General features: G+C 56.0%; 3 protein-coding genes and 1 long non-coding RNA gene across 8 annotated transcripts; 3 read left to right on the top strand and 1 right to left on the bottom strand.

Moving 5' to 3' along the window:
* Nucleotides 1-11,794: 11,794 nt before the first annotated feature.
* SPRY3 (sprouty RTK signaling antagonist 3) lies at nt 11,795-22,282 on the bottom strand. Its single transcript, XM_030497349.1, has 2 exons — nt 22,186-22,282; nt 11,795-18,336 (listed from the first exon to the last, which is right to left on the bottom strand). Exon 2 carries the CDS (start codon nt 18,287-18,289, stop codon nt 17,369-17,371), a length of 921 nt encoding a protein of 306 aa, XP_030353209.1. The 5' UTR covers nt 18,290-18,336; nt 22,186-22,282; the 3' UTR covers nt 11,795-17,368.
* Nucleotides 22,283-36,033: 13,751 nt separating this feature from the next.
* On the top strand, nt 36,034-51,969 carry TMLHE (trimethyllysine hydroxylase, epsilon). 5 transcript variants are annotated; one of them, XM_030497344.2, is made up of 8 exons: nt 36,034-36,384; nt 40,596-40,773; nt 41,670-41,846; nt 42,567-42,846; nt 43,868-43,987; nt 46,858-47,094; nt 47,909-48,047; nt 49,180-51,969. In XM_030497344.2, exons 2-8 carry the CDS (start codon nt 40,605-40,607, stop codon nt 49,309-49,311), a joined length of 1,254 nt encoding a protein of 417 aa, XP_030353204.1. In that variant the 5' UTR covers nt 36,034-36,384; nt 40,596-40,604; the 3' UTR covers nt 49,312-51,969. The 5 variants fall into 5 exon arrangements, with proteins under 5 accessions (XP_030353204.1, XP_030353205.1, XP_030353202.1 ...); XM_030497345.1 differs by having other exon boundaries at nt 36,212-36,384; nt 40,599-40,773; XM_030497342.1 differs by lacking the exon at nt 36,034-36,384 and adding an exon at nt 37,036-37,071 and having other exon boundaries at nt 40,599-40,773.
* Nucleotides 51,970-53,468: 1,499 nt separating this feature from the next.
* Nucleotides 53,469-56,352, top strand: LOC115612714. Its single transcript, XR_003993123.1, has 2 exons — nt 53,469-54,742; nt 55,760-56,352. It is a non-coding gene; the product is annotated as an uncharacterized LOC115612714 (long non-coding RNA).
* Nucleotides 56,353-59,822: 3,470 nt separating this feature from the next.
* LOC115612710 lies at nt 59,823-67,399 on the top strand. The gene is made up of 10 exons (XM_030497341.1): nt 59,823-59,955; nt 61,722-62,066; nt 62,956-63,225; nt 63,746-63,862; nt 64,600-64,701; nt 65,198-65,320; nt 65,561-65,653; nt 65,956-66,048; nt 66,321-66,378; nt 67,190-67,399. Exons 1-10 carry the CDS (start codon nt 59,901-59,903, stop codon nt 67,239-67,241), a joined length of 1,308 nt encoding a protein of 435 aa, XP_030353201.1. The 5' UTR covers nt 59,823-59,900; the 3' UTR covers nt 67,242-67,399.
* Nucleotides 67,400-68,317: the final 918 nt, after the last annotated feature.

Below are 68,317 nucleotides of genomic sequence, written 5' to 3'. Positions count from 1 at the left end.
AGTGGCAGGGTATTGCTTACAGTCCTGCCTAGGAGAGTCAGAGAGGATGGTGGTGAAGAGCAAAGAGAAGCTCCTTTAGGCTGAATATGAGAAAAAAGGCAAATACCCCGTTTGCCAGGGAGTTCTCCTAACACTTGGTACGTCCCTTGGGGAAAGTGATGCTAATCCTGCCCCATGGGCTATTTCAAGCCAGGGTGGCCTAGTTGCCGTAGCTGCTCTCGCTGGTTCTAGCTCTGGAGATGCTCTTATTCTTCCTTAGGTGCTCAGGAGAGGACAATATCATATTGATCTCTAAGCCCTGCCTGTTCTGACCTGCATGCCTCCACAACGTGCAGTGCCACAAGTCCTTTGGACACCCATATCCACCTCCCAGGCTGCAGAGAGGCTTCTCCTGGCTGGGGCTTGGGGAAACAGCGTCCAGTGCTCCATCACTAAGAGCCAAAAGGGTCTCTTCTCACACTCCCACCGGCACACGGCTGGGCTGAGCTTTCACAGACACCAACAGCCCCAGTGGTGACCAGATGAGCCACAAACCCCAGGCAAGCTCTGAGCCTCCATCGCGGTGGAAGAACGGAGCGTGGTCTCCAGCACTCAGTCATCTGGCAGTGAAGTCTGGCCAGGCTGTGGGGAGAAACCAAAGGGGACTTCAGAATAGAGCTTTGTCTTTCCATGGTGACCATCATGACCCTGAAAGGTCCTGGAAGGGAGAGGTGGATCAGGACATTCCTAGTGTGTTGGTTTTCCCTGCCAAAGGTCTGTATCCCACATCACTGATATTCATGAGAACACAGCAGGCATTTCAAGGTTTGAGAGACCAGGGCTCTTGCATCCATACAGAACTCCATACATACAAAGCTGCTGGGAATGACCAGGCACCGGTGATCTCCACATGCCATGAGGGCTTTGTGGAGCTGTGCAGCTGGCCATGAGGATGAGCACCAGCCCATTCCTGACCTGACCTAGTGCTGTGGTGTTCTCCACTCCTGCTACAAACAAGCTCTGGGCCCACAATGCTCCTCCGTGCCGAAGGGACCACTATCTTCTTCATCTCCCCAAGCACTTCCCTGCTCCAACCAAGGGCAGGAAGAGGACAAGAATACCACATACATCTGCGAGCACACAGGAACTCAGGGAGAGCTGGAAAAGAGCTCTCCGGGCTGGACAGGCTCCAGGGCAGCAGAACACACACCCCTGTGCTCAGGAAAGGAGCCAGTGAGACTTTCATCCCCACGGCTCTCCTGGATCTCCATTTTACATCCCATCTGAGCAAAGACACTTCACCTTCCTCTTGGTTTGGGCTCGCACACCCCACTCCCTCCAGCATCAGCTGTGGCACACGGGAGTGCAGTGGACTATTTAGGGAATACGCCCAATAACATTACAATTACTTACCATAAGAGCCTCATGCTTCCAATAATAGCCTAATGTTCCAGGCACCTGTCCAACACACTCAAAGGTTTCTTACCTGCCCACTGCAGGATTCATATCCATCACACTTCCCAATGGACATCTGCATGAGCCATTGCAAAACTGCAAGGCTCTGGAAGACCCCACAACAGCTGCCACATCTGTCTGCAGAGGGGACGGTGGTGAACAGGACCTTCCATCCCCACTGCAAGTCACTTGCTGTAATCTGCAGTGGGTTGAAAGCAATCAATGGTTTTTGAGAGGCAACAGCAAGACCAGTTCATCTGCAGTCAAAGTAGCCTGTCTCTGGCTGGTGGCATCTGCCTGGCTTTGACTGCAGCCAGAGCTCCAGCATGGTCCCTGGGTGGCCACAGATGGGAGATGACAATGAAGAGACCCAACCAGATGCCACTCTCGCCTCCTGACACAGTCACCCTGGTGCTGGAATGAGGCGGAAATGGACAAATGGAGCAAAAACAAAAGGGCTCATAAATGTTTTTCTTGGTCAGATCCCACGAGCCCCATCAGCAATATCCGCAATGGCTTTTGCAGACCAGGCTGGGCAGCCTCATCTCTTTCAAGCGTTCCCAGAGAACAGCAAAACATCATGAGCACAAGTGTCCTGCTGAAAACAGCCTATCCGATAGGAATGCATGATTGTTCTGCAGCAAAGTTACTTGTGGGCTTGGGAAAGAGTTCCTGAGCAGAGGAGATGGTGCAACAGGATGTGGGCATCTCATCGCGCCGTACCAGTAGACAGTCATAAGCTCTGGCACTTGCCCAGCAGTCAGCTCCAATTTGTTTGCACACAGGGTTTGCTGGAAAATTGCATCCAGGCATCCAGTGAATAAAAATGATCCTGGCCCAGCTCACGGGCAGGGTTTGCTGAATGACAGAGGGATGCTGAATTATTCACTCAGCACCAGCGAAGCCTCAAAGGTGGAGGAGAGGGGAGGAGGATCACTGCTGCTAGTCATGTTGTGCTGTCAGTTCTGAGCACTTCATTCTCAGGGCTGTGAGGCTCCATCTGCTGCTAAATCCCCCACGAAAAGAAGAAGGCAGCATTCCTGAGCAGTGAGCGCTGACTGCTCATGGTACAGCAGTGCTAGAACACATTCTCTGACATTCATGAGAAGTACAAATCCAGGGGGAAGCGCCGAGTGGAAGGGATAAATTGCCATTTAGAGTGTTCCACCTACACAGATGTAGAAGAAACAGATGAAGGCACAAAATCCCAGTGTGCCCATCCTGTCTGGAACATTGGAGAGGCCAGTAGAGAGGGCAGATGTAGCATAACCTTCTAGATGTGTCACTAGGCTCCACAGCCAGGCGCTTTCCTGTTCTTCCTAGCATTCAGCAGCTCTCTTTTTCTCTTCTCTATCTCAGCTGCTAAGCTGTCTCTCAGCCCACTTGAATTCAGGATGGTTTTAACCCTGGCAGCCAGGGAAATGACAGTATCTGGAAAATGATCAGTGCTACAGGAGGTCCTTGTTCTCAGTAGACAACTAGAAATGCTCAGAGAAGAGATGTCGAGAAATTGCTGTTGGACATTCACAGCCGGATGCTTTGGTGTCCATGGTGGAAGTGTTTGGGCAGAACTACATGGTGACAAGGCTCTGGATGTGTAGTCTGCATTTGGAAGCACCTCCGCCCCTGCTGTAAACCACACCGAGCAATTCATTCTATCAGGAGTCAAACAGAGGAGACACATTAAACAGCAGAGAGAAGCGTGTCCCCACAGGCAGAGCTGGGGAAGAAGGTAGAGCACCTTGGCTGGGTATGAAAGGCTCCAGGAGAACAAAGGAAAAGAAGGAGGCAACAAAACTCGGGTGGGAAAACAAGCTCATGGATTTGTCCAAAGAGCCACAGGCTCCCAGCACACAACTCTATGGATTCTGGGGGGGGTTTAGTAAAGACAGAGGTGAAGCCACCATGTGTCCCTCTCTCCTTACATGGCCCAGGCAGGAGAGAGGGACAAAGCTGCAGTACTGCCAAGTAGAGTCCCACAGAGCATTGCAATGCTGAGAAGAGCTGGAACAAGCACAGGATGCCCTGAGTAAGTCCATTAACTGAGAGGCTTCTTCCTTTTCATGCCTTTTTCCTCCAGGCCATGTACCTTTCACTCTCAGTACCACTCTGGAGATTACAGAGGCTGCCAATCCATGTGGAAATGGTGACGGAGCTTGAAAATCCAGTTTAAGATCTTCAACCTGCTGTGGCTTGGGCTTCTGACAGCCTCCCATTCCTCTGGGAGACAGCTAGTCTCTATCCGTGACTTGTTCAGCGTGTGTCTGGAGCTGAGGACCCATGTCCCACACATGCTACAGAGAGTCAGCAAAGGCAAGAGATGGAAATGAGGAAACACTATGAGGGAGAAGGGAAGTGACAGGGGCACAGAACCTCTCCTTCTCTCAGGAACCTGTCCCTCTTTGGAACACTTGGCAAAGCCCAGAGGGCACTCTCCAGGTAGGGCACTCTCCAGGTAAGGCACTCTCCAGGTAGGGCACTCTCCAGGCAAGGCACTCTTGCCCTCAGCCCTAGATACCACAGGGGCATTTTCCCTGTCAGTTATTCACCATGTCAGGCTCATCCAGCCTGTTTCTCTCCCTCGGAAACATGGGGGGGTTTAGCCTGAGCATTGGGGGGTGTTTGATTTTTAATGCTTATTTCTTTCTGACACGGCACAGGCCATTCCAGCACCCCTTTATCTGTGGTGCTCTTTGACCCCCATGTGTCAGGGGTTCAATCTGGTACGTTCCACTCTTTGCCCCCACTTAATTCTCTTTTAGCTGCTCGCCTTTTGAAAGCTGGTGCCATATGCCAGTCCCAAAGAGCCCTGATCAATACCGGGGGACCACGTCCCTGCGACCCCGCAACCTGCACCGCAAAGGGCAGAGGGCAGAGCAGAGCGTTGGCCATGTTTGCAGTGTGAGATTTCAGCTGCATGGGTTGGAGGGGGAGGGAGAGCTTTTCTTTCTTGCTTTCCTTTCTTGATTTTCATTCTTGCTTTCTTTTCATGCAGCTCGGTCCAGCAGGGACAGCAGAGCTCTGCCTGCCAGTCCACTCCTCTGCCTCCAATAATGAGAGGGAGCAACAGAACCTCTAAGGATTGGGATGCCTGAAAAGGTAACATAGAAAGAGCAGCAGCACATCTCAGTATAAGACAGGAATTGTTCATGCCTGTCCCTTTCAGAGCCAGGGTGCTTTGGGGGTGCAAAGTCTCAGTCCGCTTTGTAACACAGGGAACTTAAAAACCCCGCTCAGTGTGCACAGAAGAGCTCTGGCAGCAACCCTGCTGCTTTGCAAGGGGAGGACCTGGGTTCCCTCCCCAAAACCTCAAACCTCTGCCATGGCTGAGCCTCTCCCCTGGGGAAGGAGTCCCTAGGAAGGTGCTGCAGACCCATGGCTGGCTGCACATCCCTGTCTCGCACCCCACATCACAGACACAGTGGTGGGATCCCTCACCCACCACGCTGAGGGGCTGCGTGAGCTGTGCCTTCACCAGCCAAGGGCCACTGGATCTAAAGCCACTCTTTTCCCAGGCACAGACCTGCCTCTTGGGCATGTATTGGCTTTTTCTCCTCTCCTCTGTGCAAAAGAGCTTTCTGCCCTGGTTGCTTTCATTTTTAGAGCAAGGAGAAGAACAGATGAAAAGGGAAAAGCTTGGGAAAGCAGGGCTGTGCTGGTACTGCTTCCAAAGGCGGATTTAACCCAGCTTAGCTTCAGCATGGAGGAAAAAGCCTGCAGTTAAGTCTAAGCCCAAACTCTTTCCCCAGGAACAACCAGCTAGGAAGTATCTGCAGGATCGTCTTGCCTTGCTGCTGTGGGTCCCATCCCCATAGCATTTGGTGCTGAGTCCTGGCAGAGCAAGGCTGCCAGAGACCCTGTGGCAGAGCCAGGCAGATGTTCTATCTCCCCATCTGGACACACCAACACACTGTTTCCTTGGGCAGAGGCTGTTTCCCTTGGGCAGACGTCATGCCCAGTGTCATACCCATCACTGGGAAGTAGCTACTACCCAACACAAGCACCAGACCTCCAAGGGGTGCAGGACAGAGCATGGCCATGCCACCAGCCACTGCTTTGCAAGCCAGGTATTGTCTCATCATGTTAACAGCCAATTCCTGTTAAACATCCTGGTTGCCCAAGGTGCTGAGCACTTCCCAGGTGTCTGCAAGGGGAAGGTGTGATCAACCCACAGCATCCATAAGGAAAGGAAAGGGCCAGAGGGGTGGTTTGATTGGTGTGGCTTTGGCTGCTGGATGAAGAGTGTAATTCCTGGTGCAAGCACCAAACCCAAGCCAGTCCCACACAGACCCTTCTTTCTCCTCACCTTTGCTTCCACTTCTCTGCAGGGGGAGGCACAGTCCATGCCAGGGTCTGTGAGCCTTATATCCCATTACGAATAAAAGCACTTGGGAATGACCCTTGCACACTACCGGAGTGGGGTCAGTGGCTTGTATATAACCCTCTTAGATGATTTTGGGGGATGAGTTAATGCCCTCACCTTACCCCAGCCACCCAAAGCTCCATGGGTGAGAGCACCACATCCTGACTACCCCCAGCATGTCCGGGTTTCTCCCTGAGGCTGGAGAGCCAGGAAAGCCCCCACTTGTGTCGATCTGCGACCCAAGCGTTTGCCCAAGGACAAGCACGACGGGGCACCTTACCCTTGCAGGCAGTACCCGCTGGTGGCGAGGGGAACCCATACCCCACACAGAGGCCACTGCTGAGCACCATCTAATTAACCCTTCTGACAGCTCCCATTAAAAATAAAGGGGCCTCAGGTCCCTGCTGGAGTGGCCTATTTTACATGTGTATCTCCTTGGCTGTGCGGCGGCGGCGGCTGCTCGGAGGCGGTTATTTCAGGAAGGGAACACTATAGATAACTGATCCACAGCCAGGTGTCATGTTCCTCATTTATTTCCAATTACCATGTCTTCTGAGCTGCCTAGTGTCAATTCATTTGGTCACCTCCATCCTACTGCTCCTCTCCAGGGCCCGTCTCCGCGGTGGTGTGATCACTCCCCAGGGGCAGGCTGTTACACAACAGCTCTGCTTCTCTTTCAGCTCTGTCTTGTCCTCGTCTCCCCGGGACACCCCCAGCTCCGTACCCCTCGTCAGGGTCATGCAGAGTCTCTGGGAGCAGCTGCAGTGTGAGAAGGCAGAGGAGAATCCCAGGCTTTGGGGTGGGATCTGCTCCTTGGGATGCCCATTGCAGTGACAAGCATGGGCAGCAGCAGTGCCCTGCTCAGCCACAAAGGTTTCCTGCACCTCCTTCCCAAGAGCATCTGGCCATCCTGATTTGCTAGGTGGCAAGTGCAAGGCCCCTGGAGCTCCTCTGTCCCTTGGCTCATTGCTCTGAAGCTCATTTGCCCCCTCAGCTGCTGAACATGGGGGCAGTTTGGGTGTCTACGTGTGCATATGTGGGAATCCAGAACCTCCTGGACCCTCATTTCGGTTTCGCTGTGCTCTGTGCACACACAGAGATGCCTCAGTCCCCTAGTGCAGAACCTGCTTCTCCTGGCCAAGACCCGTGGTCACCCTTTCATCAGGGACAGCATTGTCCTGTTGGAGATGCACCCATAGGTCCAGGCAAACACCCTGAAGTCACCAGAGCTCAAGAGTCTGGACGAGCATGTGGATAAGGTGGTTTGTGCTGGCCATCGCAGGGCTCATCTCATTCCCACTGTGGACTTTGCTTCCACCCTTTTTCTCCACCCCGCCACTACCACGCTGTGCCCCTCCAGCAGGTCTCCCCACAGCCCAGCCAGGGCTGTCTGCTGGCTCCCTGCCCCTCCATCCATGCCCACCCCAACCCTGGCTCCCTGTAACAGAGGGGGGACAGCTGCTGAGGCAGACAGCACCATGCAGAGAAACGGGGACACTCTGACAGGAGGAGACTCCAGTGTCACCAGATGTGTCTGGGAGAGACAGCCCAGCCCTCCTGCCTCTTGCCAGAGCATCCCACCCAGTGCTTTGTGATTTTATCCATCTGGACACCCCAGACACATGCCAGAGAGGGCAGAAAGCTGCGATGTGCAGGAAGGATCTTAACATGGGGATGATGCACAGGCTGCGGGAGGGGCAGGAGCTCCATCGTCCGGTTTTAGTCCAGTCACTGACATGCTTTTCCTGCTGGACATCTCACTGCATCCTTGCCAGCTACTGGGTGCTGATGCCCCAACCTGCAGGGCTGCTGGTCTTCCTTGGGTTGCTACCATCCCTTTACAATCAGCAATGTCTCAGCCCCTGGCTCTGCAGCCAACTGCATTTTAAATCTCTCCATTGATGTCTGAAGAAGCAACATAACAGGCTGAACCCTTCAAATCCAAATCCCCCTATGACTAGGGGAAGTGCAGCCCTGCAGTGTAAGTCTGGGCTCTCCTCTAGCTGCACCCTCTCATAATGGACCACCTTTAGGATGAAGTGTCTTCATGCTTCCACTTCTGGGCACCTTTTTACCTGCTGAGCTGCTCTCGAGTGTGCTCTGGCATCTCCCTGCTCCTGCTGGCACTGCGGAGTTGGCAGTGCTGGTGACATGGGCTTGCTCGTCTGCCTGCTCACTGTCAGCAGCGCGGCCAGCTCAGTGCTGCTGGTGACAACAGCAGGGACCACGAAGGGCATGATGTCATTCTCAGATCCATCGGGAAGTTTTCAGCAGTGATGGCTGGAAAAAAACAGCATTTTTCCTGTGAAAAAGGGCACATTTGCTCTGGTTTCAATGAGAAAGAAATAAATAGAAAGCCTGGTAGTGACTGTCCTTAATTGATTAGTCATTTCTGCAGATGATAATTGCACATCAAAAGACTGAGATCCTACTGTTTCATGCAAATGTCCTTATGAATAACAGCCAGGCACAGGGGAAGTGGATACAAGAAATAAATCCTTTCGAAACCACCCAAGAGAATTTGGAGCTTGAGTTTTATTTCAGGAAAACAATTTTGCTCTGCAAAGAAACACCCTCAACCTCAGCTGCTTCCCAAGGTCCTAACACTGGGCGATGGAGTTCTTGTCCCTCCCGCTCCCTCTGCATCCTCCCCACTTCAAGATTCTTTCTGCCCATCGCAGCTTTCTGCCCTCTCTGGCACACGTCAGGGTGTCCAGGCTGGGTCCTGGTCCCCAGGCTGTGATGTCTGGGGTTGAACCACCAGCTCCTGTGCTCACATGAGAATCTCCGTGCTCATTGAATTACTTGAGCGCGGCTGCTAGCCCCAGTGTCTGGCAATAGAGGCTTGTGAGCATGACTCAGTCAGCCTCCGAAAGCAGCCACGAAAAACAAGGACCTGCTGTGAGCTGCATCTTGATTTCTAAGCCAATCTCGTGTTGTTTTGCAGGGCCAAAGCATGGGGCTGTAAGAACAGGGCAGCCCCAGGAACTCCAGGCATTTCTGGGGAGTTGGAGCAAACTGTCCATCTGGCAGAAGGACACATTGCTGAGGTCATGTGGACCCTCTTGCCTGCAGGAACCAAGCCCCTGCATCTCCAGGGCTGCAGCCACAGCGTGGATAAACCTTTTGCAGATGTCATTTCTTGTTTGGGGTGGTAGAAAGGCTCCGCAAAGGCCACCTTCTCATCTGCCCCCTCACTGGCCCGGGTGAATCCCAAACCCGTGATCCCTCCAGGCCCCCATTTCCCAAACATCACTGAGCAGCCCTGAACAGTGGTAGGCAAGGCAGGCCCTGGGGCAACATCAGATTGTGCTTCTTGCAGAGAAGCAGTGGCTCCTTCAGGCCACATGAGTGGTCTACAGAGCAATAAGCTGCCTCAGCACTACAGGGAGGATGGCTATGGCCAAGGGAGGAAGTGTTTATGGTTGTGGAGAAACCATTCTGCAAATCCCTCCAGCCTAAACTCCTGCTCCATAGTCCCTGTGGTGACAGCAGGGAACTAGATGTGACCTTCTTCTACCTGGTCCTACCCAACTATGCACACTCAGGTTCATCTGTATCACCTTCAGCATGAGCTCAAAACCTGCTGGCATTTAATCATTCCTTCGTCTCCTTGTCACCGTCACTGATGAAGTCACTGACCAAAGAGCACTTTGGCTCCTCAGGGTAGGCTGAATTTCCCTGCAGATCCTGCAGTGGCCGGGTTCAGATCTGCTACCTTCAGATGGCTTCGGCATGGAGGGCTGTCGAGCTTCTTCCTTCCCTCTTTGTAGTCAGTGAGGAGAAAGAGGCACTTTCAGGGCATGAGTCATCTGACCTATTTAGCCATCTTAGGGAGAGATGAATGAGTCCTTAAGAGGGCTTGTTTCTTTCCACTGTCTAGACAGTCAACCTCTCGACTGCAGACACCTACCCCTGCTCTCCTGAAGCACACCAGACACCCTTCCCAGGCTGGTGAGGGGTGCTGGCTCCTGATGGGCTTCCAGCACAGGTCCAGGGTTGGATCATACCTAGATATCCTCAGGGGAATGCTTGCTCTGAGGGCAAGGGAAGAGTTCAACACCATAAGAGTGGAAATCCAATTCTGGACAACCTTCTCTGCCACTAAGTGAAGGTTTTGTTCGTTGAGCTTGCCCTGGCCACGCTGGCCCTAGGACAGGATGCTCTGAATAACAACTGGCTGTGCTAGCCAAAAAAGAAGGGGGATTGTTATTCTAGTGCTGTCACCGGCTTACCTGGGGCCCCGTGCTCTGCAGTGGGGGCACAGTGTGCTAGAGCCTGCGGAGTGTTTGTCTGGTCTTCATAGAAGTACAGAATCCCAGACTGGTTTGGGTTGAAGGGACCTTAAAGCTCATCCAGCTCCAACCCCCTGCCCTGGGCAGGGACACCTTCCACTAGAACAGGTTGCTCCAAGCCCCTGTGTCCAACCTGGCCTTGAACACTGCCAGGGCTGGGGCAGCCACAGCTTCTCTGGGAAAAGTCTGTGCCAGCGCCTCAGCACCCTCACAGGGAAGAACTTCTGCCTAAGGTCTTAAGAGAAAGCACAGTTACTGTCACTTCTTGTGATTCCTGGCACCATGATGACTTTTTTTACATAGAAGGGAAATGTCTAAGCAAGCAATTACCACCTTTTTTAGATCATCATGGTCTGTAGACCACCTACCTGTGCTTCTCTGCTAATCCCACATTACAGTTCAGCTCCTGAGCTCAGCCTTGCTCTACAGGACCACAGCTGATAAAGATCCATAGATGTCTGTAAGATTCAGTGGCATGAACCAATCAGGACAGGGAAGGCTTGGGAAGGTGGTATTGTCCTGGATTCAGCACACAGACCAAAAGGCCTCTCACATAGTTAAAAGAAGGCTGTGCATCTAGGCATGAAACTGGTTGGCTGTGTCCAAAAGAGAGGGACTTTGGCACTGAGTAGAGCCAATGGGTGACAAATGGTCTAAAGTCATCTTTTGTTTGAAAAGGAGGGGAAGAGTGAGTCACAGCAGGGGTTGAACTCACATCTGTACTCCACAAGCCTGAGGCAGATCCTGAGCGCTGGAACACATTTTGGAAAGCATGCTCTGCTACCAGCAATGGCACAAACAGGACTCCAGAACCAGTAAAAACAGCCTGAGAAAGGGTTTGATGGCGAGACACAAGGAGGATGCATGTTTGTAACCAAGCACAAAGGTTGAGAGGGCTCCTGAGCACAGGTGTAGCCTAGAAAAACCATCCTACGGTGCAGCTGGACGCAACGGGTTCAGCCAGAGCGAAGGGCTAGAAGGTGCAGGCAGCAAATTCAAATGGGAATAAGGGATGTACCACAAACCATGGGGTTCATTGGCCACCGAAGCTGTGTGAAAGAACTTCATGCTCTGGTTGTGCTCATCATTGCAAGGGAACAGCTTTAGGTGAAGAGAAGACAACCTCAAGCCAAGTTGTTGTTACTGGGCTCTGCATGTGCAGAAGTGCATCAAACTGCCCTGTAATATGCACAGGGAGATCAGAGACACCAGCCTGACCCAGGACCTACTGGTGCTATGGCCCAAGTTCATCCTTCTGGGGCTAAACACATGCCAGAGGTGCCCGCAGGAGCTGGAGGGCACAGCTCCTGCAGTTCCTCCTGTGGACAGTGTCCATTTGCCTGTGGCATCACCCACCTCTTCTGGCATGAGAAGAGGCTTTGGGAATGTGTTAGCATCTCTGTGGAGTGACTGAAATCCCCCAAATCTTACTTCAGCCCCTCCCTGTTTGCTCCTGCCCTTTGCTCCAGGAGCCTGCCCTTCCTCCGGGATCTGGGACCGCTGCAGCAGGGAAGCACACGCTGAGATGTTTGAGGCATTCTGGAAGCATCAGGAGGGGGCTACCAGGGTAGACCTCATGGAGTTCAAACTGATCCCTCTGCACCCCATCCCTGCCAACAGCACCCTGCAGCCAGGAAGAACCCGGCCAAAGCAGGAGCCTGGGTCCTGCCCCGGCCGTCACGGACACAAGAAGAAGACCACGTTCAAAATTAATATATATTTTTATTGAATAGTTGCTCTAAGTGGGCATGTGAAGCCACCCATAGAATTACTTCTGTCATCTCAGCAGTGGTTCAGTAACAGTTATCAGCTTTGCGAGAGAAGAAAACCAAACAGAAGAGGGTGCATTAAAATAAATAGGTTATTTTTTTTTTCTTATCTTTAAAATAAACTTTTCAAATAAATACTTTGGGTTGTTTGGGGTTTGGTTTTTTTTTTATTACTTTTTTTTCCCCTTAAATGGTACAAGAGTATTGTCAAAAACCAGCCATCAGGTTATAAACATATATTATACCTTATAGAAAGGAAGTGAAGACAGCAGGGAGGGATCTCTTTATACACTGTACAGAATGCCTTTGTACCAGTTCAACGGAGGATTAGAGGCTTCGGTTCTTGGTATGAGACTCTCCCTTGAAGCCAAGAGTGATCGGTCTTCTAAGGAGAGCTTTGTGCTGAGGACACCTGGGGAGGCAGGAGGCAGCTCGGCCGCTGCTGGTCCACAGAGCATCAGAAAGGGCTGAGGGAGCTGCTGCGACATGATGGGCAGAGGGGAATGGGATGGGAAGGGGAAGGGGCTCTGCTGGGCCAGCTCTGGGATGACCACACACCTCCTGGCTGGAACAGAGGGTGTGAGAAACCTCCTCTCCCCATGCCCAGGCCAGCGCACCAGGGGGGGTTTGGTCCTGCTCGAGCTAGAGCCCTTTGCGGTGCTGCAGGAAGCTGCAGTAGGACAGAGACCCAGCGAGAGGCCTGGCACTGCTCCCCCTCACCTGGTACTCGCACATTCACCCTGCCCCATGAGGCGCGTGATCTCTTCCCATCCATGCATCCATCCATCCATCCATCCATGACCCTCCTGCCAAGAACGGGTGTTGGGGTGGGGGGTCTATCCCTCATCTACTTGCCTCACATGCTGATCACAAGAAGTTAAACCTTCCAATACCTGAAGACCTCCCAGTTTCCTCCACCCAAGGGCCAGAGACAGAGAGCAAACTAGCAAAGTGGGTGCTGCAGACAGCAAGCTGGGGGCACAGTGTGCTCCTCCCCTTTGCAGCCCAGTCGTGCAAACTCCTGTCACCCCTCCACTCGCCTCTCTATTGCACTCAAGCAGCCATGCCTAAATGGTTATCCTGTGCTTTGGCATCTTTTGGTCAATGACACTTGCCCATCAGTGTGGGGTTCACACATGGGGATGTGGAAGAGCGAACTCAATGGCATTTTACGGGAATCTGAGAGTAGAGTCCCAAAGAGCTTCCTCCCCTATTTTTTGAGGTACTTGGCCGGCACCGATGTTTCTCAGGGATGGGTGGACAGCAGCCCAAGGACCATTTCTGCCCTTCTACTAGGAGGGTTGAGGAGCTGCAGTGGGAGGGAGACTCCACCTTGGTCCCCAGTGACCCCTCATCACCAGTACAGGGGCCAGCAGGGAAGGAGGGAAGCGAGACCAAGGGAAGCCTCGGAGAAAGTAAGCACCAGCAGGACCTCTTGTGTGGATGGAGCTTTGGAGGTCTGGGTAGGAAAAGGAGGCTCCTGCACAGGGAGCAGAGCGGGGGGAGCACAGGTCTTGCTCAGCACCTCCTGCCTCCTGCTCCTTTGGCACCTGAGCCTCCCTTTCCCCACCTAAATCCTCCCTACATCCCCGCATGTTTCCCAGCAAAGGAGCCCACAACCAGCAGAGACACAGAACACAGCAGCCGTTCCCTGGCGGAGCGGATCCATCCCTGCCAGCTCCCATGGAAAAGGGAGGACTCGACACACGACTCTCTCAAAAGAAAACCAAGAAAGACACGTCAGGACAGAGACAGACCCAAACTGCCGGGACAGGCAGCTGCAAACAAACAGCTAGAGCAGATGTGATCTGACTCACTGCAGGGTGGGGCAGGAAAGGGGCTCACAGCCCCAACCAGATCTGGAGCCCTCTCTGCAGGGAAACCAAACTCTGGCAGCTGGAGATGGGGAGGGAGTGCTCTGGAGATGTTAGGAAAAGCTCGGGAAAAAAACTATGATCAGAGGCTACCCACAGCGTTCCTGACACCACATGAGTCCTGTGAACCAGAGCTGGCCTCCTTGGATTGCTTCTGGCAGATCCTGACTTGCCCTTTCTGCTGAGAGCAAGGAATGGGAGCTGGATGAGACCCCTCCAGATGGAGTGGGAAGCAGTAACCCCACGTGAAGCCACCTGCCCCTGTGAGCAGGGTAGAGGCCAACAGCCCTAAACCTCTCCAGCCCATGCAACCACAAGTCCTAGATGTGGCTTTGCATTTTGAGCTCAACACAGCCAAACCAAAGCCCTGCGCTGGTCTGACAGCACTCATCTGGGGCTCTCCTCCTCTCCAATTCCCCTTCTACATGCCCCCTATTTCATAACATGTATCTCACAGGTTTTTCATTTCTTGGAGATGAAACATCGGAGAGATGTGGCCAGACCCCTCAGCCCTGCACCCTGCTATGGCACCATCCCTGGGGAGAACTGGGGCTCCTGCACTGGCCCAGGAAAAGCCCATTAGGTAGAAGGCTACTGCAGGAGTCCTGGCCTGAAGGTGAATGAGCTGCAGGAGCAGCACAGGGCTTGGCTGGGCAAAGCTCTGGGGAGCGGGTGCGTGGACACCCATCTCCTCATCCAACAGCTCCAGCACCTGGGGGAGGTCACCCCGTGCCTGCATGACTTTGGAGGCCGTGAAAATGATGAAGCTTCACATGTTGAGTCATTCCACCATCAGGAGAGGAAGCAATGAATTGCAGAGATACAGAGGTGGTAACTAAATTTACAAGTAGGATCCATTTAAAAAGGAGGAGGAAAAAAAAAACCCCACCATATATCAAAGTAGAGCAAGTTGGAAAATTCTGTTCATTAGTTTTCGTCCAAAAGTTTCAATGAACTATTTCACATTCTCATTGGAGTGAGACCATTCCTCAAATCCTCAGTGAAAAAGGAACCTTTTTTCCCTAAAAACAAAAAGGTTTAATACTTTTAGGAAGAAGGAGTTGAATCAGCACCAGTAGAGAAGGGAACTGAGCGCTCAGGAGGGAGGGTGCCTCTTGGTGGAAGTCTCTCCCCCAGGCATCACTTGGAAGTGAGGAGCCAAGCGATTATTGGCATATGGATAAATGTGATTGCAATATATAAGTGCTGCCACAGGGACATGGACTGAGCTTACGGGGGTGACGCACCTACAGGGCATCCTCTGAGAAGATCATTGCCCTAAAACCCAGCTGATTGCAGAGTTCAGGGCTGGCCTCAGAGGACATAGAAACCACACAGATGTGGCCATCTCTGTTCTTCATGCCAGGAGATCCTCACTACAACCCAGAGTACCATCCTGAATTTCCCACAGCTTGTGGCAGCAGTCTCTCCATCTTTGACCAAAGGAAGCATCTTTCAACATCCCCCCTTGGGCTCTAGGTGCAATGACGGTGAGGATTTCAGTCACGTCCCCAACATGCCCCAGGCACAAACCTCACACCAGGGCTGGGATTCATCTCCCCTTCCACAGGGAACCTGGACTTCCAGTATTTGGGTCCTATTTGAGTCGAAGGAGACAGGCACCACCAGAACATCATTTAATGAATAATGTTTTCAAGGGGGATGAATCACTCTCTGAATCTGCTTTTCTCTGCAACGGAGGGAGCTTGGATCAGCCACGATTTTTAGACAGCAAATGTATGGGAAGAGGAATCCCATGATGAGAGCCTACCTCCTGCCTCACCCCAGAGCCAGCACTAAATCCTACCCTCTCCCTGCAAAGCAGACCCCGCCAGGACAAGCTGTAAACCTCCCTTTCCCCCTGTCCCATCTACCTGGGAACCAAAGGTCTAGGATTAGCAAGAACCAGACTAGGAAATCATCTTCCAGCATGTGCAAGTGTACCGGGAAGCCAACCGTTGCATCTGGCACCGTTCACAGCAGTATCATGAATATTATTAGTAATAGACCTACCCATCCTAACGTTATATTTCTATATACAAAAATAGATCCACAGAACTCTACGTAAAGAGGTGGCTGAGGGAAGGCAACGGACGAGCCCTGGGTGGCAGGGACTTGGAGAAAGCCAGGGGACATGTTGCATATATTTCTCCAGGGGATCCGTTTGCTTCCCTCTGCTCTCACACGCCTTGGAGGAGGGACCAGCAGGAAGAGCTGAGCACTGGGACGTCCTCCCAGCTGCAGCTCCCCTGGCTGATGGGCTGATGGCAGCAGGGTTACCCCTGAGAGCTGGCACTGTGCGTTTCCAAGCGGCGATGGGGCTGAGTCCGGGGCCAGGAAGAGCTCCCCATAACTGCAGCAACAGGTTGGGCTTCTTATTCTCACAGCAAGCAAAGCATGAAGCACTGACCCTGAGTCAGGTTTCCTCCTGGTCTGCAGATGGCCCAGCCCCAGGGCTTGGTTCAGACCCATCTCTGCTTTGCCACAGGAACACCCTCAGCAGTGCCCGCAGCGTTTGCCCACCAGCATCACACTGGTGTTGGTGTGACAGACCGGTGGGGCAACGAAAGCAAGGGGAAGACTCAAAGGCAACTTCTGCAGGGAGGGAAGGTCGGGGTCTCATCTTCCAACCCCCCTTTTTGCCCTCTGTTTCCCTCCAGCCCATAGCAGGAGGTGCAGGAGTCCCCCCCCCCGGGTGGGTGCTAACCAATGGGACCGGCAAGGCAAGCACAGGCTGCACACATGTGTTTGTGATCTTCATTTTGTTTAAAGTGAATTCAGCACTGGTGGAAGGTACCAGATCAGGGCTCTCGGTGCCTGTGGCACCGATGGAGCCGGGCAGCAGCTTCCATCCAGCCGGGGTTTGTGCTCTGGAGGCAGCCCTTCAAGGCATTGAGAAATGAATGGCAATTTCAACCCGGCTTCTTGTTCTCAGCCAAATCCCAGAGGGGACCTTTCCCTCGCTGCAGTCGGGCAGAAGCGAGTGGGCTGGGCTGCCTCCCATAGCTCCTTCCCCTGCCAGAAGGTTTCTAAAGCTTCCCACACCTTCCCTTCCTCTTTGCGACAGAAAAATACGATGCCACTTCATTTTGAAGCTCGCTTCCTTCTCCCAGAGGCTTCCAAGCCCAGATGGAAGCCACTGCCACCGGCAGGACCCTGCATCACCCCAGCCCTTGGAGAAAGCAGATTTAAAGCCACGTAAGAGCAGAGAGGCCACCCAAAGAAAGTGCCAGAGACAGAAAGAGGTCTGGCTCCCGGAGGACTCTTGTACAGGGGATGCATTGACCTGACTTGTCCCCCCATGGGGAAGGACTGCACCATGGGGCAGTGGCAGCTCTGAAAACCCTCTGAGAGCAGAGTCCTGAGGACACCCCCTGCCTCGGTCTTCCTCCTCTTTTCCTTTCCTGGTCCCTCTCCCGCATGTGCAAAACCACCACTGCCCCCCGGCGGGTGCCAGCTCCCCTGGCCACCCCTCTGCAGGACCCCCAGCTCACCAGTCTCATTCCGGGAGGTGATGGTGGGTAGGGGGGAGCGCTGCAGAGCGGAGGGAAGCTGAAAGAGGAGGGGGATGGTGAGAAGAGGAGGAGGATGAGGAGGAAGAGGAGTAAAGCCTGCTTCTCCTCCCCTGGAGGGTCATACCGGCTTATCCAGCGTCTTGGGGAAAGGCGTGCCGCTGGAGGAGGAGATCTTCCTGCAGACCGTGTTGGTGTGGCTCTGGCAGCGGCAGCCAGGTCGTTTCAGGCCATCATAACCCCGCTGGCAAAGTTTGAGGCACCCCAGGGTAGGAAAGTAGCAGCAGAGGCAGGGCATGAGGAGGGAGAGGAAGCTCATGGCAGCCCAGCGGGCGCAGCAGGACCCCGGCCCGCAGGAGCAGGGGTCGTCGGCGCAGGTATCCTCGTCGTCAGTGGAGCAGTGGTAGAAGAGACCCTTGACGCAGCAGAGGCAAGTCCCGTAGTCAAGGAGGCTCTCGGGGGAGCAGAGGCAGCGCTGGTTGCAGAGCCAGCAGGAGGGCAGGCTGCGGGCAGCCGTGCAGCGCCCGCACTTGCAGCGCCCGCACTCCTCGCAGAGGAAGAGGTGCCCGGGATGCAGGGGTGGCTTCGCCACCACCCCCTTCAGCGGAGACTCCTCCGCTTTCAGCTCGCCGGCCCGTGGCTGCGTCCGGATCAGGGAGTGCCCAGAGTGGGAAGGCGTGAGGCTGCTCAGGAGGCGCTGGTCAGAGGCCGTGGTGATTTGGGAGACGGAGCTGGCCGTGCTGGAGTGGCTCATGTGTTGTTGCAAAGGTGGCATCTGGTGCTGTTGGCTGTGGCTGCGGTGCAGGTCCTGGAAGGTGGAAGACACCAGGCGGTCCTGGGACCACTCTTGCTTGTGCGGAGGCTGGGACAGGGATGGGTTGGAGCGGGCTTGCTGGAAGCACACAGCCGGTCTCTCCACATAGTTGTTGCTGGCACGGATGGAGCGGATTTGGTCGATGGACAGGACCTGCTGGAAGTCCTCCGCGGGTGGGTCCATCGTCTCGTCACAGCTGAGTTCAGCCACACTGGAAGAGAGCTGCATTTCCAGGAGCGAGGAGACCCTGCGGCATCAGGGCACATCTACAAATCCTAAAGGATGGGGCAGGAAGACAGAGAAAACATTTGTGTTACATTCTATAATGAATCCATCCAGGAAGCAAAGAGCGGCTGGAGAACTCCTAATGAAGTTATTTCCAAGAATCAGACTCCAAGAACTTCTGTGCCTGGGGACACTCAGGCTGGACACAGCCAAAATCTGTCCCTTGGCCCGGGTGGTCACAGCATCTCCTCACACTTCTGTGCTCCTCATGTCCTTCCAAAGGATTTCCCACCCCTTGCCAGCACTGATGGACCCCGTCTGTCCTTCCTCTCCTTCCCAGAGTAAATGCCAGCCCTCTCTGGAGGAGGGAAACTTGAAGCTGTGACTTATCCAGAGCCAGTGACAGAATTGGGAACGGCATCTCCTCCAGAGCAGGAGATGCTTTTGGGGCTTCCCAGTGCCCCCAGAGCAGCCTCCCAGTGCCGTAACACGGGCATGGGGACGGAGGGGATCTGAGCACTAGTTTCAGGCAGCATCAGCAACAAATTGCAACTAATGAGACACACGTTAGGCCAGGGACAGGCCAAGCCCACAGACTCCCTGAGTCCTGGCAGTTCCCGCTGCATCATCCCCCTTTCCCGTGCACAACCCAGCACAGCCCAGGAGCCGATTCACCCCCCAGGAACCCCGAGCAGGGCAGGTTTTGGTTTCTTCTTCACCCCGGCACAAGCAGAGGGGAAGCAGGGAAAGCAGAGCTGGCAGCAGGCAAGCCCCAGCCTGCTCCCTGCACCGAGGCTGCCGTGTGTCTGCTGCTGTGCTCAGGAAACAGCACTTCCTGAGTCTGCAGCACCGGCAGGCGCCTGCTTTATCCCAGAGGGAAGGTCCGGACCCGCCGAGGGCGGTGGGGCTAGGGCAGAGAGGACCCCCATGTCCTACAATTCCCCCCACAGCAGGTTTGACCTGATGGCATCGGCACCATCACCAAACCTGGGCTGCCACCAGACCTCGCTGCTGGCATCTGGTGAAGCCTCAGTGGGGCTGGGTGAGGAGAGGGGCAGGAGAAGGGCTCTCAGTGGAGCCCCATCTCTCCCCTTAGGATGGAGGGAGGGAGAAGCCTGTGCCTCCTGCAAAACGGAGCCGCCCCAAGCACACCGAGGTCGGAGCCATTCTGCATGCCAGACCCCCCCCAGCACTTCCAGCCCAGATCTCAGTGTCAGATCCCTGCTCTCCGGGCACAGCCAATTTTCCCAGGACAAATCTCCCCTGGCAGATCAGATGAGTGATCCCTCAGTGACACAGACACTGTCACAGTGCCCGGGCCCGCAGGAAGACGCCACTTCCCTAAGGAAGCTCCCCATGGCCAGGCGGTGCTGGAGCCTTTCAAGTAGGTGAGGGGCCACAGGTAGAATCTGCTCATGCAGCAGAGAGAGGCAGAGGGAAGATTGATTTTCATTAGCCAGGCTGACCTTGAGGAGCAGGGAAAAGCAAGGCAACTTACTTTGACTGTTCATGCAAGATCTCGTCTCTCCCATCCCCCTCCCCGGAAAGAAAAGGCAACGGATCTGCTGAGATTTGGGATTTTCCGGTGCCTGGAGCCCACCCGCGGCCCCCTCTGAGCGATTCCAAGTGAGATGCTCACCCCATCTGAGGAGAGGCAGGCAGGGAATTAGTCACTCTCCCGGGACACCCACAATTGATTTGGACCCTGATTTCTTTACCACTAATACCAAGGTGAATTCGGAGGGCAGAGCGGACCCAGGCAGGGCGGGCTTTGTGAGCACACTGCCAGGATGGGAATGGGTCATGGTGGCAAAACACCCTCCTGTGAGCTGCTGTCTGCTGCCACTGAGCTCCTCACCTGGTCTTAGTAAAGCACAGGCTAGTGACCTGAAGTCCCCTGGACCCCTGAAGGGATATGGCACATCTCCATCTGCTGCTAGGACCATGCAGGGGGGAGCGGAGAGCAGCCTCTGAGGGTTCCCACGTCCCTCATGACCCAGATCCCATCTTGGGGTGGGATCATGTGGGGAAGAAGCTGATTCCACCCAGGGAGGAGCTGCTCACATGTGGGTGTCCATCCCCTCTAACCTGTGTGCTGGGATGTGGCAGCATTTGCGTATTAGGGCTCAGGCAGCGAAGCCTCATGAGGCTCTGTGTTGGGTCTGAACCAACGTGTGACCCAAAGGGCAAGACTGAGGGTCCTGAGATAAAGAGCAGCCGAAGGGCAGCCCCAGCGCAGCCACCCCCAGCTCTCTATGCAAGACCTGGAACTCAGGAGACATGAGGAGACCCATGAGCCGGGCTTAGGCAGAAGGGGGTGCACAGGGGACACTGTGGGGAGGAACAGAGCCTTTGGACAGCAGGCAGAGACAGAGCTGGCAATCGGGCCACGCAGCATATGTCAACCCTGACACTTAGGATCTGGGTCCAGGGCTTGGACACAGCATCGTGGGCAAGACAGGTCCTGGGAGGACGCCCAGCACTGAACCAGGGCCCAAATGCTCCTGGACCTCCAATCCGCAGGCGCAGGGGTTGGACACAGACCCAGATTTGCTGGCTTGGGGAGGCAAAAGTCCCCCTGGGACCCAAGGCGACGTGAACCAGAGGATCTGCGGGTCTTCCAGTCCAGTGGGATGGGGGGAAGACAGGCTGAATACTGGAGCTGGGACCTCACTGCTGCCCCCAACCCCGGGGAGCCCAGTGGCCCCCACTCACTCCCTGCTCCAACCAGTCCATACCCCAGGTCCCAGTGGGCCGAGCACCCTCAGGGGACTGCTGCACCCTGCGCTGCCTCGCTGCCATCTGTGGGGACCGGGGCAGCGTGTCCCCAGCCTCCTCCTGCTCACACCCTGCCTGGCAGGGCCATGCCAGCCCCGGAAATCGGGCGAGCTTTATGGCCGCTGCAGCCCCACACATATAAAGTTCGTGTGATAATGGGCCAGAGCAGGGATCGTAAAAGCAAATGATTTACAGGCTGGGGTGGCTGAGAGCCGGGGACGAGCGGCGCAGGGCGCCCAGGTGACAGGAAAGAAAAGGGCTTTTTCCCTCCGGAGGGACCCCCAGGACCATCCCAGCGCTGCGGGGTGCAGCGGGGTGCAGCGGGGCGGCGGCAGGAGGATGATGCCCCAGCCCCGGTTTGCAGCAGCCCACGCGTGGGTCGGATCCGGCGGCAGCCCCCGCGCACAGCCCCGCCGTGTGCTGGCCCCACAGCACAGCACAGCACAGCACAGCACAGCACAGCACAGCACACCCCACGCGGGAGCCGGGTCCCGCTCCTCCCGCAGTCCCCAGCCCCACCGTGCAGCTCCGCACAGCCCAGCCCACGCGGGGGTCGGGTCCGCAGCCCCCAGCCCCTCCTTTCACTCAGCCCCCGCGGTGCCCGGACCCCCGTCCCCGCCGCGTTCGGGACGACCCAGCCCCGCTGTGCGCTCGACCCACGCGTGACTCCGACCCACGCTCGCTGCTCGCCCCAGCACGGACACCCCACCCGTGCCCCGAACCCCCATCCGCACCTCACGCTCACAGCCCCAAGCGTGTCCGCCCCATCGCCCCCCGCAGCCCGCCCCTGCCCAGCCCCACGCGTGTCCGCGCGGGCGGACTCACCCCGCTGCCGCCGCCGCCGCCGGGGCCGCCGCCGGTCCATGCGCCCGCGGAGCGCCGAGCGCGGCCGGGGCAGCCCCGGGGCTGCTCAGGGCTGGGGGCTCGGGGCCCCTCCGCCGCGCCGAGGTCCGCGCCGCGGGCACAGGGAGCGGGGCCGGCAGAGCCCGGGCGGGCGGCGCAGGCTCGTCCCCAGCGCCGGCTGCGAACGGGGGAGCGCGGAGGACGGGAGGGAGGGAGGGATCCGCATCTCTCCCTCGCTCCGCCGCTGCCTTCCCGGAGCTGGAGCTCTTAGCGCTTACCTAAGTGGCGTCATCCCGCTGGAATGGCACCGGCCCATTAGCAGTCCCACAGAGCCCCGGCATCCGCTCCCCAGATAATGGCTGAGCGGAGCCGGGAGCAGCGCGGAGCCTGCAGGCACTATTTAAACATTTCCGTCTGCCTCGGGCTCCGCTTCCCCCCCCCCGGGCCAGCCCGCCCCGGGCCCGCCGCCCCCCGGCCCCTGGGGACATCCGTGGGGCCAGCGCTGGCTCAGGAGGCGTCGCGGGCATCGAGGCTGGGTTCAGCCCCATGGGCTGGGCAGGGGTGTGGGGAGCAGGTTTGGGTGCCCAGGGTCAGCATCGACTGCTGGGCACTGTCACCTTGAGGAATCACTTGATCCGCACATCGGTGGGGAATGGGTGCAGCCACCGACACCCCTCGCCGTTCCCGGGCATCTCAGGAGGCATCAGTGGGAGCCCAGTCGTTGTCCACCCCCTATGCAACCAGACAGCCTGATTTACACAAGAATCACCTCCTCTAATAGAAGCTGAGGTTGGGAAGGGTCTGTTCTGCACTGAGACGCACAGAACCAGCTCACACGCATCCCATTCTCCCAGAAACAAACACCCTGGACTCAAGGTCCAAACTGGACCTGTACGTTCTGTCCCAGACATTTCCCTGCGCTGCTGTGCACTCCCACCTTCCACTGCTTTCTCTCTTCTCTAAGGCAACAACCACTGCTTGGGAGCACCAGGGATTCTTGTGACCCCCCTCAGCCCCATCCGTAAATAAATAGGACCTGGTTTGACTATCCCAAAGACTCAAGGCCCCTCCTTGATGACACTGGACATTGGCATGGACCCCACTAGAGCTCCCACCCTTGTTTCTCGCAGCATTTCCAGGTTGGTCACCCATCCTTTCTGGTAGCATTCACTGGATGAGCAAAGCGATGTTACCAGCTCAGGACAGGTTCAGAACCTGTCTTGAGAAGCAAAGCTGAAGCCATCAAGCCCTCACCCACCCCAGCAAGTCCCCCCCCAGCACAGGACCCCGCTCCCCAGGGCCCTGCCACGCGTTGTCAGTGTGCCTGCCGATGGGCAGCGCAGGGGCTGGGTACATGAGAGCAGGGAAGGGGTGAGGAGCCTGAACAAGGGTGACAAAACCAGCTCTGCCGCTTGTTGCTCCACCGGATGGGTACAAACCGGGACGATCCCAGTGGGCTCAGCAGCTCCCTCCCAGCTGGTGCCAGCAGAAGCCCTGGAGTCCTCCCCAGCAGGGGCCAGCAACTCCGCTCTCCCGCACAGTGCCCAGTGGAGCCCTTCCAGGCTCATCTTTAGGCATTTCTGGGCTGGGCGGCTCTCCATCTCCCTCGGCTCCCACTACAGATGCTCCTCCAGGAGTTTCTCCAAGAGGAACGCATCCCTGAGAGCACCCCTCAGCCTCAGCTACAGCCCAGAGCCTTCACTCCGCATCTCTGTGCTCCCACGAGCCCCTCCTCTTCTCCCCATCGCTCTCAGCTCCGTCTTTAAAGGCACAGAAAGGAGCCGAGTTGCCCAATTTCCAGCGGCTGCCAGCTGGCTGTGAGCACCTGACTCCCAAAAAGCACTTGTGACGTCCTCCCCTTCTCCCAGCCCAAACCTCAGCCCAAATCCATCACTCCCACCTTGAGGTGCCGGTGATTCAGGCTTCCCTCGGCGGGCTCACAGCATCCCCGACGCAGCCTGCGTCGTGCTCAGCCGGCGCTGCTTTATTCCTCACCCGCTGCCGAGGGAGGGCCAGAAAGGCATGAATGCAGAGATACCGAGACAAGTGGGAGGGTGGGAAGCAGAGGGAGAATAGCAGCCTCCTGGTGAGTTATTGACCGCAGCATCCCTGAGGAGGAGGGCTGGGAACCCGAATGCATTTGCAAAGCAGAAAAGTTCAGAGCCGCTCCCAAAGGAAGGGTCTGGGACGGAGCCTCCAGCCGGTGTTCGGAGGGTTTGGGGCTGTTGGAAAAGAGACGTGGTGCCCTGCACAGCCGCGTGTGTCAGAGGAAGGTGTGAGGCTACATTAGATTCCCGATAACCTCTCCCTGCAGGAGCGAGCATCCAGCCCTGAGCAGGGATTTAACATCCCTCCGCAGCTCTGGGACACCTCTGGGCATCCATCCTGCCTCTGCCCCTTCCCAGCCACCTCCACCTGAGCCAGTTCCTCTAAACCGGCCTTTTGAACCGGTTTCACTCCTCCTCCCAGTGTGAATCCACCACTTCTTAACCCCTCACGCACCCCTGGGATCCTGTCCAAAGCAGCTTCCGGGAGTCCCACTCTCTGCCCTCACTTTAGGGGCTGTCAGCACATCTCCTGCCTGGGGCTGCTGATAGCACTGAGACACAGGCACTGAGAGGGCAGCAGAGCACGCCTGTTGCAGATCTCTTCCTTGGGGAACCCTCATCCCTGGCAATCCGCACCAATTCCTCCCTGCTCCGCTCCTTCCTCTCCCCCTGCACATCCCCAACACCGCAGAAACCATCTGGGGAGTCACCACCTTCCTTCTCCTCCTCAGCAAGTGTTTCTCTAGATACACACACACCTTCACAAACCCCAAAGAGCTCACTCTGGAGCCTGGAGAACTTCAGTTGCTGTTTTAAACAACCAGGAGAGCTCAGCACTGCTTTCCAGCCACCTCCAAGCCCGACCACCCCTGATCTCAGCAGTGAACTGCTGCGGATGGGGAGGAGAATATCCCAGTGCGAGGCTGGAGATGTCTGCTCCCTTCCGATGCTATTTGCCAACCCTGGGCACTGGGGAGAGAGGATTCATCTTCAGTTAAAGATGATGCAGGCAGGGGAGAGAGGAAAGGGGAGGATAAAGAGAACATGCAATTCCCCTGATTCAATCAGCCAGAAGTAGTGAGGTGCTGGTGCCCTCTAATTTTTAGATTCACAGATTTGAGGGCCAGAAGGGACCGTGATGCTCATCTGGCCTGACAGTCTGTATTATGTAAAAGCCACTTGAAGCCAGACAGTGCCACCAGCTTTTCAGAAGCAAGAGCAAGCACTGGGGAACCTATAAAGACTGTGATTCTCCCAAGGTGGAGGGACGTGTGGACCCCAGCACATCCCAGGTACAGAGGAGGGCAGGTACATCCACCCCAGTGGGCTCCAGCTGAACAGACCGCAGCACCAGGGGAAAGAAAACATCATTTCCCTTCTGTACCAGGCAGTTCCTTTGCCCAGCAAAGAGGGATAAGCAAGCAAGGAGGGAAAAAAAGCCACCTCTTCCTTGTGTTTTCCTTTTGAACCTTCCCTGGAAAGGGGATCCCAGCCCCGGGGTGTCTCCTGGCTGCTTTGGTGTAGAACACCGGGGTTTGCAGCCGTGCAGCCTCGCAGCTATGGGAGCTGAGCCCAACCCTGAGCCAGATCCTGAGCTCCTCACTCAGCCTGCAGCACCGCGGAGGTGTAGTCATTGACTGCAATGTGAGTTGTTTCTCTGAAGATGGAGCCAGGCAGCATAAAACATCAATAAAGAGCTCAGGATGCGTCCCTTTAATGAGCTGAGATTGTAACACGCTGACGGAGCTTGCCAGAAGCTGCCCATTCTGTCAGGAGGAGGAGATCCTGCTGGAGAAGTGTTAAGTGGGTCCTGCTGACTCATTGATGCAGATGGCTCTGGCCCCACGCGAGGCAGGAGGGGAGAGCATCCAGCACAGGGGCTGAGCCGCTGCCCCGGCATGGGAACATGATGGACGGGACACATCAAACCAGGTTTTACTTCATTCTCCATGTCCCATTGAGTACAGTGAGCACCAGGCGTTGGGCAAAGCTGAGGTGCACTCACAGGCTCTCTGTGCTCCCACAGCATCTCTTCTTTGACAAAGACACATTTATCCCTGCAAGGTGCCCTCCCCAAATCCACATCAACATCCCAGCAGAGAAACCAGAGCAAAGGTGTGACTCAAGCAGCAAGTGTGGCTCCAAACACGAGGCAGAGACCCCAGCCCTGAGCTCCCGGGGAACCGGAGCAGGGGGTTAAAGCCGGATGGTGCATGGGGGCCTTACATTAACGTGTTTCATAGAAGCACAGAGTGGTTTGGGTTGAAGGGACCTTAAAGCTCCTACAGTTCCAATCCCCTGCCACAGGCAGGGACAGGTTCCACTAGAGCAGGTTGCTCCAAGCCCCTGTGTCCAACCTGGCCTTGAACTGGCATCCAGCTCCAGTGCTGGACCCCTCACACCCATCCAGCTGCCTGGGGTCCCTCCTTTGGGGGGGCAGAGGGCACAGAGCTGAAGGTTTCTAATTCCCATTAGGAGCAGGCTGCCTTCGGTGAGCCAAAGGCTGAGGTCTGTGTGGAGTGCCATGGGTGGGGATGTGTATTTCCCCACCCAAACCTCATTGCAAGCACACACTATGGAATCAAGTACCAAAGGGTTTGTACCTTCCAGACCCTGAGCATTCCCAGAAAGCCCATGGAGCACCGGTCCCTCTTGCCAGGCCTGACCCTGAGTCCACAGGACACAGGCTTTTCATCCAACCTGTGTCTGTACAGCACCTCCAAGCCCCAGCTCGACGGGGATGGGGTGCTCCCACCACTCTCTTCTGTCCCCATGCCTCTCTCCCTGGCTTCCATACTCCATGCTCCCTGAGATGCTTCTCCACCACTCTGATCTTTCCTAGGAGCAGCCACCACCCACTGTTCCAGGTCTTCCTTAGGATTCCCAGAGGTCTCAGCCTGAGCTCCACCACATGTGCCCCCAGCAGCAGATGTACCTGACCTGAGCATCCTCCCTTGCCTGGGTACCACCTTCCCGCCCCACACCGAGCCCTCTCATGTGCATCGGGCATCACCCATTCCCTGGGGATGGAGGTGGTGGATGGGGAGGGGGCAGCTCCCTCCATGGGCACTCTGGGTTCCCGTTTCAATGTCACTTTAACTGGAGTGTGTGTGCAGGGATGAACGGCTCTGTATTAAATTGCCAATCTGGTCACATGCTGCCGGGATGTGGCCGTAGCTAAGCAGCACCACCCCCACAGCCACTTTTTTGGCTGGTGACTCCTCTGCTCGGCGTAAGGCAGAGCCATGAAGAATGGGAGAAACCGGGGGGGAGGAAGGGGAAGACATGAAATAAATAAATAAAAGCCTAAAGCAAGTCATTGTGAATGTCAGGAGCTCCTCGGTGTGACAGTGATCCTCCCCCTCCAAACTCGCTCCGGGTGAGAGCCCAAGAGAGGGTTTCATTAGGATCTGGTAGCAGGCTATTTTCAGAGCTGACATCCTACCCACGGCTAAAAATAGCCGGTCCCCTCCACGCAAACCAGGGTTTCTTTTCTGTTAAACTTCAATAAACCCCAGCAAGGCTCAGTCCTTGCTTTTGCCCCACACTTTGCTCCCTGGCTTACTTCATTCCCTTCCATCCTCTCTTGCTTCCCCTCTTTGCCATCCCTCATTTCCCAGCTTGTAGGGGCCGGGGCAGAGATGTCACCAGGACAGGGCTGGGGGGTGCAGAGGGATGGGGTCTCCTCTGAGCCAAGCACAGCATCAGAGGATCCCAGCCTGGCTTGTGTTGGGAGGGACCTTAAAGCTCCTCTAGTTCCAACCCCCTGCCACAGGCAGGGACACCTTCCACTAGAGCAGGTTGCTCCAAGCCCTGTGTCCAACCTGGCCTTGAACACTGCCAGGGATGGGGCAGCCACAGCTTCTCTGGGAAAAGTCTGTGCCAGCGCCTCAGCACCCTCACAGGGAAGAACTTCTGGCTAAGAGCTCATCTCAGTCTCCCCTCTGGCACCTGACTGTGCGCACAGCACCAGAGGCTCTGGGTCACCAAGCAGGGAGCAAGAGCTTGAGCCCCCCGAGCTGCTGCCAGCACAGGCAGGGAGCCTCGAGCATCCCCCTGGAGCCCAGCCCCACTCCCGGCTGCTCCTTGGAGTGCCCCAAAAGGAGGTAGCGACCACCCACAGCACCCCAGGAAGGGTGAGGGGCAGAGCCAGCCCCGCGCAGCCCCGGGCATCACCCCACTAAATGCTTTGGTACTCAGTGCCCAGCTTGGAGGGGTCACAGCACGAAGCTGTCCTGTCTGCAGATGCCCCCAGCACTTGAGAGACAACACACATTTACCTCCATGCCATGCTCTTCCTGGCTCCAGCCCAGCCAGAAGGACCAACCTCTGCAGAGGCCTGCCCCACTCGGTGCATGCACCCTCCATGTCCCCATCCCAAATCTTCCCCTTTTCTGGTCCCAGCACAGCTGAGTCCCAGCAGAGGCTGCAGCCAGTCTGAGCTCTGCTGCTCTCAGGATGGAGCCGAGGTTCATCCATGGATTCCTTCCCAGCTCACCCCAGAACAGCCAGGAACAGAACATCTGGGAGCATCCCCTGCACCGCATCCCTGTGGGGCACAGCCTGGCCCACCATGGGGACACACAGGGTGATGGGGACCGGTCTCACCAGCACAGCCCAGTGCCCCCCAGCACCATGGGCTCCGTCTGCCTTCCCCTCGGCCCCGCGCCGGCCCTTCGGAGGTGCTGGCCGGCGGCCAGGCAGCCATTTCCTGGTAATCTAATAGCTGCAGCAGATGAACTGGAAATGCATTTCCTGCCACCCTGCTCTAAAGTTGTTATTAATGTAAGGGGAGAAGCAGCGCTGGCTCACGGGGACCGCAGCGGTGCCCCGCTCAGGCTGCGCGGAGCTGGAGGCGGGATGGGGAAACTGAGGCACGGGCAAAGGAAGCGTCTCACATGGAACAGCAGTTCAAAGGGGATTTGCCTCAGGGCAAAGAACCACCACGGGGGGGTTGGGAAGGCGAACTGCAGGAGATGGGGATGGAGCAGGGTGAGAGGAGCCCTGCCCCATGCTCCTGCCTGCTCTCCATACGGCACCTCATCCACCTCCCGCCTGGCTCCACGGCCTGGGCTGACCCCTTCCCAGCTGGCAAAGGGATGGCCCTGTCAAAACCCCCCACTCAGGTGCTCCTGGGTGAGGAACAGCCTCGAGCAGGCAGGAGACAGTGACAGTGCCGCCACGGTGGCGGGGGGGGGGGAGCAGGATGCTTCCCAGAGAAGAACTGGGGCTGGGACTCGCGTGTCCTCATGGCTCTATCTCAGCAGCAGTTCCTGTGTCCGCACACAATCCACAACCCTCAAGGGCTCTGCAAAGTACCCGCAGGGCTCAGCATCCCCCCCCCACTTCAGCACCCCACTTAGTCCAGCCCCAACATTCCCCCCGGACCATGTCACCAGCCCAGTGGGTGACATCCCTGCAGCCGGGGCTGGAGCTGTCTGCACAGCCCTTTTCCCACTCGGAGCCTGCTCCCTGCGCCAAGGCAGAGCTAAATTGGAGAAGCACACACAATGACCTCTTGTGGAATGTAGTATGAATATTTGATAGGGCTAATGTAATCATATCCAATCGATACAGGCAGGAATATCTCTCCCCCGCCCCACGCTCTCACTCTGCCCTGTCCCTTCCTCTCTCCCCTTCTCTCCCTCGCTCTCTCTTTCATTAATGCATTCTCCACTTTACATTATTTATTAACTTCCTTCCTTTTTTTTATTTAGAAAAAATAAATTAAATAACAGTGGTTACGTGGAGCTCGGCCCCTCCTGCCCCAGCGCTTCAGGCCAGGCTAAAACTTCCCTGACCTTCTCTCACCTCCTTATCTTCCTCAGCTGAGGCAAAGGCTCTGCCCCATGGCTGAGACCCCCCAACACCCCTCACAGCATATCCCACCTCCCCATTGGTGCCTGCTGTGCATGGCCACCCAGCACACGGCACAGAGACATGCCCAAAATGAAGCCCCCGAGGCGCAGGCGATGCCTCGGAGGTGGAGGATCTCCAGGTCTGGTCCCAGCTCCAGCACAGCCAGAGGGTTTCCCCAGCTGGAGCCAGTGGGGTGGGGAGGGTGATGATCAGACCCGTGGTGAGCAGAACCCTCACAAAACCTCACAAATCCCTTGCCCTAAAGGAATCAACAAGAAACCTGGAGAGGGGCTTTGGACAAGGGCCTATAGAGACAGGACAAGGGGAATGGCTTTAAACTGCCAGAGGGGAGATTGAGATGAGCTCTGAGGCAGAAGCTCTTCCCTGTGAGGGTGCTGAGGCGCTGGCACAGACTTTTCCCAGAGAAGCTGTGGCTGCCCCATCCCTGGCAGTGTTCAAGGCCAGGTTGGACACACGGGCTTGGAGCAACCTGCTCTAGTGGAAGGTGTCCCTGCCCGTGGCAGGGGGTTGGAACTGGATGAGCTTTGAGGTCCCTCCCAACACAAACCAAACTGGGATTCTGTGATTCCCAGAACAGCCTGGTATGTCCTGGCAGTCCAGGGATGCTCCCCACAGATGCTGCTGGTCTATGCTGCCCTGCCAGGGTGGGCTGAGCTCAGGGGCTTGCCTGGATGGGGACAACCCCGCTGTCTGCCTTTGTGCCAAGCATCATGACACCAACACCCCTCCAGGGTCATTCACTGGGACAAAGAGCCCCCAGGCTGCTGAGCCACATTCCTCTGCTCCGAGCAGGACCCAAGGGGCCGGGGAAAGGCTGGGGCAAGGCCAGGCTATGCTGCAGGCAGTGGGAAAGTCGGGTTGGATGAGGAAAGGGGCTGTGCAGCAGCCAAAGCAGTGACCCTGGGGCGAAGGGTATCCCTGGGGCAGGGGGAAGCTGAGGGGGAACCCCAGGGGTGCCCGAGGGGGATGGAGCCGGGGGCAGGCAGAGCTCCAAAATTCCTCCTCCATGAAGGAGCCATGGGGCAGAGCTGGGACATGGGACATGGGTCCCAGTGGGGCTCCAACCCTCAGCTCAGACTCAGGGAGCCACTGAGGTCCTGGGTTGAATGGGTCAGTCTCTGTGTGGCTCCCACCTGAATCACTCACCTTCTCCCACTCATCCCAGGGAGCCACTCTCCCCCTTCCCAGATTCCTGCCCTGGGGCAGCAGGAGCATCCACCCAGCACAGGAGGGGAAGTGTTGGCTGTGTCCAGGCTCGCCTGCCCCCATGGAGGCCACAGGAAGGTGCAGTTGCTGCCCCATCCCTGCCCCAGCACAGAGTGTCTGTCCCTCCAGGGACACCCCATTCCCATTTTCCCAGGGGGGGCAATATGAGGCTGGAGGTTTTATCATTCCCGGGAGTGGAGGGTGGAAGAGCAGGCTGGGACAGCCCCCGCTGCCCACAGCAAATGGAGAGGCCGAAGGAAGGACTTGTCTTGCCCACACTGGCCACCTCCTCCCTTCTTGGAGGACATCCCCAAGCACACATTCATGGGCACCAGGTCACATTCCTGACTCAGTTTACCACTTCTGTGCAGTGCAATGGCTTCATCTCAGCCTGCAGTGACTTGGGAAGGATCTTTCCTGCTCCCATGCTGTGGGACATGTGGAAGAGCCCCCAGGAATGGCCAGAGAAGGAGGTTGGCCACTGTGATCCAAGGCCACGATCCAAAGCATGTTCATTGGGTGGCATCGCAGAGCAGACTGGAAGGAGGGTGATGATCCAGCCTCAACATTGGATGCAGCTTCTCCTCCAGTGCTGGTGTCCCCAGGAAGTTTAGGGGATGTGGAATTTTGGCTGGGAATGGGCTCCCTGGGGAAAGCACATCCAGATCCAGCTGGGTCTGGCTGGAGAGAGCAAAGGACTGTCCATCCCCAGAGCAGGGCGGGCCAAGGGTTTCCCTCTGCCCCACTGAAGGGTTTCCATGGAGGAGCTGCATTTCCCCACCACTGGATCCCAGGATTCAGGGCACAGCGGAGGAAAGGCCACCAGGTCTCCCTGAGAACCGGCTGCAGCACTGGTGGGGACCTGGGGGGCAGTCCCAAACCAGCAGCTCCTCCATCACCTCAGGACGGCCCTGCCACCACCCGTGTCACACTGCCCGGCCCCAGCTTGGCTTTGCTGAAGCAGGAGGATTGATGGTGACGTCTGCTGATGGCCAGACTAGAGCAGGGGGGTCAGACAGCAGAGGCACAGGGGGAGGCAGGGAAGGAGCAGGAGGACCCTGGGGGATGGCAGCAGAGGAGGTTTGGATGCAGGGCAGGAGGCTGCGGTGGAGGAGACCTGCAGGGTTTGTCGGATCTGGAGGACTCACGGTGCTGGTGCAGCCCCTGCTCCCACCCCCCGGCGTGGACCCGCTGCCACACGGGAACCGACAGAGGCTCTGCCTTAATGGGAATCACTTATTGACCTGCAGAGCCGAGGGTGGAGGGAGCTCGGGAGGAGGAAGCACAGGGAAGAGCTCCAATTAGCAGCACCAGAGCTATACATTATCCTATCGGATCGGGGCAGTGAGCCAGCACTGTGGCTGCTGCATGCGGGGTGCTGGGGGGGACCTGGCCTCAAGCAGAGCCTGGGGACCCCCCGAGCACCACCCCCAGCACCCAACTCCACAGGGGGAGGCTGCCCAGATCATGGGAATGCTGTGCCAAGCACCCAGGGCTGGGAGAAGGGAGCCAGAGCTGGAGCCAGCCAAGCGGTGCTGGGACCGTGGAAGGGCAGGAGACATTGTGCCAAGGGATGGGCAGAGGGATCCTCCTCCTTGGCCACTTGTGCTCACTTCACTGAACCCAGGTGCCCACAGGGGTGTTGTGCATCATCTGAGCAATTCCCTCTTGCTTCCCATGACACTGAGATGCTGGAACAGATGAGGGAATGTGCTGCAAAGCAAAGACCACTGGGAACAAATGCTCCAAGGGCTGGAGCAGCTCTGCTCTGGAGCCAGGCTGAGAGAGCTGGGCTGGGGCAGCCTGGAGAAGAGAAGGCTCCTGAAGGGGAAACCTTAGAGTAGCTCCAGTGCCTAAAGGGGCTCCAGGAAACCTGGAGAGGGGCTTTGGACAAGGGCCTGTAGGGACAGGACAAGGGGAATGGCTTTAAGCTGCCAGAGGGGAGATTGAGATGAGCTCTTAGGCAGAAGCTCTTCCCTGTGAGGATGCTGAGGCGCTGGCACAGGGTGCCCAGAGAAGCTGTGGCTGCCCCATCCCTGGCAGTGTTCAAGGCCAGGTTGGACACAGGGGCTTGGAGCAACCTGCTCTAGTGGAAGGTGTCCCTGCCCGTGGCAGGGTGTTGGAGCTGGAGGAGCTTTAAGGTCCCTTCAACCCAAACCAGGCTGGGGTTCGATGCAGGTGTCCCATGAGCTGGGACAGGGGCAGACGCTGCCGCTCCAAGGGCAGCGCTGGAGCGGAGCAGTCGCGGTTCCAGGCCGGGCTCCCGGTGACGCAAGGGTGGGGGAAGCAGGTCCCGGCCTTTCCCAGGCTCTGCCGTGCTCCTGCTCCCGCTCCCAGCCAGTGGATCGGCCACTGGAGTGCGACCAAGGGGACAGCAGCCAGGACACAACAAACAAACATCCGAGTTTGGGCTTGATTCCTTCTTTCCTTCCTTCAAATAACCAGAGAGAAAAGAGACAAAGGGGGAATTAAATAATAATAATAATCTAAACCAAGTGAAATAAAGAAGCATTTGTGTTTCCATGGGGATGTGATGAATCCTTGGGAGTAGGAGGTTGGCTTCAGGGAGGAGTAACACGGGAGCAGGGAAGCCAGCGATGCCACAGCACCACCACCGGCACCCGGCGCAGGTCCCGCAGCTCCCCCCGCCCGTGGATCAAGCTCTGCACAGCCACAGCGAGGAGCAGCGCCCCTGCAGCCTGGCCTTGAACACTGCCAGGGATGGGGCAGCCACAGCTTCTCTGGGCACCCTGTGCCAGCGCCTCAGCACCCTCACAGGGAAGAGCTTGTGCCTCAGAGCTCAGCTCAGTCTCCCTCTCGCAGCTCATCTCGTTGCGCTCTGTCACCCAGGCCGGGCTGTGCGGGGCCGTGCTCGGGGCTGGGTGGTGCTGGACGGTGACATTCGTGTTGGGCCGAACCGAAACAGCTCCTGCCCCCCCTCCCCCGGGCATTTCACACACGTTGTACCCCACAAACACCCCCCTCCCTGCACTCTGCTCTTGCTGCTCCCGCACGCGCGGATCCCCCGATCTCCGCCCGCGCAGGAGCCGCCAAGGACACGGGCACGGGCTCCCCCCCGAGCCGCCGCTCGCAGGCACGGGCTGATCCCGCTCCTCCACCGGGCGCGGGACCCCGCCCCCAGCACTGAGCGGCCACTGCCTGTTTAAAGCCGGCCGCGAGCCCGTCCCGGGCAGGGGGTGCTGGAGGAATGGGGCGGGGGCGGAGCCCCCCGGTCCCGGCTCCTCCCCAGCACACGGGCCCCTTCTCGCCGACCTAGGCTGCGGGTGCGGGCGGAAAGCGCCGGGCACGGGGGGGGGTGCGGGGTGTCTGCCCTGGCCCCGCAGGTGGGGCACGGGCCATAAACGCGGGTGAGCCCCATCCCTGACCCCATCCCTGGCAGTGTTCGAGGCCAGGTTGGACACAGGGGCTTGGAGCAACCTGCTCTAGTGAAAGGTGTCCCTGCCCGTGGCAGGGGCTGGGGCTGCAGGACCTTTAAGGTCCCTTCACTCCACCACGGGCTGTGGTTCCGTGCCCACGCTCCGCACCCGCAGGGAGGCGCCGCCACTCGGGTGGGTGCTTTGTGCGTGCACGAGCCGCGGGCGCAGCCGCAGCCCCGGCTCTGGCTCGGGCCGGGGGGGGGACACGCGCTCCCGGCCCAGCGCCTCAGCCCCGCCCCGCGCCTGGCGCAGTGCGCGTGCGCGCGCCGGGAGGAGCGTCCGTCTCCATGGAAACCCCCCCGGGCCTGCGGCGGTGCAGCGCTCTGCCCGCCTCTCTATGGTATGTGTGCGGCGCTCTGCCCATAGGCCTGTGTCTCTATGGTACACGGGGTGCTCGATCCATCTCTCTATGATACACGTGGGACGCTCTGGCCACTGGCCTGCATCTCTGTGGTACATGGGATGCTCTATCCTCCTCTCTATGGTACATATGGACACTCTAGCCACAAGGCCTATGTCTCTATGGTATGAGCGGCGCTCTGCCTGCCTCTCCATTGTACACATGTGACGCTCTGGCCACTGCCCTACATCTCCATGGTACAATTGGCACTCTAGACACCTCTCTATGGTACACGTGCAACAGTCTAGCCATAGCCCTGTGTCTCTATGGCACACGGGATGCTCTAGCCATGTCTCTATGGTACATATACGACACTCTGGCCACAGGCCTGAGTCTCTATGGTATGAGCAGCGCTCTAGCCACCTCTCTATGGTACACATAGACAGTCTAGCCACTGGCCTCAGTCTCTATGGTATGAGCAGCACTCTAGCCACCTCTCTATGGTACACCTGCGACACTCTAGCCACAGGCCTGCATCTCTATGGTACAGAAGGCACGCTAGCCACCTCTCTATGGTACACGTGATGCTCTAGCCACAGGCCTGTGTCTCTATGTTACCCAGGGCACTCTATCCTCCTCTCTATGGTACAGGTGGACACTCTATCCCCAGGCCTGCATCTCTATGGTATGAGTGGCACTCTAACCACCTCTCTATGGTACACATGGACACTCTAGCCACAGTTCTGCATCTCTGTGGTACACAGGGCTGCTCTAGCCACCTCTATGGTACATGGGGCACTCTGGCCATCTCTATATGGTACATGTGCGATGCTCTGGCCGCATTTCTGCATCTCTCTGTTATGCAGGGCACTTTAGCCACCTCTCTATGGTAGATGGGGCGCTCTGTCCTCCTCTCTATTGTGCAAGTGTGACGCTCTAGCCTCAGTTCTGTGTCTCTATGGTACATGGGGCGCTCTAGCTACATCTCTATGGTACTCATGTGATGCTCTAGCTTCAGGCCTGCCTCTCTATGGCACATGGTGGGCTGTAGCCACCTCTCGATGGCACACGGGCGCTCTCGCCGCCCGCCCCACTCTCTATGGCCTCCGGGCGGTGTTCTGCAGCGCGTTCCGCGCTCGGGGGGCGGCTCCTCCCCGGGGCGGTTCCGGCAGCGGCGCTCCCGGTTCCGGCGGGTGTCCCGGGGGCTGCGGCTCGGGGCTCGCAGGGGCCGGAGCTCGGGGCGCGGCGGCGCCGCTCGAGGCCGGCGGGACCCGCTGCGGAGGCTCCGGCCGCCGGGAGGACCCGCGGAGCGCGCCTGTCCCCGCCGCCGCGCAGGTGACGGGGCTGCCCCGCGCGCTCGCTGCTGCAGCTCCCGCCGGGCGGGACCGGAGCTTCCGGCCGCGGCGGCTCCGGCGGAGCCCCGGCCCGCAGCAAAGACACCGCCCCCGGGGCGGGGCCGGGCAGGAGCGAGCGGCGGGAGGCGCCCCCAGAAGCGGCTCTTTGCGGGGCAGGGCGCGCCGCGGGGGCTCTGCCGGAGGAGCTCCGCGCAGGAGGCTGCAGGAAGCGGTAGGAAAGGGGCGCCCGGAGCCGGCGCTCGCCGCTGGGCGTGGGGCGGGCGGGCTCTTCCCGGCGCTCCCGGGGCGATGCAGCCGCTGCGGAGGGAGCTGCCGGGGCCGGGGGTGTCTTCAGCGGCTCCTGAGGCTCCAGCGGTGCCCGTGGGAAGCGCTGGCGGGGGACTCTGGGTCCGGAGCGCTCAGCCCGAACGCGGCGGCTGCAGCCCGCGGGGGGCAGGAGCCGCTCTCCGCAGGGCACAGCCGCCGCCGCCGGGGTCAGCCCTTGGCTCGGCCCCTTTGCTCCTGCCGGGGCAGCGGCGCTGTCCCAGGCCCTGCAGCGCTGTGCTCTCTGGCTGCTCTCCCCGTTGCTGCAGCAGCGGCGCTCGGTGGTGCCGGAGTGGCCTCGGCAGCGCTGGGGAACGGCTCGGTTTGAGGATCTTAAAGGTCTTTTCCAAGCTGGTTGGTTCTGCGCTGCCGAAGCGGCTGGAGGTGTCAGGCTGAGCTGCGGGCAGGGGCCCGGCAGGACGCGTCCCCTGCCTGAGGGTTGCGCACGATCGCTCAGGCTGCCTCGGCACTACAATGGGTTTCCCTTTTCTCTCTCTCTCGCTGAAGCCCCAAGGCCTATTGTGCTGCTGAAATCTCGTGTTTCTTGTGCATCAGAACCCTTTGCTTTAGCCGGATGCTCCAGCCCTGGAAAAGGGTGCGTGAGTGTCAGCAGCTGAGCACTCAGGAAGGCTCAGTGAGAAACAGGGAATTCCGTCTGGGATGCTAAAGAAGCCAGGAAGCCAGGCTGGCCATGCTGCCGCAGGTCAGGTCTGTTCACAGCACCAGCAGGTCAGGCCTCAGAGCAGCTGCCCCAGCACCAGCGCACCGGTTCCTGGAAGGCTTTGGCTAAAAGCTGGCTCCAGACCACAGATGTGTGGGGCTTCTCCTTCCGTGTGTGTTGGCATTGCTGAACCAGCTGGTTCCCAGGTTTTCCAGCTCAGGGTTTTCCTCTGCTCTCAGTGGGAATTGTGGGTTTTAGCAGAGCTCGAGGAACCGGCACTTGTGGCAGCAATGGGATGCTGCTGAGGGGCAGGCGGGAAGTCCCCTGGACACAAGCCCCTCCTGAGGCCCTCTCTTCCTTCCTCCTCCCCTCACAACGTGTCTCTTGGCCTCTCTCTCAAGGGAATTCCTCAGCTCACAACACGTTTGAGGTTCCTGCATTTCCTCCCTCTCACGGGGGGTCTGTGCCTGCTCCTGGCTTTCATCCACTGCCCGCTGGGCTCTGGGGCAGGATGAGCCACACAGAAGAGATTCACATGTGATGCCTACGCAGGACCTTGTCTTGCTTCAGCAGCAGGGCAGGCACATCTCGCTCTTCTCCAAGTCACTTGTGTTTCTGTGCAGGGTCCTTTCGTGTCTGCCTCCTCCTGCCCTTTCCTTTGGAATTCCAGGGGAGGTTTTGGTGTGGAATCTCTGGGCTGTTTTGGAGCTGCTCAAGTGAGCTGCCTGGAGCTGGTGACACGAGGGGAAGAGGAGGGCTGGGGAAAGAGCTGCCTGTTCCCATACCTGGTTCCAGCTGGGAGAGCTGTTGGCTCTGGTTGAACACAAAGGCAGAATGTAACCCCTCTGTGATCGTAGGGATTGCTGCAGCTCCTCTCAGGTTTAGGATCTCTTGGGAAGATTTCATTTAAGGCTTCTCTGTGCGCTGTTGGTGGTGTCTGTTTCCAGCAAGGGCAGCAGAGGAGCAGGCGGTCTCACTGATGAGGTTTGGTGTCTGGGTCACTCACCATTGCCTCTGTCTGTTCTCTGGTGAGTTTTGATACTGGGAGAGGATGAGATAAAAGGAGCATGTGCAGAAAGATAGAACCAGGGCTGAGCTGCCCCGGGCAGGGGCCACTTGCTAAAGGGATTTGGAGGTGAGCTCTGGGTCCTGCGTGAGGAGACACCAGGCACGGGCAAACAAGGTGTCTGCTCTTTCCCTCCCCTGTTGGGGTTTCTTGATACCAAAAACTGGGCAGAGCCTCCCCTCCTGTGCATCCTAAAGAACAGGCTGATGCTTCCTGATTCGTAGTGCTTGGTTCAGGGAGTTGAGTCGTTTCTTTGAGCTCTAAAGCCAATGCACATCATAGTCAAGTCCTGCTTTTCTGTAGCTGTGGCTTTGCTTCACTTGGTTGAGGTTGCACGTCAGAAGTGGAGAGTTCCTTTTCCTGTGTTGGATTTTCAGTGTGTGTGCTGGAAAGTGTTCTCACAGGGCTGAGCATTGGCTGGTCCACAAAGCCTCATCTTCTGCCTGGCTGGAGACCACCAAAGGGAAGAGCAAGTGCTGTGCTGTGTCTTCAGGGGCCTGGAAACTCTGGCTCAGGCTGTGTCAGTTCTCTGGTGCCCCAGTTCACTGTAGTGAGAATCCCGGAGTCTTTCAGGGTGTTGCAGCTCAGACAGTATCTCTGAGGAGTTTCATGGGCTTCGCAGCAGTGTTTGTCTGGTCTCTGCTCGCAAGGAACAAGTGACAGGACAAGAGGAAACAGCTTCAGGTTGCACCAGGGCAGGTTTAGACTGGGGATTAGGAGCAGTTTGTTCACTGAAGAGGTTGTCAAGCCTGGAACAGGCTGCCCAGGTCAGTGGTGGAGTCACTGTCCCTGCAGGTGTTGAACAAATGTGTAGAAGTGGCACCTGGGGACAGGGTTTAGTGGTGGCCTCGGCAGCGCTGGTTTAATGTTGGACTCAGTGACCTCAAAGGTCCGTGTCTGTGACTTGGCAGCTGATTCCTGCAGCTGCCAGGAGCCAGGGCTGCGTTTTGGCAGCTGCAGAACTCCAGCACTTCCAAGTTGGAATCTTTGTGCAGCGCTAAAGTTGCTGGTGACTCGAGGCCAAGAACCTTGTGAGCCTTTGCTGAAGGGGCACGTCTCCACCTCAGACCACGTTCTGTTAGAAAACTGTTTCCAGGCTTTTCCCCCAGAGCTGCCTCTGGTTTGGTTTGTTCCTGCCCAGCAAGCTGTAGTCTGAGAACATGGAATAGCTGATTTCATTGTTACCACCAACTTCCGAGAGCTCTGCAATCTCCAGCTCTGAAGTGGAGAAGCAGGTTGGGCAGCCCCAGCTCCAGCGTTCAGAGAGAAACACGGAGGAAAATCACAAGTCTTGGACAAGAAAAGCTTCCTGAGTCTGGGTCTCCCCGATGGTGCCACGTTTCTGTGCACTTGAGACCAAAGTGCTCTTAAATCCTGCTGGGTCGAGACCTGCCCTCCAAGAATGGATAACCAGGACAGGGTGTTCCATGTGGCTTCACATCGTAACACTTGGAAGGTTTTTGCCCTTGAACTGAGGAGTTGTTACAGATCTCCCTCTGAGAAATGGTCTCCTCCAGCCTAAGATTAACTGGTTGGATTCTCTTCTATGCTGGTGGTGTCCTTCAGCAGCAGCAGAGATCATCCTCCTCCTCCCTCCTCCTCCTCCTCAGTGTTTTGATGTTCTTCTAGAACTGACCTAATCCCTGGATTCCTCTAGTTCCTGTGTCTCTACCCCAGGTCACTTTTCTTTCTGTCCCTGAGCAATGTAGTTCTGCCCAGGATGGGGAATTCAAACTGGGGAGGCCAGACAGGGGCTGAGACCTGCAGTAGATGAGGCTTCGGCAGCACAAGAGCATTGAGCAGGAGCATTGAGCAGGCGGCGGTCCCTTCTGGAATTGCTTTGCCCGATAAATCCTGGGCTCTCATTTGTTTCCCAGGACCGTTTTCTGCTGTGATTTATGGGGGTCACAAGAAGGAGACACGCTATGTGTGCTGCTGCTGCAGCTGCTGGACGGGGTGGGCTGAGGTTGGGTAGGGAGCTCCCTGAGGCCCTGACGGTTCGTCGCTGTCGGTGTGTGATGGGCAGGAGCTGGGGGCAGGCAGGGCTCACATGTGGCACCGGCCCCTGCTCCTCTCCTGCCCTTATCAGCCAGAAACGGGGGGAGGCCGACAAGAGAGAAGAGGCTGAAAATGGGCCTCCCAGCCCTCTTCAGCCTCTGCTTTCCTCCCACCCACTTCTCCCCTCCTCAGTGCACGAGCTCTCTCTCACCTCTTGTGTCTGTCTGTCAGTGATGATTGTGGGGATGATTCCAGCTTTCCCCAAGTGCTGCCAGGGCCTAGCGTGGGGATGTGAGGCTGGGGGCCGGGCTGGGCAGCAGCAGCCCCCGTGTCACCCCATGTGTGTCACCCATGTGTGTCACCCATGTCACCTGTTCTGTCCTGTCTCTCCCAGCAGCTCGGGATGTGGCGCCGGAGGCTGGCGGGGCTGCTCCGGCTGCGCGGCAGCTCCAGCCCTGGCTCTCTGCGCCCGCCCGGTGGCACCAGGCCCATCCTCGCTGCTGCCGCTCGCTGCCACCACACGGTGCCGGAGTCCCTCAAGTGTGCCTGGCAGTTACACCGCGACCACCTCGGTACGTGCTGGCTCCTGTGTCCCTGCTCCCAGCCTGTCCTCACCCCTGTCCCTGGGAGTGATTTCAGTTACCTGTGTTCTGAAATGGGTTGTGCTAGAGGGGTGCATGCTGGGCTCAGTGTTCCATGTTCCCTTTGGAAATTCCCAAAGGCAGGACTGACTTTTGTACTGGGTTTGGAGGTGACTTGGCAACTGAGGCACAAGTTTCCCCAGGACCTGTTTGGTCTGGTCCAGCCTCTGCTGAGGCCAGTTAGATGTTGGTACTTGGGTCACTCGGAAGCAAGGGGAATTGCTTGGTCCTTTATCCAACACAGTGGCCCCAGGAAAGAATATTGTTGTTTTCCCATTGCAAAGTGACCTTGGATACTTGGATTCAAAGCCGAGTGGGACTAGAGCAGGAAGCGCTCTCCTCTTTTCTCCGCTGGCTCCCCCTTCTGAAGGGCTTTGAGCATTCCCAGGCTGTCTGAGGATGGAACAAGGAGGAGAGGCTTTAACACTAAATGGATATCAAGGCCTTGCCTCAGGGTATTGGTGGGGACTGTGATGTTTGTGTGGTTTGGATGTTGGGGTGATTATTTGACTCTTACCTGTATTACTGAACTGGGGTCTGCAGCTAGGTTATGTACAGCTCTGAATTTACTGCTTATTGAAGAGAGATGATAGAGGTGAGTATGTGACCAGCATGTTAGCTCTGCTCCTTCCTGCTGCAAGGTGAGCTAGGTAAGAAGGAAGCCCATGGCGAAATCAGTGACAGCCAGGCCTTCCATGAAGACCCTCCATAGTGTGACAAACCGGCTGTGTCCCCCTGTCAGTGGGATCCTAACCTGTGGGCTCAGTTCTGGGTGGTGGTTCTGCCTGTTGGCACCAGCGCAGCTCTGAGCCCGGCCTCCTCCGCAGAGCTCAGGTACGCCAACACGCTGATGCGGTTGGACTTCGTGTGGCTGCGGGACCACTGCCGCTCCGCCTCCTGCTACAACGCCAAGACCAACCAGCGCAGCCTGGACACGGCCAGCGTGGACCTGGCAATCAAACCCAAGGCTGTGCGAGTGGATGAGGCCACGCTCTTCCTCACCTGTAAGTAGCAAAGCGCCTGCTCCATGGTTTCTGGGCCACCAGCCCTGCTCGGAGGGAGCCTCCATGGTGGATCCTGCTCTAAGGTGTGCTGGGAGAGGGCAGCCTTGTCTCTAAATGAGTAGCTCTTTGGGAAGAGATCTGGCCATAAGCAGATTTTAAACAGTTGCTGTTCCTGCAACATGTCTCAGTTTTAAATGTGTGTCTGTGTTTCTTCCCCCTCCTCCCCAGCCCTTTTTGGGTAGAGGTGTGAGTATCTTCAGCGTCTGGTGTTTCACTGGTTTGTTTGAACCCAGCAGCAATGCAGGGAGTGAACAAGAAACTGTTGGGTTTCTTTTCTTTCCTATTTGAGCTGGTATCCCTGGTCAGAACTTGCATTTTCTGACCTTTCTCCTCAGTTGCTCTCTCCCTTCTGTTGTAACTTGCCTTTATTTATGGGCTGGTCTTCAGTGCTCAACTTCTCCTTGGAGTCCTGTCAGTAGAAACCAGAACCACTGAAGTTGAGGCCCTTGGCTCTGAATTTGGCTCCTTGCAGCAACAACGATGCTTTCAGGACTCGCAGCCTTAACCAGACATTATTTTGGCTGGCATCAGGGTGCAAAGAATCTGTCACCAAACCAAATTAACGGGGTGAGGACTGTCCCAGACTGGTGGTTGTGCTGATCGTGACCTGGGGTTGTGCAGTGCTCTGGTGGTGACTGTGACTCTGGTCCCTCTCCTCAGGGCCGGATGGGCACGTGACGCGCTACGGGCTGGAGTGGCTGGTGAAGAACAGCTACGAGGGGCAGAAGCAGCAGGTGATGCACCCCCGGATCCTCTGGAACGCCGAAATCTACCGCCAGGCCCAGGTGCCTTCCGTGGACTGCCGGAGCTTCCTGGAGACGGATGCGGGGCTGAAGGAATTCCTGCAGAACTTCCTGCTGTATGGCATCGCTTTTGTGGAGAACGTTGCTCCCACCAAAGAGGACACAGAAATCGTGGCGGAAAGGATCAGCTTGATCAGGTAACTGGGGCTGCCCTGGGAATGCCGCCGAAGCTGTGTCAGGAGCTGTGAAGGGCAGACTGCTCCGTTCTTCCTTGGGAAGGTGCTGCTGCCTCGTCCTGCACGTCGTGCAGTGTGGCCTGGTTTGCAAAGCAAAGGTCTGGGTCTCCCACAGCCTCTGCCTACTGTGCTTGAACCGAGATGGAGTCTTGCACTGTGGGATCTGCCTCTTCCTAGGGGAGAGCCTGGAGTCACGAGGCTGTGGAGCTGCCTTGGGAGTGTGTGGTGACGTTTGTGACAGTGGGACTGCACACGGAGCGGAGTGACTGGAGGAAGTGGCCTGTCTGGGAAGAGTAGAGCTTTGCAAAGAGAGACATTTCCTGTTGTGACTTGGAGCCAGGGAGATCAGAACCAGTTTGTAGCTTTCACTGAAGAAAAACAGTGAGAAATGTTTCTGCTGTGTTTAAAGCAGCCCAAGAGCATGGCAGGACAGGGTTTGAGTTTCAATTCTTACCAAGCTGCAGAAACACTTGAACTTGCCTTGGGCCATTGGGAGAGGAGGGATTGCTTCTAATGAGTAGAAATAAATAGAAATGAGGGGCTTCAAGGCACATCCAGGCAGCTTTTTGCTCCAGGTACCCTCCCGTTGTAGCCCCTGAGAACTGTTTGTCCCTCTGTCTATCCTTCTGTGCATGTTGCAGGGGGGAAGGTGGCTGAAAACTCAAGATCCTGAGAACAAGAAGCAGGCTCGTTGCTGGCTGGGTGCAGGCAGGGGCTGGCTGTGCCCTGGCAGCTCCTCGTGCCGCTCAGGGGCTTCCTTGGTTTGACAGTTGCCATCAGTCTTTTGGGGAGGAGAGTGAGAAGCTGAACCCTGGAGGATGCATGAGGAGCACCTCACAGCTCTTGACAGTGTGAATGTCATTGTTCTGCTTTAATTTCCTCTGTAGGGAGGCTGGAGGGGAGTGACCTCAAAGCAGGAGAGGATCTGCTTTCCCACCCCTGCTCCCTCAGCACGTGCTGGAAATGCCTGTCCCTTTTGCAGGGAGACCATTTACGGCAGGATGTGGTACTTCACCTCGGACTTCTCCCGGGGAGACACTGCCTACACCAAGCTGGCTCTGGATCGTCACACAGACACAACCTACTTCCAGGAGCCCTGTGGGTGAGTGCTTCTGCCGGGGCTTCATTGTCTCCAGTGCTGCTGATGCATTAGGCACTCAGCAATTCCAGGTCCTGTCTGATCCCTGTGCAGTGGGGCAGCCTGTAGATCACTTTTTCCTATGCTTGGAACTTCTGGGCCTTCCAGAATGCAGGCAGTGAAGGACTTGGCTGTTAGATAGTGGCTGCAGCTTGGTATTGCTGTGGTTCAGGTGGTCCTTGTAGCGGCTCAGTGCTGTGGTCGTTCCTGTGCTACCCTGAAGCTTCTCTGACAGTCTCTTCTCAGAGTCTCTGAGGTGCCACACAGCGTCCATGGGAGTGAGCAGCTGGGTTGAGGTGTCTTTTGGGTCCATCTGGCAAAGCACAGCTCCCCCTGCAGCAAGTGTCCCTCATGAGCTGTTGCACAAAGCTGCTGCTGGAAAAGTTTGCTTTGCCCTTGCCCTGCTGGCCAGGGCAAACCCTCCTCACCCTCATTGGTGCTGGCTCTGTGCTCTGAGGAGCTTTGGGAGAGGAGGGAGAGCAGCTCCCCTTGGCACAGCGTGGAGAGGTACCTCAGAGGCCCTGCTCACCTTGCTCTGCACCAGTTCACACGGGTTGGGGGCTGCATTTTGGCAGGGGTGCAGCCCTGCAGGTAGGCAGAAGCCAGGCTCCCCCAGCCCTGCGAAGCTCACACCCGTCTGTGCTTTAAAAAGCAGTTTGTAGCTGCAGCATTGGTTCACAAATGCTGTTCGGCAAACTGCTCTTCTGATACAGCCTCTAGGGTGTGAGTTTGATACCCAGCTGGAGATGGAAAGGCAGCAGATCATGGCCCATGGGGAAGTGCAAGACACTTTAGGCTTAATTTCTAGCCTAAACTGTTTTTGTCTGCTTTCATCTCAGTCAAATGGGGAAATAGCCTGGGGAAGACGGATGGAGGTGCTGTGATCTCCTGCAATCCAAGGTACAAAGAGAAGTCACCCAGTGCACGCCTCCTGCCCCGGGGCAGGATCAGCTCTTCCCAAGTGAGGCTGTAACTTGCTAAACATCTTAATGGGAAGGGTCTGCGGTGCAGAGCTGGAAAAGCAGAGGAGGACTCAGGGCGAGATCTGTCGACTGCAGGTGGGTCTTAGAGCAGCCCTTCAGACCAGGACCCTGAGCCCTGTTTGTGCCTTGCCAGGCAGGAAGCTTTTGGGAATCAGCTCAATGTCAGGAGCAAAGTCAATGGATTTGGTTGTGCTCTGTGCAGCTGGAAGTACACAGAGCACAGGTCCTGCCCCACACTGGATGTAGTTGGCTTCTCTGTTTTCAGTTAACAGCTGAGTGCAGAACCCATGTGCTGCAGTGACCTGCATGATGTTACCAGCTTGGCTGACTTGGTTTAGGAGCTCACAAAGTCTTCCCCAACATCAAATAAAACAGTAATGAGTAATCAGAACTTCAGCCTTCAAAAGGGCTTTGATGTAACTGCTCGGTGCCAGAACTACAGAGCTCATTAGCTCTTTTTGTATCTTTCTTTTCCACTTGGAATGGTTCCCTTCAGGTAGGGAACCTTCCATCTGCAGCCAACTGAAGTGCATCAAGCAAAGGCAACATGGGCTCAATTAGCAGGGCTAACCATTAATGCTTGCAGTTCTGCAAAGCCACAGTTGTGCAGGAAGAACATGAATTTCTGGCTTTCCTGGGCCCCCATCTGTGCCAGAAATCCCTTCTTCCCAGCCTCTTTCAGACTTTCTTCCAAAACACTTGAGTCTTTGACCTGCTTCTAAGTGAAATGAGGTGTTTTTCAAGAAAGATGTGTTCATTTCAAAGCTTCCCCCCACTGCTTTGGCTGAAACCTGACAAGTATCAGGTTAAGTTATTACAAAGGGTAGAGGATAGAAACCCCCCAGGCTACGGGAAACACTGCAACATTATCCAACTCCTCAGGTACCAAAGAGCCTGCCCAGAAAAGAGGCTTTCTCAGAGCCCTGAGCTGCAGGAGGAGGTTGTTGCCTTTGGGGCACAACGTCCTTTGCTCCAGTGCTCGTGCACTGACTTTGTAAAGGGTGAATAGAGCACCCAGGAGAAAAGGTGCTGGTGAGGGTGGAACTGGGAGGTGCTGCCCCATCCCCTGCTGTGGGGCTGGGTTCAGAGGCCCTGAAGGGAGAGCAGAAGATAAAGGCTTTCCAGGAGGTCACAATTCATTTTCTAAAAAGGGGGGGTGGCACACTGGGAAATGGGGAGTAGCTGGCTGGAGACAGCTCATGTGTGTTTGCTCCTAACAGCACATTGTCCACCTTGCTTGGACAGAGGAAAAGAGAAGCTTTAGAGAAGTAATGGAAGGACAAAAGCTGAGTTAGATCGTTTCCCACTAGGGAGGGATGTGCCTGTAGGTAAGCTGCTCGCTGGGGACTCTTCCAGGCTTTCCAAAGGGTCTTTAATGTGTTGCCTTGTGGGAGACCATAATATATGTGCCTTTGAATGAGAGTCACCCTGGACTCCCCTGGTACTTCCTAACAACTTCAGCAGCACAACCAGCATTTCTTTACTGTCCTCCTGTTCTGAGATGGTGTCGGGCAGTTGGGTTTATGCTGTGGAATCACTCCATTGTACTGCTTGAATAGACATTGGATGACATGCGCCTCATCCTGCTCCACTGGAAATCTCCCAGACTCATGTCACTTGCTTTGGGAGGCAGTGTGGGCAGTCAGCCTGCTCAGGAAACAAAATGGGTGAGATCAGGCCTTAAGGACGGGCGGGTACAGCCGTTACTTGCTGCTCTGTCTCCATTCCCTGGCAGGCCTCAGTGAAACCAGAAGGGTGGTTGCACCCACCTACATCTGATGGGGAGCACCTTCAGGCCACGGGACAGGCAGCCAAGGTGTCTCCATGCTCTGGTTTCTCTTGCCCGTGCAGCATCCAAGTGTTCCACTGTCTGAAGCACGAGGGCACGGGCGGGCGGACGCTGCTGGTGGATGGTTTCTACGCGGCGGAGCAGGTTCTCCAGCACGCCCCGGACCAATTCGAGCTGCTCACCAAGGTCCCGCTGAAGCATGAGTATGTTGAGAATGTGGGAGACTGTCACAACCACATGATTGGAATTGGGCCAGTTCTCAATGTCTACCCCTGGAACAACGAGCTTTATCTCATCAGGTAACACCCATGTGAGGCCTCTTGCTAATGGGGAGGAGAGAGGATTGGGGCAGACAGCAGAGGGTTTCAGGAGGTACCCTAAACTAAAATGACATCTTCTAGTGGAAGGTGTCCCTGCCCGTGGCAGGGGGTTGGAACTGGAGGAGCTTTAAGGTCCCTTCAACCCAACCCAGTCTGTGGTTCTATGAAAAACCAACCTGTATTTGCAGGGCAGGGGTGAAGCCACAGGAACAGCCCACGTTTCCTCCTGGGCTGTGCACCACTGCTTTAGAGGAGGTGTCAGAACCACCCATAAAACGATGGGTGTCAGTGCTGAGCTCTGGCTTTTCCCTCCTCTCATCCTCACTTTAGCTCCGTGCCCCCATCTGTCTTCATTGGAGAGGTAGTAGGATTCAGCCCTTCTTTGAAAAAGCCTCTAGGAATCAGCCTGGCGTACAGAGAGAGTGTGGACTGGTCCATTTCCACAGGAAATCTGGGCTGCTTTGTGGAATTCCAGCCTGGCTTAGTGCAGGAGCCTGTCCAGCACTGCTGTGCGTTTTTATTCTGACAGCCCATGGCCTCGCCTGTTGCTGTGGCACATCCTTCCATGGGACACCAGCAAGAACTGTTTTACACTTGATAGTAAACTCCTCCTTGCTCCCAGTGCTGGGTATTCTCCTCAAAGTCCTACACTTGCAGTGTAACCTCCCATGTCATCTCTCTGGCCTCCCTTAAATACCGCGTAATCCCCCAGGCTCCTGCGGTTCCCTGTGGGAATACCTGGCTGTGCTCGTGGAGCCACGTGGGCAGTCTCTGACCTCTTCTTTGCTTGTAGATACAACAACTACGATCGTGCTGTCATCAACACGGTGCCGTACGATGTTGTGCACCGCTGGTACGCTGCTCACCGCACCCTCACCGCAGAGCTCCGGAGACCAGAGAACGAGCTCTGGGTCAAACTGAAGCCAGGCAAGGTAGGGCTTGGAGCTGGGAGGCTCGCCTGGGTTTGGTGCAGGGAGGGAGGCAGGGCCCTTTGGATGTACAGGCTTCCTGCCACTAAGGTAAATGCTTCAGGCAAGCTCCACGTACTGCAGTTTTCTTCATAGCTCTTCCAAGGTGGCCTGTATTGCAGCACTGGTATCTGTGTGTGGGGGGGGGGATGTGTTCCTCCTGTCCTAAAAGAATACGAGCTTCCAGGTAAGGCAGAAATGTTTAGCTCAAACTCTGCCTCAGGGGAAGGTTAGTCCCAGCTAGAGGAGGGGAGAAAGATCTTCCCAGTCACTGCAATGAGGACCCTTAGAACAGAGGGGCTGGGAACACTTAGTGTTCAACCTCTAACGTCTTCCAGAAGAAACTTTCAGTGTGATGGAAATACAAAGGTGTAGGAAGCTGAATTTACTTCTGCTCTGAGATTATCTTTTAACCCTCACATTGCCAGTGAGTCGTAGGAGATCTGGGCAGTGTCCCAGGAGCAGCCAAGATGCCTTAGCACGCCTTGGTATTGGAAAGAAAAAGCTCTGCCCTGTGCTTTGAAAGGCTGATGCTGGGTTCAGCTTTGGAGGAACTTGAAGAGCCGGAACCACAATTGTAGACCTGAGGGTGTTGCAGTGCGTAGCTTCTTCCTTCAGCTGTGTCTGCTTGAAGGGGTTTTATTCCTTCGGGGGCTAGATTCAGCCTGAGCCCAGGGCCCCAGAAATCAAAGGGTCCAGTGGGAAAGAGGGTCATCTTAGAGCCCCCACACCCCTCTGTTCCCGAGGATGCCAGGGGGAAGTGACACTCTAGAGACAGGAGATGGCCCTTTCTGTTGCTGGTGAGCTATTGCCCAGTGTCTCCAGTAAAAAAGCAAAGAAACAGCCCAGAATGTGTCTCTGTGCTTTGCTAGCCCTCATGTTTTAACTCCTGGTGAGCAGCAGAGCAGAACTGCTGCTTCAGGTAGAGCAGCTGTGCTAGATCCCATGAAACATCTGCCTGTGGTCTCATGTGCTGTGTGCCAGCGGTGAGCAGGAGGGCTCATGCATGAGGGACCTCCAGCTTCCAGACCTGTCCTGCCAGAGGGTCCTGGCCATGGTGGCTGCCCTGCTGATGGCCTCCTCTCTGCTTCTGCAGGCCCTGTTCATAGACAACTGGCGTGTGCTGCACGGGCGGGAGGCGTTCACTGGGTACCGGCAGCTCTGCGGCTGCTACCTGACGAGGGACGACGTGCTCAACACCGCACGCCTGCTGGGGCTCCGGGCCTAGCCCGGCCACGTGCACGGGGGGACACAGGGACCTGCTGGTGTCACCCCCATGATGTTGCACATACCTCAGACACCTCCACCCTCTCCAAGCCGTTCCCGGTGCCTGCGAAGGAGAGGGAGCAGGTGGAAGCCAAAGGGAGTTGCAGGAGCTCTGTGGGACCCTGTTCTGCCTTTGAGCACAGCCACCTCTTGCTGTCTGCACCCAGCCTGGTTGGTCCAGCCCCTCAGACTGTCTTGGCTCTGCCCAGGAAGGGCTAATCACTCCATGGGAAGTGCTCCTCCAACCAAGTGCCTTCAGGATTTGGACTCTTTGCATTTATCCCTGCTGTTCAGCCTTTGGTCAGCTGGAGTTCCAGGTTTTGGGGTGTTTTTTCCAGCAGAGCAGAATGGAAATCTTTGGGGCCTTGTCTCACCCCAGGCTGGACTTCAGCCCTTCTAGAGAAAAGGAAAATCTTTGGCCTCTATTTGATGTGAACATGCCACTACTCAACTTGGGGGCTGTCGGCATATTTCAGTGGCTTCTTAAATATACCACACACCCCTAGGACAGTGGCTGATACAAGCCATGCCGCTGGAGAGGTGGCCTGCAAAGAGAGAACCCCATCTAGTGAGGGTATTTCTGAAGAGGTTTAGGTTAGAAGGAACAGGGGAAGTAGCAAGAGCTGCATGTCGGGAAGGAGAGCTGTGTTAGATGAGGGATGTGGGTCTCGTGTTTCCTGACTTCCAGTATCGTAACACATGTGTTCTTGTGCTCAAATCGAGTGTGAAGGCTCAGCAGCCACAGGATTTGACAGATTTCCCCTTGTGCCTGCTCCTTCACCTTTCCTGAAGAAGGGGTTTGTGTAAGGTGGTCATTTCACCAGCTGCTGGATGGGGCTGACCAGTTTGGGTGGTGCTTTCACCAGATCCTCCTGTGTATGGAGGCAGTGAACACAGAGGTGCCTTTCAGCTCCAGCTAGCTGGGGCATAAACTGGTCTGGCACATGGAAGGGACACAGTGTAAGGAACAAAGGCAAATCCTGTTGTTATTAGAAACACTGGAATTCTAGAAACATGGGAATTTAAGAGCCAAGAGGGGATTTTAGGATTTGTGTCTTCAGGGGTGTCTGCTCTGCTCTGACTAGACCTTAAACCAGGGCTGGTCCCTTTCACCCCTGGCCCTTCTGTGTAAGCAGGATGCTCTAGTGTCCAGGGTACATGTGCTACATTTGCTGCCTTCATTTAATCTAAACACTGACTATATAGATCCTAGTGCTGAGAGACACCTGCAAGTGTGGCCTGAGCTGCCTGACACTGACTTTCACAGTATTTCCCACTGCTGCAGGCACCAGGAGCTTCCCAGTGAAGGCTTGTCAGGGAGCTGTGCATCAGAGGGGGGGTGAGAAAGGGAAACATGAGCGATGGTGGCAGGTAACAGCAGCCTGAAGTGAGGTGGCTTCTGTCAGGTACATCTCCCAGGGACTGTGAGCAGCAGCCTCGGGCACAGGCAGGAACTGGAGTATTCCTCTAGGCCGAGGCAGTGAATTCCCTGAGCAGCTTGCAGCATCCAGTGTGTTACTTCCTTTGCCAGGTTCTCCTTGGGTGCCAGTTACACCAGCACAACTTAGCTGGGCAGTTTTACAGGGCTTCATTGATGGTGTGGAAGTAGCAAACCCCAATGGTTCCATACACCATCCCTCTCAGGTGCTCTGGGGTTGGCTTCCCCCTGTGCTGCTGGGTGAATCCATGGCTGGAAGTGTGGTGGTGACAACAAACCATCTCTGTGCTCTGAACCAAAGGATCAGTATTTGAAAGCCTGCAGCGGTGGAGCCCTCTCACAAATTATTTGAGGGTATTGAGAGTTCCTGAGATCTTTTCGCCTCCCTGTGCCCCCAGGATGCGAGGGGAATACTGTGGAAACCTTCCTCTGGGGACATCAGCTTTACCTGCCACTGCCCTGAGCTGGAGTGGGCAGGGCTGGGGCTGGCACAAGTGTGCTGGTGACAGGTCATGGTGACACAGGTGCCCTGCTGCCAGGGAACGTGGTGCTTGTCACTGCCCATCCTGTGGCTGCTGCTGCCAAGGGCTTTGCTTTTCAGACACCAACCTCCTCTTAGGAGCCAACACACTCCTCAGGGGGCCTGAGTAATCTCTCTGGGGGGCTGAAATTGCTTATGGTGAATGTAGAAGAAACCCATTTCCTCATCGGTGTTACTCTAATTTAGCCACTCCAGCACTAAACTGTGGAGTGGAGACAGCTCTGTTCAAATCCTGAGCTTCATCTCCCCCACTTCCCACGAGGGCAAAATTCTTCCTGTGCAGCTTTATTTGGAGGACCAGGGCTTCTTGGCTGTCAGTGCCTGTGCGAGCCGGGCACTTGCTGTGCGTGTCATGGAACAGACTCTCTCTGCTCTAATGATACTGGATCAGGTTTTGTAATCGAGCTCTTTCAGTTCTTTCAGCCAATAAATGATGAACTGCTTCCTTCTCCTTCCCCTTCCCCGGCGATCCAATGGACGTGTTTAAGACATTTTCCAATGCTAAGCACCCAGGTCTCTAAATAAATGATTTACAAAGTGATCATCTTAACAAAATATACATTTCAGGCAATCAGGAGCTTGAAACCAAGTCTGTATTGCCCATCAGTGTGGAATAAACGCGAGGAGCAGTAAGCAAGGCAGCGCGGTTGCATTCTCATCGTTCGTTCTTCCATCGGCCACAAGGTGGCAGAAGATGCAAGGAATTGTCCCAGCCCGACGTGGCTTTAGAATTCGCGGTGCCCCATAGAACCCCAGCCTGGGTTGGGATGAAGGGACCTTAAAGCTCCTCCAGTTCCAACCCCCTGCCACGGGCAGGGACACCTTCCACTAGAGCAGGTTGCTCCAAGCCCCAGCACTGGTGTTTTGTCTCCTCAGGGTGCCCCTGGGACCAGTCCCCCCCCTCGTGGCTGTGCAGCACAGCCCCTCATTCAGCTCTCAGTGCTCCCAGAGTGTCAGGGTGGTGAAACCAGAGTCCCCCCATTACCTGCTGGTCACACCAGGAACCCCCATTTGCCCTCAGTACACCCCAGAGCTTCCTGTTCCCTCCCAGTATGCCCCAGAGTCCTCAGCTCACCTGTGGGTCACAGGGCTGTGCTGGTGCGTCCCACAGCTCGTTCCCCCCCGTTAGCTCTTGGGTCCTGCTGGTGCCTTCCCCTCCTCATGGGACCTGGGCAAAGACAAATTGTGGCTGCCCCATCCCTGGCAGTGTTCAAGGCCAGGTTGGACACAGGGGCTTGGAGCAACCTGCTCTAGTGGAAGGTGTCCCTGCCCATGGCAGGGGGTTGGGACTGGATGAGCTTTAAGGTTCCTTCAGCCCAAACCATTCCATGATTCTGTGATACATCCAAGCCCTTGAGGACTTCTCATTTGGCTCATTTGAAAAAGCTCATGTGCTCCACCAAGATGAGCTCTCTAAACCCAGCCTGGAGCCACTCCCGGCACAGGGACAGCCCCTGACAAGCCTTTGTAGCAGCAAGTTTGCAGCAAATCACCTGGATCAAGGTTGCACGTGAGCTTTTTCTTCCAGTTTTCAGGTTTAATCTCAATTTCCATAAGATTTTCACTTTATTTCCATGCCCTTCCCACAGCTTTGCAGCCTGGGCATGTCTTGCTGGATGTTGGAAGCAAAGACTTCAATGTGGCTCCAGGTGAAGAGGATTTGAAGGCAATTAGGGAATAAAAGGGGAAATCTCTTCCCACCGGTGTGTGGGGTTGTTGTGGGTTATAAAATCAGCCTCAAGGCTTTCCCTGGGGAAGAGAGGCACAGGGGGCTGTGGTGGGTTTCTGTGTACAAAAGGAATGGGAGGTGAGGGGGAGCAGGAAGGGGTGTCTGTGAGCAGTGGGAACTCATTGGGCTCTCTCATGAGGTGAGGGATTTTCCTCTATTCCCAGGGGATTTTTGAGGAGGAAGCCAGCAGGAGACTGCTGCTTCTCCAATTTAGGTGATCCTCATAGGAAAATGGACTGTGGTTATCTTTGATTGCTGGCTGTTTCCAGGCTAAAAGTGAAGGGAAGGAACTTTACTGTTTCCAGCTTGTCCTTCCCCGAAACTGGGTGGGTTTTGAGACCTTCAGCTTTCCCTGTGCAGGGAAAATCCGATGGGCCTATGGAGGTGTCCAGGGGTGGTTCTGCCCACCCTGAGCAAGGAAGATGCCTGGTGCTGCCTCTCAGCTCCTTCCTGAGAGGCCTGAGGGCCCTGCGGAGGTTTGTGACCAACAGCTTCCACTCTTGTGACCGTGGCCCTGGGCCAGGAGACACGGGCACTTCCCATGGGGTTGGCTGCTTGCTCCATCCCACTCCTCCCCAGTAAGTCCAGGAGGGTCTGAGCACAGGGCTGGGGGACCAAAGGGTGCTGAGAAGAGGGTGTTCAGGGAGGCCCCTCTGCAGCACCCATGCCTTGGGGTTTGGGGGCTATTTCTGGAGATGTGAAAGGAGGCATTTCCTGCTGAGAAGAGTTGTTTTCTGGTCTGCTTTCATGAAAGCAAGTACCTCACTGGCTGTTTGCCTTCAGATATTAGAGAAGCAGGTGATTTCCCTGAGCTGGAGGAAAGATGGATTGAATTTGGCTGTGCAGAGCTCTTCCCTGAGAACAGGTCCCTGCTGCTGCTCACAGAGAGCGTCACCTGCAGGTGGCAAACCCAGACTGGACACATCCCCCAGCCAAGCACAGGCAATTTGAGTGGAGGCAGCAGTAATTGGGCTGACAACGATGGCCCCGGCCATGCTCATGGGCAGGAAGGATGGGGTGAGAGCTGGGATGTGTCGTGTTCACCTGTGGGTGATGGGCTCTGCCATGAAGCTTGGTGGTTCACAGTGTGATGGACACTGCTTATATAGTTGCATTTTACCATTTATGCGCTTTTAATCCCTGTTTGTTACTCTTGGTGCTTTGCGAATCCTTATCACAGTTCTCTTATGGCTTCTCAAGCCCTGCTGGAGCTGGAGGAATGCTTAAATCCCTCATCTTCCACTTTCCAATGAGCCTTGTCCTGCCTTTGCTGCTGGTACTCAAGGTCCCCATCTCAGAGCCGGTGGGAGGCTTCCCCCGCTGCTGATGGGTGATGCTGCTTCAGCAGCGCTGAGCCCTGGTGCTCTCACCTCCTGCCCTGGCGTCCCTCGAGGCTCTAAAATAGGATCATAGAAAGCTCACAGACACCGCCCTCTTCCCCAGGCCCCACCACCAGCAGTCGTAGCAGCCCCTGAGCTGAGGCAGGAAGAAAACTTGGGCTGACAATGAACCCCTGCGCTGCACGGGGCGCTGAGGAAGAGGCACCAACTTCCTCCCTGGCTGAGCTGATCCCGAGCAGAGGCGAGGTGACCATCAGCCTGAGCTTCAGTTCCTCTGCTGTGGCCCAGAGATGCTGTCATCTGACCGGCGCTGCTGGAGCCTCGGCTCCATCTTGCTGCTCCTCGGTGAGTCTTGAGCTGGGCTGGGGATCCCATGGGATGGGCTGTGCTGCCAGGAGCAGCCCAGTGGAGGGGTGATGCTGGTGGGGCTCCTTGGCTGGGTGGAAGTGACAGCTCAATGGTGGTGACCCCAGGGCTGTCATCCCCATGACATATGCCATTGGGGACCTGCCCTGGCTTCAGTCCCAGCAGGGTCATGGTGGCAGCAGCTGCTCCATCCACTGGTAGATGAAGAGCAGGAGGGAGATTTGTTTTTGCCTTCCCCTTTCTTGTCGGGATTGAGAGCTCCTTCACGTGTAGGTGGCCAGAGGGGCAAACCTGGCTGTGAAATGATGCAGTGCAGTGAAGTGCTAGGAGACAAATGCCATTGAGGGTGTTGGGTGGTGAGAGCCCGTCTCTCAGCCCTCACTGGGTCACTGCCATGGTTCACAGCCAGCTCCCTGCAAGCCCTGAAGAGGCAGAGCCCTTTGCTGCCAGAGCTTGGGTTCCCTGTAAAGCATCGAACCCCAGCCTGGTTTGTGTTGGAAAGGACCTTAAAGCTCATCCAGTCCCAACCCCCTGCCACGGGCAGGGACACCTTCCACTAGAGCAGGTTGCTCCAAGCCCCTGTATCCAACCTGGCCTTGAACACTGCCAGGGATGGGGCAGCCACAGCTTCTCTGGGCACCCTGTGCCAGCGCCTCAGCACCCTCACAGGGAAGAGCTTCTGCCTCAGAGCTCATCTCAATCTCCTCTCTTGGGTGATCTCATCGTCCCTCCCTGCTTCCTGGTCTCATGAATTTGTGTGAAGCACTCCCTCAGGGCTGGCTGTACCTTATGGGCTGAGCCGGTTTTGCACCCATGGGGTGCTGGGACCAATGTTCCCCCACCACTACAGTGGGTAAAGCCATCTGGGCTTTATGCAGCTCCTGCCTCTGCCAGCTCCTCATCATGTGTGAATGGTCAGCAGCTCTGGACCCCTCCTGATCCCAACATGGCCTCTGGAGAATTCCCGCCTTCGGTGTTTTCTTTGTACCTCTCTAGGTCTTGCGTGTGGAGGAGTCTCAAGTGGAAAGCACGGAGGTGGAGGATATGGTCAGCATTTACGTCTGAATTGGAGACAGTGTTGACCAGCTGCAGCCGAAGGTGACACCAGAGGTCATGTATGCATCCATCAACATATCCTGATCCACCAGGACCAAACACTGGACCCTACCACCTCCTGCTGTGACCGTGGGAGCTGCCTCAAGCAGGAGCTTTGCAGAACATAGTCGTGCCTCGAAGCAGAGAGGATGTCTTTGTCGCTGATTCTGCACCCTCAGGGCTCCCCCTCCTGCAGCTACACGCTTGGCTGTAAAGGATTTGGAGCAACAGAAGTGCATTAGTTTGTCTGGAAAGTCCCTCTTAAATTTGAAGGACAAGCTGGTTTCAGCTTCTCCTTGAGACTTCCTGGGAATACAGAGACACCTGGAGTAAAGGAAAGATGCTGAAGGCAAATCATGCAGAGCTTGTTGCCACAAACTCCATTTAGTTACAGGGTAACAGAGAGCATTATATGGATTTTAATCATGAGTCCCAGGTTTGCTACCCCATGTCTTGTCATTCAAGGAACATATGAAGATCCTTTGACCTGAAAAGTTGTCCTTATTTTTGTAAGTATTGAGTAAGTGCTGAGTAATGCAGTTTGCTTGAGCTCACAATCCCAGGGCAACAGTTCGTCTGTTGTTCTGAACTGTCCCCCTTGTAGCGCAAGGAGATGGAGCATTCTGTGAGTGGAATTCCTGGAACATAATGCCACTTGATCGGAAGGGTGGGATGCATGTGTGGAAGGCAGCTGAGCCATGTAATTCCAGTTTAAAGGGTCCCACCTCCCCCAGCAGCACCAGCGGTTTCAGGCATCTTTAAAATGCAGGGAGGGCACACATGGAGTTTTGTTTCCCTCTGGCTTTCAGGGAAAGCCAGGCACTATGTACCCTGTGTGCTATGGAAGGGCGAGAGCCTTCAGCATCTCCTGACCACAGCTGCTCTCAGCACATGCAGTGATGGAGAGGGATGATGGGCACAGGTTACTCCTGGGGAGATCCCAACTGGACACAAGAGGAATATGTTTCACCATGAGAACAGTCAGCCACTGGAATCATCTCCTCAGGGAAGTGGTGAAATTCCCAGCACTGGAGACTGTTGAGGTCCAACCGGGCAGGGCGCTGGGCCAACCTGCGCTCAGGATAGCAGCATTTGTAGCATCATGCTCTTGGAATGCTGCATTTGGGGCTGTAGTTCAGCCCGGGGAGGAGCAGCCCTTGCGCAGCTGAGGCCGGGAAGTGCTCGCAGGGAGCCGCAGGGCTGCAGCCGGGCTCTCACCTCACCTCGCTGTGCATGGAGCAGGGAGGAACCCATAGGAATTAATGGGGATGGAAGAGGTGAGCAGAGCTGAGGATGGCTCCATGTGCTCCACAGTGCTCTTCACTCTCCCCTGCTCCCACCTTCTCTTCACCACCTGTCTGCCCCCCTGAGCTGCCACCACAGAAGATGTCACCTTCGCCTGCGCTGTGCCCCCCATCCGTGTGTGTAACCCACACCGGAGCCGTGGCTGCCTCTGCTCTGCCACTTCCTTCTCTGAGCAGGTCCTTGCAGGGCTTGTCCTGCCAAACCCCGCCCCCCACCCGGCCTTTCTTTGCTCTGAAAAGTCAGCGTGGCTTTCCTTGTGGCTGCAAATGGCTCAGCACTTGTGGGGCTCAGGCCCTCTCTGGCTGCATCTCTGAGCAATCTCCCTCTCTGGATACGTGTAGCTTTGTCACACTGTCCTCTTCATGGTCTTGCTGCTTGTCATTATTTATTCCTCCACATTTCCATCTATCCCAGGTGGCTGAATATCATGCTTTGAGACTAGTGCTGAATGAGGGGAGACCCAGTGATAAAGGACATGGTGAAGGCACCCAATGCCTTCACCGTGGATTTTACCAGCAAGAGCCTTCAGCACTGCAGGGACCTGGAGAGCATCCACCGCATGGAGAGCTCCCTGAGTGGGATGGGATCAGGTTAGGATGAGCACAGGATGTGTCAGTGGGCCCTGAGCGGATGTGCCCCTGAGTGCTGAGGGATCTCACTGACAGCACTGTGAGACCACTCCTGGTAACCTCTGAAAGGTGCTGGAGGACACTCAGATGCTGCAGCAGCATGGGAAGGGGAAGAGAGAAGGGCCTGAGCTTGTGCTCATCAGCTTCACGTCTGCTGATGGCCACCTGCTCCTCTTATCTCTCTCCAACCACCACAAGCCACTGGCCCCAAGCAGCGTGTGTGCAAACGCTTCCTGGCAGCTGCTGTGAACAGGTTGGTGCTGCTTTGTCTGTTGTTTGGGCTCTCCTGGTCCCTCAGAAGGTGCAACATAAGAGATGGAAAAAGCTTTTAATATACGTGTGAGAGGAGTTAACCACCAGCAGGAACCTGCCCTCGTCTGGCTTGTAGCTCTTCTGAGTTTAAGAGAGAACATGGTTTTTAAAGTTTCCTTTCAGCAACCTGGAAGGATTAATGTGGCCAGAGTGGCCTGACTGGTAGAAATTGCTCTTTGGAGCAGTTAAATGAAGAGAGGGACATGGGTGATGGGGACGTCATGGGTGGGCAATGCTCACCTATGACAGCTTATCCTTCCTGCAAGCAAGTGAACTATCACCCTGGAGAGCCAAAGCTTCATCCTTCAGAGTCTTTCTGAAGACACCGTTGAGTGAATGCTCACCCCAAACATCGCTGTTGCACGTTGGTACATCCATGGCAGCTGCCAAGGGCTACCCAAGAAATATGCTGCTCCAGGGGAGGGAATGTCCCTTGGGAGGGGACAGGGCTGTTCCTTTTCACAGGTTGCATTGTCCTGCTCATGTCTCGTCCCAACTTCAGTTGCTTTTAGCTCAGCACTGCATGCAGAATGTGACATGTGATATGACCCTGCAAGAACCTGGCACTGCACTGAGGAACCACGTGGATGGGAATAGAGAGCCTGCTGGGCATGGGGAGAAAGGGAGGTTAAAATAGAAACAAGAATGCACAACTGGCCACAGACAAGGGGAGAGGCAGGGTCTGGGTGGAGCAGCCTCCCCTTTAACACCAAAAGTGTCACTGTCTTTGTATTGGGCCAGTTGCAAGCCCCTTAAAGGTCATTTTCCTTCTGCCAGTGTCTGCAGCTGGGGCTGCAGGTGATGCAGTGGCTGCATCAGCTTTAGCCTAAGGCCAAGCAGCCTGGCAAGGGACTAGAACCATACTGAGACACAGATGTGGCAAGTTACAGCGTAAGGAGCATCAGACCTCAGAGCTGGTGTGTGAGGTGCGGATGGGTTTCACTGGGGCCAAGGTGACGGCGTGAGGACAAGCAGAATGGCTTTCACCTGCTAGAGGGGAGATTGAGATGAGCTCTTAGGTAGAAGTTCTTCCCTGTGAGGGTGCTGAGGCGCTGGCACAGGGTGCCCAGAGAAGCTGTGGCTGCCCCATCCCTGGCAGTGTTCAAGGCCAGGTTGGATACAGGGGCTTGGAGCAACCTGCTCTAGTGGAAGGTGTCCCTGCCCGTGGCAGGGGGTTGGAACTGGGTGAGCTTTAAGGTCCCTCCCAACACAAACCAGTCTGTGGTTGTGTGATTTCTCATGCCATGGGTGCTCATTTGATCGTTTGGCTTCAGGGCATGGCAGTGATCTGGGACATCCCCTGTAATCTTTATTGCTGCAAGAACTGATGATAGGCACCTCTCCTGGAAGCGGAGGCAGGTGGGTTATTCTCCCTGCTTTGGCCTCATCAATCAAGCTCAGCATTTCCTGCAATGGGGCTGCTCCTGGGGCTTCCCTGCCCAATAGGGAGAGCATTGGGATCTGCTCGCAGGGAGCTGCATCTCCCTGCTGCCGTGTGGGCAGGGATCAGGCAGTTCTGCCTTCCCGCTCGCAGCAGCATCAGAGGGCGCAGGGGCAAGAGCCAGGAGCTGCCACTGGGAAGGCTCTGGGAAGCGTTCCCAGGCAGAGGAGCAGGAAAGGAGACGGCAGGAAAGGAGAGGAGTGATCGGCAGGGAAACAGTCTGGGACTACCCCCAGTGCTGCATTAGGAGCACCGGAACTCCTCACACGGTACAGCCTGAGCTGTTCTCACAGCGTGGACTCCTGAGGGGCTGCTGGCAAAGCATGGCAGTTCCTGAGCCCTTTTTCCCTGGCAGATGCTGACATGTCATCCCACGGAGCTGCTGGGGACCGGCTGGGTGCTCCTTGCAGGTAAACAGTCCCCAGACTGGGCCGGGTGCCGATGCTGTCTGCATCCAGATCCTCGCCTGGTGCAAGCCCACAGAGAGCCTGAGGCTTCAGCAGAGCTTTGCAGTTGAGCGGCGGGACCTCTTGTCAAATAGGAGGCTTTTTAGAGGGGGCAAATGCTTAACCTGAAAGGGGAAGATGTCTCTGCTTCACTGTCCAAAGACAGAGAAGGAAGAAGCAGCCCAAGAGCTAAGCATAGTGCCAAGGCTAAAAGCCTGCTGCAGATTTATGCTGAGGCTGATGTATGTAATAACAACATTTATTGCAGTTTTACCTATGTGAGAAGCCCCAGTGTGGTCCTTATATATGCACTGGCTGCCTCGAAACGCAAATATACAAAGAGTTTTCAGGGTAAGCATCCGAAAGAGAAAAAAAACCTGTTAGAATGTACCTAGATATCAGACGCTGTGGTGTTAGTGAGCTCCGAGTACCTACCGGATGAGCTTTGGATATTGCAGCTGCCCGTGACAAAGTGTTTCCTCTTCCCTTCTGCTGGTAGTGCTGCATGTTCTGTATGGACAGTGTTTTCCTAGAACAAGGGGACTTTTAGCTATGAGACTTTCTTCTTCTCGGGCTGGGTAACAGCGGGGGGGGGAGGCACGACAAGAGCCGTCTCTCAATGCTGTGGGGGTGAGAGATGGATCAGGTGAGCTGGATTTACCTGTTCCTTTCCCACCTGCAGAACCGCTGGGAGCAGCAGGCAGGGCGCAGGGGCAGCTCTTGGCTGTCTGCACAGACAGCGAATGTACGTGGGCATCCGCTGAAGGGGCAGGAGCCGGGGCACAGGGAAGCGAATGGGGTGCGTGGGGAGCCGGGGCGCCGGGTCCCGCCTTCCCAATGTCCCGGCGGGAAGCGGGGCTAGGGGCTGGCACAGGCTGGTGCTGGTCCCCGTCTCCGTGAGTCACGGAGCTGATGCTCCCGTGGAGGGGCTGCACAGGAGAGGAGGAGCTTTGGGAGAAATCCCGGCACTCCAACAGAGCAGCTCCCCAGGAGTACCACGAATGTTACTAGCAAGTAGCTGGACCGCTGCTGGTGTAGATAAATACCTTTCCTTCTGTTTCCTCTGCTTGGGGCTGGCTCCTTGCTTTAAACCCTTTACATTCACCCTTTAAAATATATGTTTTTAAGACTCCACTCCCCAACCCAGGATTGTAGTTGTGATTCTGCCTGGCTTTTCTTAGAAAGCTTTGTTTTGGGAGGAGGAAGAAACGAAGGTGGCGGGGGGGGACTATGACCTGAAGCCCTCAAGTGCCTCTTGGAGTCCAAGTCTTGATAAGGCCAGAAATCACCCTGTGTTTTGGGGGAGGCAGCTCTGCTGGGAGTGGATGGACACCTTCAGCCCCAAACAAGGCTAGGAATTGGCAATGAGCTACGGAAACTAGGTCAGGATTGGAAAATCCCTTCCTGGCAAGGACTGGGGGGAAACTCCACCTAAAATGCCCGTAAAAGTGGAGTAGAACAAGCTTGCAGCACTGCAAGCAGAGAGCTCCAGGCATCCTGGGCTGTGTTTAGGCACCTGTATCTGCTCCAGCTGGAATGTCTCCCTGCCTGGAAGCGTGATGGGAGATGGCTTTGTGAGAGGCTGCGACCAAGCAGTCCAGGTACTACGTGTGTGTCCCTGGCATCGGGGTACCAAAGCCTCTCCCCAGTCATGCCAACCTGCTCCATCTCCCTGCTTTATCTTCCTTTCTTCATCTCCCTGCCTCATCTTCCCTTCTCCTGCCATCCAGGGCTGCTGGTGCCTTTGCAACAGGCTGTAGAAACCTTGGGACCCCTCAAGAGTAAAGTGGCTGCTGTGGGATCCTCAGTGCTGCTTCCTGGGCTGGGTAACATCACGCAGGTCTACTCCATGCACTGGGAATACCTCAATGGCACCAGCTCCCACACCATCCTGCAGTACTACAGGGGGTCTCACAGCCCAGTCATCCACACACCCTATGCAGAACGAACTGTTTTCCATCCATCCAATGGATCTCTCCTGCTGGAGGATGTCCAGGAAAGTGACAGTGGCATCTACAAAGCGACTGTCAACATGAGAGACAGGGAGAGCCTGAAAATCCTGCTGGAAGTACTCAGTAAGTGGTGGGCACAGGAGGGAGGAACAGGGTAATGGGTGCAAGCAGGGCAGGGGTGTTATCTGACTGTATACGGACTATCAGCCTGTCATGCATGGAGACATCATCAGGGAGACTTTGGGAGGAGGTTCCCAACATGTCCTAGGGGAGCAGATTTGGTGGTGCTGCCCAAGGAGACCTTCCAGGCTGCGACAGAGGGCTGGGCTCCATCCTGGAAACATAATTCCCTCCCTTGCTTTCTGTTCTCAGTGCAGGGATGGAGGGACTGGGGGGATACTGTGTGTCAGTGACAGCTGCAGCAGGTACCTCCAGCACTTGTGGACGGCTGACCAGGCCGAGCCCATGCAGCCTTGTGGAGAAGTCAGGACAAAACCCTCAGCCTCAGGCCATGCTGCCTGATGGTCTGTTTGCAATCTGCAGGCGCCAGATGCTGCCGCAGAGATAAGAGCAGACTTGAAATAATACAGAAGTTCCTCCTCGATATCACCCCCAGCAATTCCCTTCATTTACTTTGGCATTATCCTTTCACTGCTGTCATAATGCTGCTGCCATAATGCTACCACAGCCCTTCACCACCACTTCTCCTTTCAACCACACATAAATGCGAGTGGGATCTGCATCCTTTTCCTCTTTTTTTTTTTTTTCCCCCCTCATTTCCTGACATGTTTTAAAATGCCCTTTATTTATCCAAATGCAATAAAAGCAATGACTCAGCTAGCAATAAAACAGCCCAAACCCATGAGCACGGCAGCCCCAGGGGCTCCCAAGGGAAAAGCACCCGTGGCTGCACTGCTGCAGGCACACGGATGCTGCGGTGGCAATCACAGCCCATCACGGATGCTCCAGGTGATGTCTAAGAGAGCTTCTGGTGTTCCTGTCCCCTTCCCAGGGCCTGTGTCTCGCCCCCGGCTCCAGAGCAGCACTCTCGTGGCCCAGGCCACTGGCGAGGTGCTGTGTGAGGTGGCAGAGGGTAGGGTGGACACCATCGCCTGGAAGAAGGACGGGCAGCCCCTGCCTCTGGACAGAGGCTTCCTCCTCTCCAGCAGCCGCAGCGTTCTGTACCTGAGGTCGGCAAAGAAGTCGGACTGCGGCTCCTACTCCTGCAATGCCAGCAACGGGATAAGCTGGGAAGAAACCTCCCTGAATGTCACTGTTGCAGGTGATGGCTGCTGGGGTTTCACCTCCCATCGGTCTTCCTTCTCTCCATCCTTCCCTGGGGATCCCTGGGTGGTTTCATCCCATCCCTCTGCTTCCATTCCCCAAGGTCTGGCTGCCCTCTTGTGAGGTTGTGCCCCACGTGCTGTTGATAGGAGCTCCCCATGGTAGGGTGATCAGCAGCAATTCCCAGTCTCTGATCCCACCAAAGCACAGCCCTTGGCAAGATGGCCAGCAGGAGATTGGCTGCTCCCTCTTGGAGAAGATCCCAAGTGATGGCCCTTGGTGGAGGTCATGGTGAGCAGGACAAGGAGGGTGGTGGCCAAGGAAGCCTGTGGGCAGCACTTGTCCGAGGTTGGACATTCCATGGACCACAGCCTGCAGCACAAAGCGCTGATTTGTCACCAGTTGGGAAATGAATTGAATGTGTCCTGGTGACGGAGGAGCCCCATGGGCCACCAGAGCCACCCATGCTGGGCCCAGCAATGGTCTCACTGCCGGCTCCTTGGGCTTGTGTTTTCCAGGTCTCTCCCCTCCCTTGCAGGATGTGCTGAGGATTGCGGTGGTTGCTGTGGTCTTTGCTGCTGTCTCAGGATGGGGACTGATCTTTCCTGTCTGCCAGTCTGAAAAGCTCCGGATACGTGAGTCCAGTCGGGGCAACTGAACCCTCATGTCATTTGGGTTGGAAGGAATCTTAAAGCTCATCCAGTCCCAACCCCTGCCATGGGCAGGGACACCTTCCACTAGAGCAGGTTGCTCCAAGCCCTGTGTCCAACCTGGCCTTGAACACTGCCAGGGATGGGGCAGCCACAGCTTCTCTGGGCACCCTGTGCCAGCGCCTCAGCACCCTCACAGGGAAGAGCTTCTGCCTAAGAGCTCATCTCAATCTCCCCTCTGGCAAGTTAAAGCCATTCCCGTTGTTGTGTCCCTACGGCCCTTGTCCAAGGCCCCTCTCCAGGTTTCTTGTAGCTCCTTTAGGCACTGGAGCTGCTCTAAGATCTCCCTAGAGCCTTCTCTTCTCCAGGCTGAAAAAGCTTGGTTAAACCCTGGTACTTCCCAAACATTTTTATTCCAGATAGTTGAGGTGCTGACTGACACCTTTGTGGAAAAAGCCATTTCTCAGGATTTTATCATTTTTTAATGGTTTTTATATTTACTGTTACAAGGCTCCACTTTCAAGAGGTTGTGTTTAATTCTCTGTCCTGCGGGGAAACAGAGCCCTTCCTAGCTCCCCTCACTAAAGAGCAAGTACAACCCACCGGGGGTCCCCCCAGCATCCCGGGTGGGCATAGGCTGCATCCCAGGCTGGGGAAGGGACCGGGGCTGGCACGGGATGCCCGGGGATTCGCAGCTCACCCGGCGCTGCTCTGGTGTCCAGGGGGGGAGCTGTGGCGGTGGCTCAGCGCCTACACCTGCGGGCTGGTGTGCATCGCCTCCATCCTGGCTGGCGCCGCCGGCGGCCTCTGGATGAGAGAGGAAGGTAGGATGTGGCTGCGGGTGGATCGGGACAGGGGTGGTGATGGGAAGACTCTAAGCCTTTACCCTGGAGCACGGAGAAACAATCTCTCAGTTGCAGACCATGTGGGTTGAAGACTTCATGGGAGACGTCTGGTGGGGTCAGGCAGGAAGGCAGTGCCCCCAAACGGAGGGTCACGCAGCTAAGCACGTGGGGATAGACCCAGCCAGAGCGACACATGTCTTTCCCCATGTGTGATCTCAGCTAGCCATGGGGATCTGGACCTCCATGTGGATTACACACCCATCCCTGCAATTAGTATAGTTACTCCCCTTTCCCCAGAGCCCTTGCCCAGGGCTGACTGCAGAAGGGCAGTTACAATGACCAAGAGATAGAGAGGCTGCTTTCAAGAACAGCTCTGTGAGAGAGTGGGAAAGGGATATGATGGAGGGCCACAAAGCAATGAAGGTGGTAGATAGATGGAAGCACCGGTGCTCTGCCCTGTCCCATTTTCTTTCAGGCCCTTCTATTGCAATCATATTGCCAGAGATCGCCCTTACGTACATCATGGTGGTAACCTTCCTGGTCTCCACCACCGTGACCTTCCAACCTACAAATCTCACCCAGCTGAAAAGCAAAGCAGGTGAGCTGCCCTACAAAGGATGCGAGGGAAGGAGAGAGGGAAGCAGGGAGGGAGGGAAAAATGGTCCACGGGGAGTTATTTTGTCCAAAATCTCATTTTTCTTTTTTTTAATGAAACCCATATTTCTGCATCTGTGCTCCTCAGGCTGGTGGGTTCCACACCAGACCACAGGTGAGGGCAGATACCCGTCTGCATCCCATACCACACGCTAACATCACTCTGTTGTCTTCCCCCGGGCAGCACAGCGCACAATGGGCTACGCTGCTCCTGGAGGAGTGCTTGTGGTGGTGCTGACGACCAGCTTCCTCATCAAGAACATCCACCATCGCCATGGTGAGAAGGGTTGCTTCAGGGACCACCTCACACACTGAGGCTAAAGCTTGTACATGATACGTAATCCCAATATCCCTCCAACTCGGCCACTGGGAGTTAGACCCAAACCAAATCCAACAAATTGGGGTTTTCAGAGAAGTGAAATCTTTGCAAAAGCAGAACTAGTTCTCAGCACCCCCCTCTTCATTTATTTTCCCTTGTTTTGCACATGTGCATGTTTCACGGTGGTGATTTGCCTTTGTCTTTTCTCCCCTTCTGCCTCGACGGTGTTTTGTGCTGACTCCTGGCTTGTCTGCCCACAGAAGAAGGATGCACGGATTTCATGGATGTGACCATCCTCACAGTCAGCACAGCGGCCGTGTCGGCCCTCCCGCTCCTCGCCATCTTCCTCTGCTGTAAGTCTCCTGCTCCTTCACTTCCCTGCCCCTCCAAGTGCTTTATACCCAGCCAGCTGGTCTCCTTCTCTCCCCATGGGATCAAGCAGCCACGGCAATCATTTAGGAACAATTTATTTGACTTTTGTGAAGACCCCAAGACCTCTCCATTGCCCGTTTCCCTTCTGTGGAGAGGCCCAGACACCATCCCAAGCACAACGTCCGGTCCTGTGCGTTCGGTGCCTCTCGTATGCTTTCTCCTGCCGCCTGGGAACAGACTTGTCCTTTCACAGATCACACGACTCAGGGGTGGCTGAAGGAAAGTGACACCAGTTGGGTGGACATGGAGAGGTAGAGCCTCTATTGCCTTTTTCCACATAAATTCATACCATCTTGAAGCAAAAAGAGTGGGATATGGAAACTACCCTGTGCCTTGTGTTAAGTCCTAGACCCCAAGAAAGACACAGCCCAGTGCTGCTGTCCCAGCCCCCGATTTCACACTGGGTTCAGTGGGTAGCTCTGTGGAAGTCCCCATCTAGCAAAGCACTTGAGTCCCTGCTCAAATCTCCCCACAGATTTCTCCCCTTGTGACCTCAGCCTGACACCTTTAAGCCTTAATTCCTGCTGGTTTCACAGAATCATAGAATCCTAGAATGGGTTGGGTTGAAAGGACCTTAGAGTTCATCCAGTTCCAACCCCCTGCCACGGGCAGGGACACCTTCCACTAGAGCAGGTTGCTCCAAGCCCCTGTGTCCAACCTGGCCTTGAACACTGCCAGGGATGGGGCAGCCACAGCTTCTCTGGGCAACCCCTGCCAGCACCTCAGCACCCTCATAGGGAAGCAGCCCTTCACCCCAGCCCTCTGGATTTCAGCCATGCTGTGGGTGCCCTTGGGATTAGCCAGCTTTCTAAGGGAATGCCCATGGGGCATCACAACCTCATGGACCTCAGACAACTTCTCTTTGTCCCAGCCAAAACCATCCCGAGATACAGCGGAACCAGTATCGCACCCACAGCTGTTTGTAGGGTCTTGTGCCTTTGGGCCATGCCAGGTTGGGCACAGAGAGAGGCGACTGCAGCCCTCGCCTCTGCTGGGCATGTGGGCTACCAGAGGCCCTGGCTCTAGCAATGCTCAGCACTTCCCTCCTCCTCTTCCTTCCAGGTCCTTTGAAATGTCCCAGCGCAGCAGCAAGGATGCTCCTTCCACCCGTTAGGGGTCGGTCTGGGTGTTTCTCACTTGGCTGAGTCAACCCCAACTTCCTCCCAGGTTTAATGGGTTCAGGGCTCTCAGTTTCAGTGGGTTTCAGCCTCTGGGATACCTGTAATAAATGGCAATGAAATGAACTCATTTCTGCCTTTTGTTTTTAATAACACACAATGGGGGGAGGCCAATTGCACTTTTCTCCTTTTCTTCCTCTTTAAAAGTAGCCCCTTAGTAGAGAAGAACTGTTAGCAATAGCTTCAGGACTCACCTCACCCTTCCCACTTGACTCCCTGCTCCCCGGTGCAGATAATTCAGTGCATGGGGTTTTTTTGGGGGGGTGTTGGGGGGTGTCAGGTTCTTTCCCCCTGAATCCACAGGTCTATGTGCTGCCTGTCCCCTTTAGCACAGGGCAGCATCCTTGGGGGAGCGCTGTCCCCCAGACGTGAGGCTGGGGCAGGGCAGCAGCTGAATTGAGCCTGCTCTTTAACCATGCAAATCCATCAGGGCAGTCCTGGCCTGTGCTGGGTGTGCTGGTATCATCTCCTCCTGCCAGGAGGGGCTCTGCAGTGGGGGGAATTGGGGTGCCAGGGGGGCAGGGTTTGGATGCTGCCTGTGCCGGAGAGGGGAGGACTCGCTCCTTGGGCTCAGCAGGAAACTGAAGCCTTATGAACTCTATTTTGGTCCTTGCTCTTTTCCTGTCTGAAAACGCAGAGCCACATCTGCACCCCAGCCCTGCCTCTCTGCACGCTGAGAGAAACATTACTGCTGGGCACCAAAAAGGGCTGACGTGGGCCCAGCCAGGACCTCAGCACCACGTTTGCTCAGGTGAGCCATTTGCTCACGCCTTCCCGTTCCCTGCTCTCTTCTCTCCTGATAAGAATAGTCCGATAAATAAAGTATAATATAAGACTACTACTAACAATAATGATAAGGGAAATAACAAGCGGACAGAATATAAAACTAAAAGGGCAAAGGAAAAAAACAATAAACACAAGTGATGCATGGTACAGCTGCACAGCACCTGCTGACTGATCCCCAGCCTGACCCAAGCAGCAGTTGGCCCCTTACAGGTAATTCCCCCCAGTT

The sequence above is a fragment of the Strigops habroptila genome, chromosome 9 (assembly GCF_004027225.2).
Source record: "Strigops habroptila isolate Jane chromosome 9, bStrHab1.2.pri, whole genome shotgun sequence".
NCBI lineage: Eukaryota > Metazoa > Chordata > Aves > Psittaciformes > Psittacidae > Strigops > Strigops habroptila.
This window is presented reverse-complemented; position numbering and strand designations above follow the sequence as displayed.

Excerpts from the sequence above, each read along its gene's own strand:
- TMLHE (XM_030497342.1), top strand. The coding sequence starts at position 37,051 with ATGCTCCAGCCCTGGAAAAGG. Across the intron at positions 40,774-41,669 it reads GTTACACCGCGACCACCTCG|AGCTCAGGTACGCCAACACG; the intron begins GTACGTGCTGGC and ends CCTCCTCCGCAG. Across the intron at positions 43,988-46,857 it reads TACTTCCAGGAGCCCTGTGG|CATCCAAGTGTTCCACTGTC; the intron begins GTGAGTGCTTCT and ends TTGCCCGTGCAG.
- SPRY3 (XM_030497349.1), bottom strand. The coding sequence starts at position 18,289 with ATGCAGCTCTCTTCCAGTGTGGCTGAACTCAGCTGTGACGAGACGATG.
- LOC115612710 (XM_030497341.1), top strand. The coding sequence starts at position 59,901 with ATGCTGACATGTCATCCCACGGAGCTGCTGGGGACCGGCTGGGTGCTC. Across the intron at positions 59,956-61,721 it reads CGGCTGGGTGCTCCTTGCAG|GGCTGCTGGTGCCTTTGCAA; the intron begins GTAAACAGTCCC and ends CCTGCCATCCAG. Across the intron at positions 63,226-63,745 it reads CCTGAATGTCACTGTTGCAG|GTCTCTCCCCTCCCTTGCAG; the intron begins GTGATGGCTGCT and ends TGTGTTTTCCAG.